The sequence below is a fragment of the Rhamphochromis longiceps genome, linkage group LG3 (genome assembly GCF_057381845.1).
Source record: "Rhamphochromis longiceps isolate RC_006_pf linkage group LG3, R_longiceps_female_GT1.1, whole genome shotgun sequence".
NCBI classification, from domain to species: Eukaryota; Metazoa; Chordata; class Actinopteri; order Cichliformes; family Cichlidae; genus Rhamphochromis; species Rhamphochromis longiceps.
In genome coordinates, this window is record NC_140559.1 from 41,754,677 (window position 1) to 41,815,624 (window position 60,948).

The 60,948-nt window shown below is 40.2% G+C and overlaps 2 protein-coding genes across 2 annotated transcripts; both read left to right on the forward strand.

Moving 5' to 3' along the window:
• The first annotated feature begins 577 nt into the window (after positions 1-577).
• On the forward strand, positions 578-15,496 carry LOC146674723 (protein mono-ADP-ribosyltransferase PARP14-like). Its single transcript, XM_085402419.1, has 14 exons — positions 578-749; positions 823-947; positions 4,585-6,099; positions 6,184-6,420; positions 6,751-6,975; positions 7,061-7,115; positions 7,278-7,424; positions 11,090-11,152; positions 11,237-11,422; positions 11,585-11,761; positions 11,888-12,502; positions 13,325-13,461; positions 14,535-14,715; positions 15,087-15,496. Exons 1-14 carry the CDS (start codon positions 578-580, stop codon positions 15,377-15,379), a joined length of 4,128 nt encoding a protein of 1,375 aa, XP_085258545.1. The 3' UTR covers positions 15,380-15,496.
• A 5,635-nt stretch (positions 15,497-21,131) lies between these two features.
• Positions 21,132-57,566, forward strand: LOC146674724 (alpha-2-macroglobulin-like). The gene is made up of 37 exons (XM_085398187.1): positions 21,132-21,208; positions 26,689-26,774; positions 26,924-27,104; positions 27,282-27,438; positions 28,746-28,798; positions 29,147-29,167; positions 34,553-34,718; positions 34,810-34,894; positions 34,980-35,103; positions 35,933-36,047; positions 36,173-36,285; positions 36,369-36,536; positions 36,784-37,011; positions 37,515-37,578; positions 37,726-37,871; positions 45,025-45,174; positions 48,113-48,247; positions 48,590-48,680; positions 48,837-48,942; positions 49,273-49,498; positions 50,337-50,463; positions 50,626-50,747; positions 50,837-50,888; positions 51,938-52,021; positions 52,384-52,560; positions 52,647-52,722; positions 52,934-53,090; positions 53,182-53,256; positions 54,423-54,585; positions 54,658-54,845; positions 55,015-55,227; positions 55,922-56,043; positions 56,168-56,258; positions 56,358-56,426; positions 56,510-56,615; positions 56,776-56,817; positions 57,270-57,566. Exons 2-37 carry the CDS (start codon positions 26,695-26,697, stop codon positions 57,272-57,274), a joined length of 4,278 nt encoding a protein of 1,425 aa, XP_085254313.1. The 5' UTR covers positions 21,132-21,208; positions 26,689-26,694; the 3' UTR covers positions 57,275-57,566.
• Positions 57,567-60,948: the final 3,382 nt, after the last annotated feature.

The following is a 60,948-nucleotide window of genomic DNA, read 5'->3' on the forward strand; positions in this document are numbered from 1 at the left end:
TCACATAATTACTGGTAAAATGTCTTTCTCAAAACCATATTAAGACATAAATATGATTTAGAGCAGCGGTCCCCAACCTTTTTTGCGCCACGGACCGGTTTATGCCCATTTTCACGGACTTTAAGGTGTCGCGGATAAATACAACAAAATAAAACTAGTACCGGTACCGAAAAAAGGAAGATTTAAACACACGTGAAAAGACCCAGGAAAACCGAGTTAACGATAAAAACGATAACAAAATAACGCTGAAAACCGATAAAAAAAACCCCTGAAAACCATACATTTCACGCCTCAACTCTCGCGGCCCGGTACCAAACGACTCACGGACCGGTACCGGTGACCGCTGATTTAGAGTTATACTCTGACAGCTGAAACACCTTGTAAAATACCTGCAGAGCAGGTGAGCTGAAAAAATCCCCTGAGAATTAAATGCGCACTTTTCCCATTGCTGGGTGTGGGAGTGTAAACATGAGGATGTGATACTTTAAAAGTGAAACTGAAAGAAAAACGGGCACTCAGAGCGGCCAAATGTTTGACGGGCTTAAAGTTCTCATGTTAGTGTAGAATTGCAGATAAAATGGATGAATATCCGTATCCACTGTTTTTTGAAGCCACTGACTTTACAGACAGAGAGAAGGAGAAAGTGAGGAGATACTTTCAGAAAAGGCGAGAGTCCGGGGGTGGCGACTGTGGAAATCTTGAAAAACTCGGAGGAAACGTTTATAAAATATGTTTTAAGGAAAAAGAAGGTAGGACAGTCGGTTATTTGTAAAATGTATTCCTATATTTGTGTTTCAGTGACTCTGTTTATGCTCGTTTTAGATCAAGACAGAGTTTTGCAGAGGAAGTTTCACACCACCACTCTTCCTAGTGGACAAGTGCGGCTGACCGTGAGCCGGACAAGTTCACCACAGACCTCTGACCAGCCAATGCCAAGCCAATCACTGGTACAGTTTACTGCTCTTTCAAACATGACTTTTGGTTACAGTAAAAACTCAGCGTCAGAGCCGGATAATGTTGCCGAATCAGTTTAAGAGTAGCGAGTTAACCTTTTTTTTTTTATCTAACTGTCTGATGTTTGGCACTATTTACACCCCCACAGAGGAGAGTACTCGTTTTTTCACAGGTACACCACACTTATTCTAGGATGGATTATTTTCTCATCAATAATCGGTTGACTCCATGGGTCCAATCCTGTGAATACCAGGCCATAGTAACATCAGACCATACCCCTGTTGTGTTATCAATGAGTTTTCCAGACGTCCTTCAATCCAGACGACACTGGTGTTTTAATTTAACTCTCCTGGCAGATGTAAATTCCCTGGAATTCGTGAATATATATATATATATATATATATATATATATATATATATATATATATATATATATATATATATATATATATATATATATATATAAATGCATGGAGCTGCAGACTAAATTTGATCTTGATCTCTCAACCTGCCTGGAAGCCCCTTAACTGGCTGGCTAGCATCTTACCCGATTTGTCACTATGAATATAAAACAAACTCTTATTCTTCAGCTGCTGACATTCGATTGAGTGTGTTGAGAGTAGAGATGGACCGATCTGATATTATGTATCGGTATCAGTCCAATACTGACTTAACTTACTGGATCGGAGAAACAAAAAATGTAATCCATCCATTAAATATCAAAAAGCACCTCACAAAACTTGCAACATGGCATAACTCGGCTCATAACCATAGCACGTCGGAGCAGTATGCATCACGTGATAGAGGGGCTGTGTGCCAGACCAGTCTGCGGTCTGGTTGAGCAGTCGGAGCCTCGCTACCAAACCGGCATTTCATCTCCGAGAAAGTTATCCCAGAGAGAAGTAAAGCAAGTGTGTAAGTCCATCTAAATGTTTGTAAAGCATTCCCACGGTAAGCTTGACTGATATATGGAGCGACTGCCTCTTCTCTCTCCCTCCCTCTCCTGCTGCTACTTCAGCGTGAAACTGATTAGTGATCAGCTGATCGGCTTTTCTGTCGCGAGTCTGTCTCTCTTGTTTGTCGCCCAATTCACGCCAGAAAGAGAAAACCAGCAGCTGAATAACAGCAGCACGTTTAAGCTTGATAAGCAGTTGTTAGAATTTTTTTTTTTTTTTATAAAAAAAGATCCTGGTGTACAAAGTAATTACTTTGTACACCAGGATCTACTAGCTGACGGCTGGTAACTGTGCAGGGGCGGATCTAGCAAAGTTTAGCCAGGGGGGCCGATAGGGCATGAACAGGGAAAGGGGGCACAAAGACATACTTTTCTTTCTTGTTCTCATTTAAAATGTCTAGCTTTTAATAAATAATTATCTGAATCTTACACCCAAATTTTAATCTGATGTAAAAAGTATAGAAGTCCATTATTGTATATAGTTGTTAAGTCTAATATACCCTAGTAAGCTATAGTACTTTTTCCTTTGGGAAGATACCATCTGTGCAGTCTGCACTTCTGTTGAAGAAAGATGTTGAATCTATTTAATTATTCTTGAAAAATAATTGATTTCTGTGCATTTTTTTTCACACTGCATCAAATTAAAGTTGATTACGTCGATTAAGCATCATTAGGTGGGGGGTGGTTCCCTATTTTATATATTTTTTTGCTGGGAGTTTGCAACCCTATTAATTAGGTTGCTTACTCTTTAAAATACCAGAATAAGAAGGATGGAGCAGGTTTAAGTTTATTAGATTGATCAGTATTGCTGAACTATGAAATATTTTGGGTGCAGTGTATTTTTTGCATACAGGTATAACAGAATAGCTTTAGTGTTTTTTTTCAGGTTTGAACTTATACAAAATGCAGCAAGATATTAAAAAACAGTTTTATTTATTAAAAAACACACTATATTGGCGTCATGGTCCGGAGTCTGTGACTCCGTGTTTATGTTTTAGTTTATTATTATTCTGTGGTTTTGTTTATTCTGGGTTTCTGTACTCTCCTTTTTTCACGTTTCATGTTCCTATGCCATTTTCCAGTGCCTTCTCCCCACATCTCTGGTTCATGTCTCAAGGTTTCATGTTTGTTTTTGCTTAGCTTTTCCCAGTGTAGGTTACTCTTAAGTTTTGGTTTTCGTCCACCTCGTTCCTGTTTGTTTCACCCTTTTGTTAATAAAGCTCGCTCACGACTTAAGCAGTCTGCATCTTGGGTCCGTTAATAATTCACACACGGCTTGCCCCGGCAACCCGTGACAATCGGATTTATATCGGTATCGGCCGATATCCAAATTTATGATATCGGTATCGGATATAAAAAAGTGGTATCGTGCCATCTCTACTCATAAGCAGAGAGTGCTTGCTAGCACTGTCCTTAGACAGTAAATGTGACAAAACTATTCAGGAAAAAACGCAGCGTATATATTGTTTATCATGACTCTGGTTTTACTGGCCTATCAACACAATTTAAAAACCAGTATATATCACCTTGTTGCTTTGTCATCTTGAAGTGGTCATGTGACTGGCTTACCACGACTACTTTATTCTTCCTCAGTCAAACAGCAGCACTCATGTGATTGCCCCTTAGCTCCAGGTGTTGTGCCAAAAAGTGATTGTCTGCTGAACACATCTTCGACCGCCTGTTTGTGGAAAAATAGTAACGCACTGCACCGCACTTTTCTGTTAGTAATGGTAACGGCATTGTAACGATAGAAATAGTAACTAGTTTACTCGTTACTGAAAAAATGTAACGGTGTTAGTAACGTTATTCCTATCACTGGAAATAACGTAGACGATCCAGTAACGAACACAAGAGAACACACACTGTAAATGCACAGAGGGGAACGAGGAAACTACACACATAAGGGAGGCACAATTGACTGTAATTGACAAGACGAGACAAGCAAGTAACCAATGCCATGTATGTTACTCCACCTCCATACAATCAAAGATAGTGGTTTTTTTTTAAAAACATAGGTCATAAAAAGCCAGATGGTAACACTCTCACTGGACATTTTATTAGGTACACTTTGATAGTACCAAGTAAGACTTCAGTGCTGTTTCTTTTAAATCTTTGTTGTTAATTTTGGATTGTAATGTTGTGATGTTATTTGAGTTACTGTTTCCTTCCTATCAGCTTGAAGGAGTCTGGCCAGTAAACAAAATTTTAAATTCTTTGTGGAATCCATGGACACTGCTGCTAGCAAACAGATTAAAAAAAAACAAAAAAACCTCAACATCATGTTTTAACTGATTCACAAACCATTGTATTCTGCTTTCATTTACATTGTACACAATATCGAAACTGTTTTAGAAACTCGACTGTAGCATATTTCTGTTCTAACACAGTGTCATAGTCAGACATAACAACAACAAAAAAAACATATACAGAGAAATATTAATTTTATGTGTTTTTATTTACATAACAGAAAGGACTCTATGAATCAGTACAACTGAAAACTGCTGTGAAATCAACTTTTTTTTTTAATGTACGTTGATTAGAGTTTTTGAATGAAGGTTATGATTCGTTTTTGATTTACTACCCAGGCCTATGTGGTACACTCCAATTGTTCATGATAAGTAGTCTATCTTATAGCATTAATTGACAGATTTGTTTGATTTCTTCTCTTCTTTCAGAGCTCTACAAACCCAAACATAAATGGTCTTGAGAAGACTTTCAGAATAGATGTTTTCCTGCTGTTTTTCCTGAGAGACAACTGTAAAGCATACACATTTTTTGAAAAACAACTGTCGTCAATCGGCTGCACAGTGGAGCTAAATTTCGATGAAGAGGAGGTTTTGGTTAGAGGGGAGGTTGACAAGGGTCCAGGAGGAGGATTAGGTGGTTCTGCAGAGAAATGGGAGTATCAGGTGAATCAGGCCTTCGTCCAGCTAACTGAGAGCTACAACTGCTATCATGTGCTTGAGCCAAAACAGGTGAAAATAGTACTGCAGGACTCGGCCTTTAAGACAGATGATATCAAAGTTTACACAGAGAGTGGCTATGCTGTGGTTGTAGGAGAGGTTGATGCCATGAAGGAGAAGATTGCAATTCTGGAAAAAAGCCTACCCACCAAAAAGGAAGTGCCAATTGTGGAGAAGAACTTCAAGCTCATAGAAGAAGACTTAAATCGAGAAATGCGTGCTAATTGTCCAGAGGTTACAATCATCAGAGGTAGTGCCATGATCACTTTGGAGGGCCCTGACAAAGAGGTGCAGTCAGGAGCTGCAAAACTGGTTGAACTGATTAAGAACATAAAGGAGAAGAGCGTTAAGTTCCCTACAGCTCTGCTAACCTTCATGAAGACCAGTGATGCCATCCCAAAATACCAAACTCGCTTCCTGCAGAGCCTCAGAAACCCTGTTTTCTTTGAGGTGGGTGCAGATCTGGTTCTGTCCAGTTTGTCCTCTGATGCTCTGAATGAGGCCGAGGCAGCAGTAATGAGAGACTTTAAAGTGACCACTGTACAGCTGCAGGGTGCAATAGATCTCAACAGGTTGAAAGAAATTCTGACAAAAGCCAAAAACGAGGCCAACAGTAGAGAGTTCAGAGTGGACATCAGCTACATGCCAGGCGCCAGTGGAACCTCAACAACCAACGTCCAACTGGTGGGCTACAGTGAAAATGTGGCCAAGCTCAATGAAGTTCTTCATGACTTCCAGTTGAATCAAGTTTCAACTCAAGAAACCATCAATCTGCTTCATCATGACACTGTCTACTGTTTTAATAAAATCCTAGACTTGATTGGCATGAAGCAGACCAAGGTGACCTTACAAGCCTCACATTTTCCAAATCCTTGTGTGTTTGTGTCTGGTCCTCGATGTCATGTTCAGGAGGCCAAGGAGGCCCTAACATCAACTCTAGACAGTGTTGTAGTAGACACTTTGACTCTAGATGGACCAGGGGCTCAGCAGTACTTCCAGGAAGAGGGTAAAGTGACTAAAGAGCTGATAGAGGGTTCCTGTCACGTCATTATCCGAGAGAAGCAAACTGCAGCCATCCCAAACGTGCAAAGACCACGAAACACCAGCAGACTCAGTGATACACCTAGATCTCTCAGCTACAGCAGCAGCATGTACAGCACAGTTGGAAACTCTGCAATCAACAGAACAAACCTGAAGATCAAACTCAGCAGTTTAGAAAATGAACAGGTTTGATTATTTCCATTCAATTCTATTTCCCATAGTCTCAAAATAAAATATCAACATTCATGTTATTCAATATTATTTCTGCAGGTGGATGTTCTGGTGGTCCCCATGCTCAACAAGCAGCTGACTTCTACAAATATTGGCAAAAGTTTGTTGGCCAAAGCTGGGAATGTATTAAAGTTAAAGTTTGATTCAGTCTTAGCCAGTTGTGCCATCACCCCTGGTGATGTTCAGCTGGTTGATGCACCTCCATCTCTGGGCTGCTCCAAGATTTTCTTCATTGAGTGCTTGCCTTGGGACGGAGTAAGAGGAAAGAGTGTTCAGGTAAAATTAAGGACTTTTATTAACACTTCTAGAGATGGATAAGAGCTTATTCATATTTAATTTACCTTCAGAAAACCAATGAAATGCATCAATGAATTTCCTTTGGGAATAGTAAAGTTTTATGAAATTAAATAAATATCATTGCTGTGTATAGTTGAAAGGTTGGAATAACTTGATGTTATATACCACAAACTCCAAGCCAGGACTTATGCAAACAAATTTAAGTTTTTTGTGGAGCCTCAAGGTTTTCCTTGTGTGCTCAGTTGCAGTGTACAATCCAAGAGTTAAGTTTGAAAACATAGTTAAAAATATGTAACTTTTGATTTGCAGGCTCTTGGTAACGGTCTGCAGAAGTGTCTGGAGCTTTGTGTACGGCAGAATTTTGGTTCAGTGGCCATTCCAATCATTGGGCCAGGAATTGTTTTACAATACCCGCTGAGAGAAGCTATTCAAGTGTTGACTGACATCATTCACCAGTTTGGATTATCTGCATCTTCTGGATCTCTTACAAACATCCACATTGTCATTAAACCTGGTTACCCTGATTCTGAGGAGGTAACCCTTACTTGATGGCCTGTATCTGATATGTAACATGCAGGCATCAATTCTTTATCGTGTTATTCTGTGTTTTTATCTACAGTGCTACCACGATGTCTACAGACAGCTCAGCTTAAATATGAACCAGGGAGGCCAAGGTAAACTAGCACTACTCAGACTGTCTTTATTATGTGACATTAATGCATAGTGAGCAGATAAAAAGCATTCAGCCTGTGCCATATTTTACCATCTTCATTAGTACCCTCAGTTATCAGATTAAATATCAAACAATAGCTAATGTGTGGTGTTCTTCCTCTAAGCAATCTTCAGGTCCCTCACCAGTGACTTGGATGACATAACCATGACAGTGGAAAGTGGGGTTAAACTACATGTTGTGTTTGGTGACATAACCAATGAAACTACAGATGTTGTAGTGAACACAACAGACTTCCAAAATTTTATCCTTGGTAAGTGAAACTGAGGATGCACACAAGTACAGTGGGGCAAAAAAGTATTTAGTCAGCCACTGATTGTGCAAGTTCCCCCACTTAAAATGATGACAGAGGTCAGTAATTTGCACCAGAGGTACACTTCAACTGTGAGAGACAGAATGTGAAAAAAAAATCCATGAATCCACATGGTAGGATTTGTAAAGAATTTATTGGTAAATCAGGGTGGAAAATAAGTATTTGGTCAATAACAAAAATACAACTCAATACTTTGTAACATAACCTTTATTGGCAATAACAGAGGTCAAACGTTTACTATAGGTCTTTACCAGGTTTGCACACACAGTAGCTGGTATTTTGGCCCATTCCTCCATGCAGATCTTCTCGAGAGCAGTGATGTTTTGGGGCTGTCGCCGAGCAACACGGACTTTCAACTCCCGCCACAGATTTTCTATGGGGTTGAGGTCTGGAGACTGGCTAGGCCACTCCAGGACTTTCAAATGCTTCTTACGGAGCCACTCCTTTGTTGCCCGGGCGGTGTGTTTTGGATCATTGTCATGTTGGAAGACCCAGCCTCGTTTCATCTTCAAAGTTCTCACTGATGGAAGGAGGTTTTGGCTCAAAATCTCACGATACATGGCCCCATTCATTCTGTCCTTAACACGGATCAGTCGTCCTGTCCCCTTGGCAGAAAAACAGCCCCATAGCATGATGTTTCCACCCCCATGCTTCACAGTAGGTATGGTGTTCTTGGGATGCAACTCAGTATTCTTCGTCCTCCAAACACGACGAGTTGAGTTTATACCAAAAAGTTCTACTTTGGTTTCATCTGACCACATGACATTCTCCCAATCCTCTGCTGTATCATCCATGTGCTCTCTGGCAAACTTCAGACGGGCCTGGACATGCACTGGCTTCAGCAGCGGAACACGTCTGGCACTGCGGGATTTGATTCCCTGCCGTTGTAGTGTGTTACTGATGGTGACCTTTGTTACTTTGGTCCCAGCTCTCTGCAGGTCATTCACCAGGTCCCCCCGTGTGGTTCTGGGATCTTTGCTCACCGTTCTCATGATCATTTTGACCCCACGGGATGAGATCTTGCGTGGAGCCCCAGATCGAGGGAGATTATCAGTGGTCTTGTATGTCTTCCATTTTCTGATGATTGCTCCCACAGTTGATTTTTTCACACCAAGCTGCTTGCCTATTGTAGATTCACTCTTCCCAGTCTGGTGCAGGTCTACAATACTTTTCCTGGTGTCCTTCGAAAGCTCTTTGGTCTTGGCCATGGCGGAGTTTGGAGTCTGACTGTTTGAGGCTGTGGACAGGTGTCTTTTATACAGATGATGAGTTCAAACAGGTGCCATTCATACAGGTAACGAGTGGGGGACAGAAAAGCTTCTTACAGAAGACGTTACAGGTCTGTGAGAGCCAGAGATTTTCTATGTTTGAGGTGACCAAATACTTATTTTCCACCCTAATTTACGAATCAATTCTTTACAAATCCTACCATGTGAATTCATGGATTTTTTTTCACATTCTGTCTCTCACAGTTGAAGTGTACCTCTGGTGCAAATTACTGACCTCTGTCATCATTTTAAGTGGGGGAACTTGCACAATCGGTGGCTGACTAAATACTTTTTTGCCCCACTGTACATAGCATAGTGAGCAGGAGGATCATGTTGTAACTGTGACATTATTTTTTTTAGCCACAATGGTGGCATAGCTCTCTACGAATTTCAAAGGTAAACACATGTTCATGCATGTTTGCTCAGAAATGGGGATGTCTTTTTAAACATGATCTTTGAACATATTACGGGCGATCGTGGCTCAAGAGTTGGGAGTTCGCCTTGTAATCAGAAGGTTGCTGGTTCGAGCCCTGGCTCTGACAGTCTCGATCATCGTGTCCTTGGGCAAGACACTTGACCCGTTGCCTACTGGTGGTGGTCCGGTGGCGCCAGTGTCCGGCAGCCTCGCCTCTGTCAGTGCGCCCCAGGGTGGCTGTGGGCTACAATGTAGCTTGTCATCACCAATGTGTGTGTGAATGGGTGGATGACTGGATGTGTAAAGCACTTTGGGGTCCTTAGGGACTAGTAAAGCGCTATATAAATACAGGCCATTTACTATTTTTACCATCCAAGTTTTCATCTAGTATTATCAGCAGGCCACTTATTTTAAGATCAAATACTTACTTGTATTTTACATCTCGTACCTATCATGGTTGTAGTTTAATATTTTTGTGCAAGTGCTGACCAGGCAAATTCAGTCGGAACAGGTTTGGTGGATGACAAAATGCAAAGCAGAGATTTATGGGCATTGTTGTCCAATGATGACTTGCTAATTTTGGTCCTTAAGCCAGTCATTTCATCACATTTGGGCTGCCGATATCTTTTGTTGGTACTCGAACTGCTAGAGCTAACAGCTCCCACAGTTTCGTGCTTGCTGCAACATGTTTTGCAATTAGATGGTGCCGTAAAGTTGAAGTGCTTCATGGTACGCAAACTCCCTTTTGCACAGTTTGCATAAAACCATGCTTTTATCAAGGCTTCCGTCAGGTAGTCTTTTGAAATTAAATTTGCCTCCGCTCAGTCACAGCAAGTCACTTTATTCTGATTCTTTTTACCTCTGATGTGTGCATCAGTGTAATCTAGTGATGTTCGATTCGTGAACGAATCGTTCAATACTCGAGAATCACTTTACTGACTCGTAAATCATGATTCACAAGCCCAACTGACTCACTGACTCATCCCTGTTGCTGTTAGAAAACTAATTCCATTAGTAGAAATATATCTAGCTTATAATTAAAATTGTGGGGGGGGAAACAACAGCCAGTTTCTTAACAAAAGCATTTCTGCTCTGAACTGAAAGAAAAAACCCTGAGTGGAAGCTCACATCAAGAAAATAGCTCCTCGGTTCACAGTAGCATCGCTCTACTAACATGCTAACACCCTCCCTTCCTGTGCTGAATCGTAAGCGTAAGCGAATCACTCACTCACTCACTCACTCACTCACTCACCCCCTCCCTCCTGGCTCACAGCTTCTTCTTCTTCTTGGTTGGCAACCAATGTTAAGGCACATTACCGCCCCCTGGCTCACAGCTCAGAGGACATTTAGATGAGAAAATATATATTTGACACATTTATGGAAAATACTAATAAAATACAAATAAAAAAAATAAATGTTTATTAAGCAGTTTTGATAGGAAATTGCTTAATTTTAGAAATGTTTTTGCTCTTTTTTGCTCTATAAAATAGTTGTTGTTTTTTTAGAATCATTCATCTTAGCAGTGGGATTTACATGAAAAGAGAAACAAATTAACTTTGAGTGAAAATGTACATTTTTTGCACTCTCTAGTCAACTGACTCAGTGAATCAAATGACTCAAAAATCCGATTCACTTTGGTGAGTGACTCATCAAAACTCGATTCAGTAAAAAGAATCAAATTTACCATCACTAGTGTAATCGGTATACCAGGGAAACGAGCATTGACAAAAGTTCCCCTTTGCTTGGAATGCAAAGTGTGATTAAAAGAGCTTTTTTTAACGCGTTAAATTTTTTTCTAATTAACTAATTGCAATCAATGCATTAAAATCCCACCCCTTGTAAAAATACATGTAGGGCAGTTAGCAGGTCCAGATTTAATTATTCAGTATTTTTTTTATTCTTTTTCTCTTCTTCTTCTACAGATGGGGTATGCAAAGATATCTTAACTGTAGCTGGACCAGAGGTGGAAGCAGAACTGAAAGCAGGTGAGAAATAGAGAAGTTGCTACTTATCTTCTCATCTTACTTATCTGCCTCTCACTCATGCTTATTTTGTCACTTTCTGTGCAGCATACGTGGAACGAGGAAAAATATTTGTGACCCAGTCTGGAAATTTCCCCTGTAAAGCTATTTTTCATGTATGTGGACAAAGGGATGAAGTCTACAACTTGGACTTCATCCAACTTGTGTGTAATGTCATTTACTATTGTGAGTCGTATAAATACAGCTCAGTGGCAATTCCTGCCATCTTTGCTGGTACGTATTTTGTTTGGCATTCAAGTCTTGTTGTGCTACACACACACACACACACACACACACACACACACACACACACACACACACACACACACACACACACACACACACACACACACACACACACACACACACACCTAAATGCAAGTGGTGTTTCTGCAGGTGCTGGCGAGTTGGACCCTACTATTGTGGCAGGTGCCATCCTTCGAGTGATCAAGTCTTCTACATCATCAATGAACAGCCTCACCGACATCCGCCTCGTCCTGATTAAGATCGATGTCTTCTTGGCTTTTAAAGAGGAAGCGATGCAGATGTATTCCCCAGCTGTCATCAACAGAGGTGACAGAAATATTCACAAAGTGCCATCTTGTGTGGTTATTTAGTGTAGTGATTTTTAAAATAAAAAGCAGATTAAATTATTATTTTACTGAAAATACTTGCTTATTTGTTTGATCCACCTTCCAGTGTCATTTCAAGAACAACAACAGCAACAACAGTCTGCTCCTAGTGTGAGTGCATACCTCAGCAGTCTCCAAATCAGCTCTTCTAGTCATCAGTCTGTCTTCACATTCCTGGGTCTTTCCATATCCGACATTGATGATGCCATGGAAAAGCTGAAGCATCAATATCAGACGCAGTGCTCCAGTAACACCTTCTCAAAGGAGGAACTGGAACTCCTCAACCAGGATGACATGATGGAGCTGAAGGATCTTGTGGAGGCTGAGGGTTTATTTGTGCAAACTGATCAGTCTGGCGCCCTAACAGTGAGCGGGCTAAAAGACGGGGTCACCCGGGTACTGCAGAAAATGAATCAGTGCCAGTACATGAACCTTGCTAGAGAGGTGAGAGTGAGGGAGGAGGAGGATGTTTACAACAAAGTGGTTTGGTGCATCCTGGCAAATCACGGTAACTGGGAAAGACTTCCCAAATCAGCTAATCACCAATTGGAAAAAAACGAATTAACAGAAGGAATAACAGATGCACAGGGACTTATATGGGAGGTTGATGTACAGGCAATGGTGGCCACACGACCACTGAGCAGACAGACGACAAAGCTGAAACGACTTGAGAATCTTCCAGGTGAGTAGATAGTTCTCAGAGATGTTACAAAAATGAGCCTGACTGATATTGGAGTTTGATGCTTGAGAGTAATATAAACTTCAATAAACAAATGTTAAGGTTTTGAAAGAAATAATTCTACTAAAAAAGTATTAAAAAATGTACTTGTAAAAATAGTTGCAAAAGTCACTATGAGGAATGACAGTAACAGTAAACAGTTTTGAAACAGGAAATGTCAAAATTTCAATATTAGAAATATCAAAGTCTCTCCTTATCTGCTGATTTCAAATTGCATTGCAAAGCAGTGTTAGATTGGTGTCAGAAGGGCACCAATATAGCAAACAGTGTTAAGACTGATATGTGGCTGGACTGAACCAAATCCCAATTTTAAAACATCTATGCAATGTGTAAAAGTCAATGACAGCTTTATTGCTAAGCTCTTAAAAATACAAAGAAACAGAGGAGAAAAAATACTTTTTCAACTTCTTAGAAAACACAAGGCACAGAGGAAAAGAGCTGAGAGAGAACACAACAAAGGGCAAGGGAAGATTGATGAGACAGAGGAAAGAACTGGACACGAAGCGCAAGAGACGAAATACCACCAAAGTAAAACAGGAAGTAAGAGATGACAGACTCACAACATGAAAGTATGACAGAGAGACAGAAGATAAACATAGAGACACAGCTGAAGGAACAGAATGGGAATAGAAAAGGGCTTTAACAAACTTATCATCAGTTAAAGAAAGCAAGCACTAAAGTCACAGAAAACAGGAAATGCATTCCTATACCAAACCAATAGTTACCTGACTTAATAAAATATAACAAACATGTTGTCTTTTTCAGACTTTACTTTCCCTCTGTACTGGGACCCCATGGCTGCCAATGAGACTATGAAGGTGGTTTCTCTGGAGACTTCTTCTGCAGAGTATCACACAGTGAAGGAGGCTTTCAAACGAACTGTCCCCAAAACTGTGATGAAGGTGGGTGGCTTTTCCTGCACAAGTACAAGTACATATATACACAAGTACATGCATACAAGCTGAAAAAGTTGATTGTGTGGTTACAGTGCAAACTAGTGAGCATTACTGGCTGTAATGTGGTCTGCTTAACTGGTCAGCTATCATGATACATGTTAACATTCAGGGAAAGAAGCTAATTAAAATATTAACTGCACCAGACTTTATATCAACAGTGCATGTGGTCATTAATTACATATTTCGATAACATAAAGGGTGTAACAAATAGATATTTTTTATTTTTAACTGACTTACTATAAACACTATTTATTTATTTTTATTTAAACATAAATAAATAGTGTTTAATTTCCTATTATTTTATCTAACCTGTAAAATGCATAAATATTAAAAAAAGATAATAAATGAGTATTAAAAAAAAAATTGAAAACATTTTTCCCTAGGAACTTTTTTTTCCTATGTAAAGAAATGATGTCTTGTAACCCATGGCAACTGCAACATCATCACATACCTGCTCTTCTTTTTGTGTCCACATGTAAGACATGAATTGATTTAATATATTTATTCAGTAAATGTATATAAAAAATCGAAATCATAAAAGAAAAACAGGAAATTAAAGGAAACAGAAATCAGTCACATTCTGTCAACAAATTAATTGCCACATTAAAAAAATAAATACATTATATTTTATTTTATCAATCAATTTATCTATCTATCTATCTATCTATCTATGTTGGATATTTGCAGTTTCCGGCCACCATATCTCTGTGGTCCATTGAACCGATGTCAATATATTTGCTCAGAAATGCTATGAAAAATTCAAACTCCCTACCTGAGAAATATCACGTTTCTAAAGTGTGTTTTTTATTTTAATTTTTAAGTTTCTAAAGTTTTCAGTTTTGCAGTAAGAAAGTCATTAATTATTCACTGCTGTAATCTAAACTTCTCATACCTGAAACACATGCCTCAGTTTATGGTTACCACCATAAAGACATGAACTAAGCCATCAGATGTAATTAATATCCACACTGCTTTGTTTGGCATCTCTTTGATCCTTTGGCTTCGGTCTCTCTTGTCAGATTGAACGTTTGCAGAACGTTCACCTGCGGCGCGCCTATGAAGCCCAGAAGAAGCACATTTCTGATAAGAACGCACACGAGGGAGGAGCAGCGGAGAAACCTCTGTACCACGGGACGACCCAGGAAAACTGCCACTCCATCATGACAACTGGATTCAACAGGAGTTTTGCTGGACAAAACGGTGATAATTGTTACTGAACAAGACAACATTTTTCTGTTGCTTCAAAACGAATCACTAGTGTTGACTTTGTCTTAGAAATTATTACCTCCTATACACCAAGGTTTTACATATACATGTAAGTCTTTACCGCTCTGATCACTCTGACATTGTGTCTATATTGGTCCACCATTACATGGTGACAGATTGATCATTTGCAGACTGCTTCAAGTATTTTATGGTCTTGAATGTGGTTGTATTTAACCATCATTTATAGACACAAACAGGACTCTTAGGATATTAAATGCAAGACTTACGTAATATATGTTGGAAGTCACCATGTTTTATCTATGATAACCTATTACTAATTTCCTTTTTTTTCTTCCTACATTCAGCAACTGTACACGGTCATGGGACCTACTTTGCTGTAAACGCCAGCTACTCAGCCCAGCCCACCTACTCCAAGCCAGCTGCTGATGGTTCTCGGTTAATGTTCGTCGCCCGAGTCCTCACAGGCGTCTTCACTCAGGGCCAAGCTACCATGAAGGTGCTTCCACTCCGAAACAGCCAGCAGCCTCACAACCGCTTCGATAGCGCAGTGGACAAAATTGATAACCCTGCCATGTATATTGTGTTCCATGACAACCAAGCATACCCCGACTACCTCATCACATTCAAAGGAGATTAAGGGAAAAGTATTTTCTACTGTGGAAAAATGAAGGTCCAAAAAGAACAATATTAAAGTTATATTTCTAACTACATAAAGATTTATGTAGTAACTGGAAGTGTGTGGAAAAGTTACATTTGTAAAGGACCCAGAAACTTTATCATAGTTTACACTAAATATTTAAGAAGTTTTGCACACAAAACTAAATTTCCCTGTTGGGTACCTATGTGGTAGGTTTCTCTTACAAGAAGACAATGCACTTTTCATACTACAAGCAATTATATTTAATGTAGTGTTGACTTTTTTTTTTCAGTGTTAAATTTCTTACGTGTTAAATTATATGTTATTTTAATCTTGTTCTGAAAGCTGTAAGAATTATGCCAACAGAAGCTGTTTATATACGAAGTATATGAAATATGAAGAAATATGACATGTATGTACAAACACACACTGAAGGCACGTCACATGATTATGCATTTCTATTCTTTTATTTGGTTGATATTTGTATCTTACATCTTCAGAAGATTTATTGTATGCTTGTCTGGCACTTTCTTGTACAAAGAAAAATAAGAGGAGGTGGGTGATCAACACTCAAATAGAAACTGTGAAATGTAAATACAATTGTGGTAACATTATGCAAACACATATAAAAACATATTCAATTCATAATTAACTAACTGTTGAACATAGCAAACTGTCTCCAGAGGAGTTTAAAATGTTAACTGTGTTAAAATGAGAGTTAAACACATGAGTGATGAGATAATAGCTCCAACGGGATGATAATCTTTCTTGTCACACAGTTAAATGTGGCTTGATATGTTTCCTTGGAAGTAATTCTCCCCCCTAGTGGCCAAAAAATAATTACAATTTAGCTTTGAAATTAAATTTATTTAAATGTGCTTATTTTAGAGCTAAGGATTATTCAGGTTGTCAAAGGTTCAAAAAGATAATTTTACCATATATCATAAAGTCAAACCTCCTGTTGTCATTTACTCAAAAGCCAAATCTTTTTAAAATATGTAATCTAGCAACTAGCTATTCATTTTATTGCTATCTCTGCAGCATTTGAAAGAAATATCAGCAGTGCTGAAGCTAAAGAGCTGAAAAACTGCAGCTACACAACACATTTTTGTATAGCACATTTATATAGGCCTATATAAATGTGCTATACAAACAGTTGTTCATCATCACTCACCTGTAATACCTGGACTTTGGCTCCAACATCCCAGGTCCTTCCATGCGAATGTGGATGTTCTCCAGGTTAAAGCTGAAGGAGTTTATAAACTCCACAGTTGCTATCATCTCTTCACTACCAGACACCTGAAGTACACACAGGAATTGTAAAAATCCAGCTTTGTATATGATAACAGATAACAGTTTCTGGATAGGGCATCAAGCAACTAACGAAAAAAAAAAAGGCCGTCTGACTGCGTGCCACCAGGTTTGTCTTTAATGTGATGTAGGATGCATACTGCAATATAAGAAAAAACCAGCAAAGAAAAATAATGTGGCAAAAGCACACAAAAAACATCAGAAATAGAAAAAAAACTGTAAGAACTAAAATTAAATAAATAAATTGTGACGATAAAGTGTTTCTGGGGACACACATGAGCTGCAGCAGTGACAGAAACCAAAACATGTGAAAGGTTACACTGAGGTACCCAAACAGAGGGTACAAGTGTTTTAACCACATGAGTCATATAATGGTCATAAATTGGGGCGGCATGGTGGCACGGTGGTTAGCACTGGTACTGCACAGCAAAAAGGTCCTGAGTTCAATTGCACCATCAGGCTGGGGTCTTTCTGTGTGGAGTTTGCATGTTCTCCCCGTGTTTGCATGGGTTCACTCCGGCTCCACCGTCCAAAGACATGCAGTTAGTGGGGATAGGTTAATTGGTTAATCCAAATTGCCCATAGGTGTGAATGTGCGAGTGAATGTGAGCGCAAATGGTTGTTTGTCCCTGTGTGTTAGCCCTGCGACAGACTGGTGACCTGTCCAGGGTGTACCCCACTTCTCGCCCTATGACAGCTGGGATAGGCTCCTGCGCCCCCCGCGACCCTGAAAAGGACAAGTAGAAGCGAATGGATGGATGGATGGATGGATGGAATCATATAATATTGTAGGTAATACCTATAGTATTAACTGCTGATTGGTTTTGTATTCTGATTTCCCTTTAAATTGATTTCTGATATCAGGAAACAGCTATAAAGTTAACTGGTGTTTGTTTTTGTGTTTGTTTTGGAATATTGATTGTTTTAATTGATTTTGTTATCAGTTGGAATCAATTGGAGATCATCCTGATCTTTTAATTATCAGTTAACACTCTTCACAAGTGTGAAGCAAACTGCTACTACCCTCAGGATGTTGAGATAATTTGGTACAACAAGGATCCAGTCGCTCCACATCCTAAGCCACTGAACCACAGTGTTCTGTTGAGCCACAAAAAAGTCAGGACATGACCTTCTCGCTGTCAGGTGTTTTCTGCCTCCAGGCAGTGCTCAGGGACTCTGGGAAAAGGCTCACATGCAGTGCCCGTTACAAAGAACTTCACCCTGAATGCAGAAGGTAAGTTATTAAAAAGAACTCGGGACTTGTGACTTTGCTAGAAATTATGCTGGACAGGAATGCAGATTTTGTGGCTTTAACAATCTTCTGATATTTTGATAAGCAGTCACATAGGATGCCCAAAGACGCTAGTTCTGCACTAAGGTTGGCATCAAAGAGGACAGAGTTAGTAAAAGCAGAGGAAAAGTGAGCAGCGGTCAGTGAATTTATCATGTGCAACTAACACTCAGGTCCCTCGCTGTTCAACTCAGCATTACACACTGCAATATTAAACATCACTGGGAAATGATCCGATATCCCACAATGCTTGATTTCCATAATACAAACATCCAGACCATATGACAGCACCAGATTGAGTGTGTGACCTTTTTCATGACTTGGATCACTCACCCACTGAGTGAGATTAAAAGTGTCAATACAGGGAGTGCAGAATTATTAGGCAAATGAGTATTTTGTCCACATCATCCTCTTCATGCATGTTGTCTGACTCCAAGCTGTATAGGCTCGAAAGCCTACTACCAATTAAGCATATTAGGTGATGTGCATCTCTGTAATGAGAAGGGGTGTGGTCTAATGACATCAACACCCTATATCAGGTGTGCATAATTATTAGGCAACGTCCTTTCCTTTGGCAAAATGGGTCAAAAGAAGGACTTGACAGGCTCAGAAAAGTCAAAAATAGTGAGATATCTTGCAGAGGGATGCAGCAGTCTCAAAATTGCAAAGCTTCTGAAGCGTGATCATCGAACAATCAAGCGTTTCATTCAAAATAGTCAACAGGGTCGCAAGAAGCGTGTGGAAAAACCAAGGCGCAAAATAACTGCCCATGAACTGAGAAAAGTCAAGCGTGCAGCTGCCAAGATGCCACTTGCCACCAGTTTGGCCATATTTCAGAGCTGCAACATCACTGGAGTGCCCAAAAGCACAAGGTGTGCAATACTCAGAGACATGGCCAAGGTAAGAAAGGCTGAAAGACGACCACCACTGAACAAGACACACAAGCTGAAACGTCAAGACTGGGCCAAGAAATATCTCAAGACTGGTTTTTCTAAGGTTTTATGGACTGATGAAATGAGAGTGAGTCTTGATGGGCCAGATGGATGGGCCCGTGGCTGGATTGGTAAAGGGCAGAGAGCTCCAGTCCGACTCAGATGCCAGCAAGGTGGAGGTGGAGTACTGGTTTGGGCTGGTATCATCAAAGATGAGCTTGTGGGGCCTTTTTGGGTTGAGGATGGAGTCAAGCTCAACTCCCAGAATACTGCCAGTTTCTGGAAGACACCTTCTTCAAGCAGTGGTACAGGAAGAAGTCTGCATCCTTCAAGAAAAACATGATTTCCATGCAGGACAATGCTTCATCACACGCGTCCAAGTACTCCACAGCGTGGCTGGCAAGAAAGGGTATAAAAGAAGAAAAACTAATGACATGGCCACCTTGTTCACCTGATCTGAACCCCATTGAGAACCTGTGGTCCATCATCAAATGTGAGATTTACAAGGAGGGAAAACAGTACACCTCTCTGAACAGTGTCTGGGAGGCTGTGGTTGCTGCTGCACGCAATGTTGATGGTGAACAGATCAAAACACTGACAGAATCCATGGATGGCAGGCTTTTGAGTGTCCTTGCAAAGAAAGGTGGCTATATTGGTCGCTGATTTGTTTTTGTTTTGTTTTTGAATGTCAGAAATGTATATTTGTGAATGTGGAGATGTTATATTGGTTTCACTGGTAAAAATAAATAATTGAAATGGGTATATATTTGTTTTTTGTTAAGTTGCCTAATAATTATGCACAGTAATAGTCACCTGCACACACAGATATCCCCCTAAAATAGCTAAAAGTAAAAACAAACTAAAAACTACTTCCAAAAACATTCAGCTTTGATATTAATGAGTTTTTTGGGTTCATTGAGAACATGGTTGGTGTTCAATAATAACATTATTCCTCAAAAATACAACTTGCCTAATAATTCTGCACTCCCTGTACTACTGTTCCAGTCTCACAGCAAACATAGATGTTAAAATCACCAGGAATTAATTCCAATTGTAATGAATTATTCACACATTTAATTAATTATTTAACGGTGTAATTAATTAATTCATTTTGTCACTCCTGGCCCTCCATAAGATCCATGCTTACATTCTGTCTATACCAAATCAAATTCTAACTCTACTGTCTGAAGGATACAGCTGATTGTGCTCTGCGGGTAACATTTTCACTCTCTTCTGTTGTCCAAGTCTTGTGCAAACTATAGCCTCGTGTCGTGGCACTCAGTGTGGCCTTCTACTACTGTTGCCCATTAGCTTCAGAGTTTGTTGTATTGTTCATTCAGAGATGCTTTTTGGGGCAACAGTTTAGCTCAATGACAAAAAGTTTCTGATTTCTTGTCATAAAATATCAGATGTTAAAAATAACAGAAATGTTTTTTGTTTTTTTTAAATTTCCATAACCTATAAAACTTTGGACTGTACAATGTTTAAACATGCACCCCTCCCCTCCCCCAAAATGAAAAGCAAACAAAAAACTTTTTCCCGTGAAGACAGATTATCAAGACCAAATAAGACTAAAGCAAATAGAAACACAGTGTGAGGCTGATAGGATCTGAGTGTTAGAGCTTCTTTAAAACCCATTATCAATAGTTTTAAATCTCATGTAAAGAAGAGGGCAAAAGATAACAATCCACACTCTTTTTTTCCTGAGAGATGTTTTTAAAAAAATTAAATTTAACCAATGAAAACATATGAACACACACTTATAACAGGCACAGTGAAAAAGCCAAGATTGCAAGGATTGTGGAAAAAACCAAAACAAAAAATCTCTCGCCAGGTACTTTGGGATACATTAAAGGGCTTTCTAAGAGCGCAAAATATGTCTTATTCGGTAAACATAAATAAAAACTAAAAACACCAACACAAAATGACTTTAGTTAGCTAATGAAATCAAAGAAATAGATCAGCTGTATGCCTAGGATTAAATACCAAAACAAAAAACTAAATTATATAATAAACAGTTGGACTGCATTTGACCTCCTTTTGACATAGTTGAACATCAGCTTTTGAAAAAGTAAAAGTTTATTTTATATGCATAGTGACAGACCCTGTAGGGCGCTATCCAACCAGTTGAAGTGTATCCAGGCCAAACAACATGTTACAAAAGTCAGAATGAACAGATAGCTGCAGTTAAACATTCTTTCTGCACTGACCAAAAGTATGAAGAGAAGAGTAAATAGAAAAATGGCATGAGACACTCACAAGGCAGCCCCCTGAGCAGAGGTGGACAGTAACAAGGTACAAAAATTTGTTGCAGTACTTAAGTCGAATTTTCAGGTATCTGTACTTTACTTGAGTAGTTGTGTTTTTTGACTGCTTTTTAATTTCACGCCCTACATTTTAAACCAGTGTCTGTAATTTCTACTTACATTTTTAAAATAGACTCCTTACTTTTGGTTTAACATATTTGAGGGGAGTTATTATTTCATGTCACTGTAGGCCTTCAAATACCAAACCGATTTGAGCCTAAACAGTAAGACATGAAAGGCAGTCAGCGGATGTCGCATAAAAAGAGGCAAAACTGGGTGCTGTAGTCAGGGGTTAAAGTGGGACGGTATTTTTTTTTTTGTTTATTTATTTTTTTGTACAACATTGGTGTCCAAAAGTTGCAGCTGCGGTACTTCGGCATCTAGATAGCACTACTAAAGACGAGCAAACACAAAGGGAGTAACATGTGGTAAATCATTTCAAATGCAATGCTTCTATCAGCTCAACGAACATCAGCAAACACACAAACTGTTTGTGTGCAGTTTGTCACACAGTGTGTTGCTAGCTCAAGGTCCAAGGGAGGTCACAGGGAGAAAGAAGGAAGTTCAAATTTCAAATGCTGAGGGATGCCAATTACTCAAGAACTGGACCAAAAATTAGTGACAGCACATCTTATGGAGTGATGAATTCAAGTTGCAGTCATCCTGCCTGCCCTCCTGGACTCCTTTGAGCCTTGGTTTCAGTAACAGATACCAAATAAGCAACCACTTCTTCCAGCACCAGGCAGGGCATCACCCTAGGTCAGGGGTCGGCAACATGCGCGTCTTTAGTCCTTATAGTGCGGCTCCGCGTGGTTTGGGAAAATAAATTAGAAGTATTTAGCTAAAGTGTATTTTATTTATGTTAGTTCTTTTTTAACTTGTAGTTCTAGAAATACAAAAATAAAATTATATTCTATTTTTTTATTTTTTATTTTTTTTTCCCCGATATTTTTATTAAAGTTTTTGCATCGACTTTTACAAAAGACAAATTGAACAATATGCCGTTTTCTTTTTAAAGAACATAAAGCAATATAAGACATACACTCCCACCTCATAATTATAGCAGTACCAGTGGGTGTACAAACAGAAAAAGGAAAAAATCCAATCTAATAATACTAGTAACAAACCCTACGGTACAAGACAACAGTTCCTGAGTGTCTGTGTGGAGATGTGGAGAGTATCCAAAACCCCCACCTCCACACAGACACATAAAGACCAAAACACACAAACAAACAAAAAAAAAAAAAGAAAAAAAAAAGAAAAAAAACCCCCCACACATGATAAATGGTCAGCTTAGTTATAGGGATAAATCAATTCTGTTAGAGAAAAGAAATATGTATAAAGTAGTTAAATAAATATCATCATAGAACGCAGGCACAATAGAATCCATATACTTAAACTTAGGCCTCTTACTTGAACATAAGATAAGAAAAAATAAAATATGATAGAGTCTGAGCTGGCTAATTGGGAGCATTGCGAGACCGCAAAGTCTGAACATGATCAAAAAAGGGTTGCCAGGTCTTAAAAAATTTGGCCGTAGACCCGCGCAGGGTGAATTTAATCTTTTCGAGTTTGCTAAAATGCAGAACGTCTCTGATCCAGATTTCCCAGGATGGGGCAGAAGGGGACTTCCAACATAGCAATATTCTGCGTCTTGCCAATAAGGTGAGAAATGCGACCAGATCCGCTTGAGGCGTCGGCAAGGCAACTGAATCAGGAAGAACCCCAAACAAAGCAGTTAAGGGCACAGGTTGGAGGGTTAGCTGGATGATCTTAGATAAAATCAAGAAAATATTAATCCAGTATTGTTTGAGGGATGAACATGACCAAAACATATGCATTAAAGAGGCAGGTGTTTGATGACAACGGTCGCAGTCAGGGCTAAGATTGGGGTATATTTGAGCTAGTCTGGCCTTAGTCCAATGTACACGGTGCAGAATCTTACATTGAATCAGCCCATGTTTGGCACAGAATGAGGAGCCATGGACCCGGTAAAGAATTTTATCCCAAGAGTCATCCTGAATCACACACCCCAGATCCTGCTCCCATGCCAATTTAATAGCCAAGATTGAAGAGTTGCCAAAGGAACATATTCTCCCATACAAACAGGAGATCAGGCCCTGTAATGAGGGCGGAGGCAATAGAAGGTTATCAAAGTCATGATAAGAAGGTCTAGATGGGAACTGAGAGGATTTCTCCTTAACAAAACTCCGGATTTGTAAATAGCGAAAAAAGTGACTTTTTGGAAGGCCAAATTTCAATGAGAGCTGTTCAAAGGAGGCAAATGTATTCTGAATGTACAGATCAGAAAAAGACCTGATACCCAAAGAGGCCCACAAATAAAAAGCACCATCAACTAACGAAGGCTGAAAAGAGGGATTTTTCAAGATGGGTGATTGAAGGGGAAAAAAGGTCAACTTAAAATAACGACGAAATTGATACCATATTTTCAAGGTAACTTTGACAATAGAGTTATTATAAGAGCCTGTACTCGAAGGCTGCTTTTGGGCATAAATCAGGGCTGGTAAAGAGGCTGAGACACAGGAAGAAGTCTCCAAACTGAGCCAGGCCGGGGCATTATTCGTGTCTTCCCCCTGTAGCCAATACCTGAGAATACGAATATTACATGCCCAATAATAGAACATAAAGTTTGGTAAAGCCATCCCCCCCATCTTTTTCGGTCTTTGAAGATATGTCTTGTGTATTCTGGGTGTTTTTTTGTTCCAGATAAACCCAGACAGAATCTTGTCTAATTTAACAAAAAAGGAAATTAGAATAAATACAGGGACACACTGAAAAAGAAAAGAAAATCTGGGGAGGATATTCATTTTAATTGTATTTATGCGCCCTGCTACAGACAGATGGAGTAGAGACCATCTGTCCAAATCCTGCCTAACTTTCTCCACAAGTGGGTCGAAATTAAGCTTGAAAAGAGCATGAAAATGACTTGTAATTTTAACCCCTAAATATGTGAAGTTGTCTGATACAACTCGAAAAGGTAGTGCTGTGCACTGATATTTCTGTGCAGCAGCATTCAGGGGAAACAGTTCACTCTTGGCAAGATTCAGTTTATAGCCAGAAATAAGGCTAAACTGTTCAAGTATTGAAAGTACCAAAGGGAATGAGGATGCTGGCTCTGAGATATAAAGAAGCAAGTCATCTGCATATAAGGAGACTCTTTGTTCTATACCATTTCTAGAAACCCCGGTGATACCTGGGTTTGATCTTAGCGATATGGCTAAGGGCTCAATTACAATTGCAAATAGCAACGGCGACATAGGACAGCCCTGCCTGGTCCCCCTAAACAGAGGAAAGAAGTCAGAGCATGTGCCATTTTATTATTATTCTATTATTTTTTCATCACTCAAAATAAGCGTCATACCCGCCAAAACGCCGTGCATTTATCGAGACTTTCAACCCCAGGTAGGCCAATTATGGATCTTCGGATTATGTCAGCAGCTATTCTCCTCCGTGAACTATGTTAAAACAAACACCGCTCACAGATGACAGCTTACAGTCCTGCGTAAAGATGAAAGTGACTTCACACAGCCCCGATTTGCAGACGCTGTGCGCAGAGGTTCAGGAGCAGAAGTCCCATTGTAAACACATCACGGCAGACCCGACGATGTTTCCATGAACACGCTTTTCAGCATCTCTTTATTGACCACTTTTCACACACGGTTGCTGTACGCATACAGCCGGCTGTAGCTTTTCAGCTCACAGCCCGACACACACCAACAACAGCATAGAGAGCACAGACGTTAAGTCCCCTGGAGCGGTGCTGCAGACCACGCCCCGCCACACACATTAACCAGGTAAAATACATATTTAGGCAGAATTTTGCAAATATCTATTTTCCCTTTTTTTTATTTTTTATTTTTTAGCAACATGGTACTTTTTTTCCAATTACTTTTTAAAAGCCAGGCCAAGGCTTCAAAAGCCCAAAGGCGATTGTCACGAAATTAATGTATTGAAAGTGCTTAATTAGTACTTATTGTTAAGGCTGGCGGCTCACAACAGTTTTTGTTTGCTACATGGATCATTTTAGTTCAGCTGGGTGTCTTTCCTTTTGTTATATTTCGTTAAAAATGTGTTAATTACATAAATAGAGGCCAGAGATGGCGCGATATGGCAGCCTCGCTTCTGTCAGTCTGCACCAGGCCAGCTGTGGCTACAACTGTGTGTGAATGTGAGAGTGAATGAATAGTGGAATTGTAAAGCACTTTGGGTGCCTAGAAAAGCGCTATATAAATGCAATCAATTATCATTATTATTATTAAATAAAATATAATTTTCTCTGTAGCACTTCATGGATTTCATAAGCAACACACCTTAGTTTTTCACACAAAGCATAAAGGTAAAAAGCAATATATACAGTGTTATCTTCATTTTAGATGTCAACAAGTATTTGCGGCTCCCACTGTTTTCTTTTGTGTGGAAACTGGGTCCAAATGGCTCTTTGGGTGTAAAAGGTTGCTGACCCCTGCCCTAGGTGAATATGAGCAAGCCATGAAATTCTTAGGAGAACAGCATGGATGCCCTGTATTAATACCTGTTTCTGTGCAAATCTTGCCGCGAAACCTGAACCCGTGAGGTCTATTCACATGTGTGCATGCCACTACTGGAAGTCAAAAGCCAAAAATGCCTGCTCTGTTGACTGCTTCTGTTCCCCCTTGCCTAAATCTGTAAATAAACTTGTGGAACCTTTACAGTGCTTTGTGCTCGGGTGACCTTTCTACTAATTTATGACACGTTCTTCATAATTTCATTTCATTTCATTTTTCATTTATTTATTTATTTCACACTTGGTACAACAATTCAAACAAACCAACCACACTTTCTATCAAAAAACACTACAACCATGTGTGAAAAGGAGCAGGAAGAAGAAAATATTCTTATTAAACCCTGCCCCCTAATTCACAACACAGCGATCATCCTGTGTTTCATACTCAGTCAGCATCTGCATGGTGTTACTCTGTATCACGTCTGTGATATGTATGTTATGTATGTTATCTGTTATTTCAGAATGCCATTACAGATCAGTAGTTGTTACAACACTTCACTCACTGCAACCACATTTCCTTCCTGGATTTTGGTAAAATATTAGGAAAACATCAATACTTACAAAAAATAACTCTTCTCTCTCTCCAGTGTTAGCATGAATAGAATGGAATACACATTTGAAAACTAAAAACTTAAAAAAACTACTACTTGCTTTAATTTTGAAGACAGCACCTGGTGCTAAACAAGTCTGTGGATAAAAAAACAACTACATCTTAAGTATCTTAAAATTGTTTGAATTTTTTGACCTGTAGAATTTTTGCATGATCAACTTTTTGTGCTTTTAAGATATCTGGAGACCAAACAGAAGGGGCTGGTCATGGGTGTTGGTATCTGTGCTAAGTGGGAGGGGCATGGGGGTTGAGGGGGTGTCTATTTAACAGACGCTGACTCTGAAAATCTTTGCAGTGAGTCATGGGCTGTTCAAGAATTCTGACATGGACACTGAGTGTCCTCCTGAGCTGGATGTGTGTGGATCAAGCGGTGGCTGAACCGTAAGTTTAAGTGTTCTTTATAAAGAAAAATAGAATTTGTTTGCTTTGTGACTTTGTGTGTAACATTTGTAGTTAAAGTTTGCACGAGTACTGGTTTGGGGTTTCCTTCTTTGTCAGTGCTTTAAGCGTTCATCTGTCTGTGTCTGCAGGCAGTACCTGGTGGCCATTCCTGCAGTTATAGAAGCTGGAGCTGAGACCAAATTCTGTGCAAGTCTTCTGCAGCCCAGTGAGACTGTGGTCATGACTGTCACTTTGATGTCCAGAGAGGAGAATACAACCCTGCTCACACATACATCCAATGAAGATTTTCATACTTGTACTCAGTTTAAGGTGAGCTCCCCAAGATGGGTTTTGATTCACTTGGTAATTTCTAATATAAAAAAAAGAAGACTGCAGGTGAATACAGTCAAGTATTTTAAACACAGCATACAATTATTTATTTATTCTTATAAATAAATAAGAATAAATAAATAATGCGCCTCATTCTCTCAAACACTTCTCTTAAAGGCTCCTTTAGTGGAAGGAGAAAAGATTCTGGATTTTGAGGTGGAGGTAAGAGGAGACACATTTCACTCAAAAGAAGTGAGAAAAGTCATGATCAAAGCCTACAAGGCCAGGACATTCATCCAGACGGATAAACCCCTCTACCTCCCTGGACAAACAGGTAAGAGTGAGCTGATGACCCATCAGAGCTAGATGGACTTATTCTGATACAGATTCAGCCTCTTAGTATGGCTGCCCCCAGCTGCTGGGAGACCCCCCCCCCCTTTTCCTGGGTGTATTTAACTTCCACCATGAACACGTCCCTTTCACTCAAAAACAAAAACGTTTATTTCTATAATTTCCAGATATTTTGATAGCATGTCAAGCTGAACTATGATAATTACAAACTATTGAGCAAGTTTTGAAAATGTGAATTGAAGTTAGTCTGGCCATGTTTGTACAAATCACCGAAACTATTTCCAGCAAACATTCATTCATTCATGTTTTCTTTTTAGAATAATCTAAACATTAAATAGATAAATAAAAATGTGTAAAAATACAGCAGTGCTGCACAATCCAAGCACTCTCTGTGTCACCAACACTTTTGAAACACATTATTGTCTTTGAAACACTTAGATTTAAATCTTTTAAACTGTTCTGCTTTTTTAAAACACCTTCTGCCTTCAGTCTGAACAAGTATGCTACAAACTGTTTTTCTAAATTGTTCAGCATTATGATTCTATGATAAATGCAGAAGCCTTGAAAAAATTCATGGATGCTGCTTCACAATGCAGATTTTTATTAACTATAAATTATTTTAAAAAATACCTATTAAATGTATTTAACAGTTTATAAAGTGACTGACTTAAAGCACTACAGACAAAACATAACAGTTGTAGCTGACTGAAGTTTGGCTTTTTGTTATTTCTGTAAAGATACCCCTTGTTCACAAACATATCCTAATATGAGTTTGCATCCTCTTATTGTAGCTGTCAGGAAAGTCTGGTACAGTTTGAAGGTGCAAATACATCATTAACATTAATATGGACCTTTTTGTTAGGTTACAACTCAATATTCTGATTTATCCTATAAAGTTCTTTAAACTCTGACACCGTTTAAGCCAGCTATCATTTCTTTACATTTTGCTTCGGAGAAGTCAGATTCTCATCTGCTGTGTTTTTTTAAAGTGCTCTCCGGGCTTTATGAAAGTCTTTTGCTGCAACCTGATATCACAACAAGGCGTGTATAGACATGGCAGTCCACCATGTCCATTTCACGCTTTTCCTCTACAAAGGATATGAGGATGAACAATATAAAATATATACACATTTAATTTACTTAAAGCTTGTTACGAATAGAAGCAAAGAGAAAATGATGTTAGTACTACTGCTTATTTGGCAGTAATGATGTTGGAGAATGTTTCAGTTTCATTTCTTGGTCAGGATTTATTACTCATTAAGGTGTAAAATCTTTGAACTTCTTCCAAAGTGCATTTCAGGGTTGTTGCGCTGGACCCCAAGTTGAGACCTGTCAGTCAGCTGGTGAGTGTTTCTGTCTCTCCTTTCCTCCTTGACTTTTATCACTCTGAGTTTATCAGTCAACTTGCACTAACAAATCAATAGTACAATGTATTGTCTGTCTTTAGTAATTTGTTTTTTTACTTATTCTGTGATAACTCTAACAAGCAAACACTTGGAGTATACAAAATAACATAAAAAAATCACATACTGTTGAAATTCATTTTATGTTCAATTGTGTTACGTGTTTAATATTTTTGAATTTCTACCAAGCCTGCAGTTGGATAGAGACATTGGTAGGACACTGTATGAGAAAATCATTTCCTCTAACAATTTTCTCACTTTTGTTCGTTTTGATTTTTTGCCTTTTAGTGCAACATCATTGAACTCGAGGTAAGAAAATATCCACACATCATTTTCTTTTCTTTTTTACATTCAGCATGTAAATCTAATAGATTTGTTAAGGGTCTAAACGTTCCTTAAAGCCAACAGCACAACAAAGTGCAGCAACTCTGAAATTTATATGCTGATTCTGATATCAGTGTTTTACCGTGGGACAATTTTGTTGATATATAAACAGTATATATTGTGTCAGGTTATTTCTTACACCTTTACATTAAACACACAGCACTGATAATTAAACTATTTTGTATAATTACAATACAAACAAGTAGAAGAACAGCTAAATGGGAGCCTAACCTTCACCATAACATATCAAAGCTGGATAGAGAAGAACATGGTGCTTTAGCAGAAAACTAAAAGTATAGCTTCAAACATTAGTCCACTGAGGGCACTCATTGGCTACAGTCATTCCAATTTCAGTGCGTGACATGAAGGTGGGAAAGATGGGAACTACATGGAAGAAATAGAATATACCAAAAGATCAGGAGGTTTAGGAAGCTATACAACATTATATTATAAGTAGAATGTAAGAATAGCTCAAGTATTGAATCGGTTTTTCAAAAGGCTGAAAATCATAGACAGCATCAAAGATGTCTGTAGCTGCTGTGATGTTGTCTCTAAATCTGTGAAATCCCATTATGAAGCCTTGAGGTGAGCAAAAATCTGCATCTGCACAGGATCATTATCACTGTATTATCATCTGTCATGATCCTGTCATGATCCTGGGTTTTTTTCCCCAGCATTTTCCATTTTCCTTGTGTTAGTTGTGGAGTTTCTCTCTGTTTATATTTATGTTCATAAGTCGCTTTAGTTTTCTAGTTATCTTTAGGGTTCTCTTGGTCTTGTCTCTGTTTCCTCCCCAGCATCTCCTTTGTTATTGTGCCTCCCCGTGCAGTCTTTCATGTCAGGTTAGGTGTGTTAAGTTCTGTCTCTCGCTCTCAAATTCCCAGTCGTGTCCATGTTTTTTCCTGTTCCCCAGCCATGTCTCCGTGTCTCTCTCACTCCACCTGTTGCCTGTGTTTCAGTGAGGACAGATTATTAGCAAGAATGAATATGATTTATTGCTGAATAAATCGGAGCTTAGACGCTGTTGGTGGAGATGAAGGTGTCTTGAATGGAGCTTGAGTGATGAGAGGTGGGGATGGGGATGAATTGGATTGCACAACAGCATCTGCAAAGGAGAAAAACAGATGCACAGTGAGATTTAAAGTATGCGCTATGAATGCTGATTGGCCTGGAAAAGGCTGGAGAAGGTGATTGGACTAGACCAGTGATGACACAAACAGCTTGGAAACGTGGGAAAGTGGAAGTACAAAACTCGAGATTCCCAGCACCTGGAAGCAGATAGATGTGAGACCATCCATCTTCCTTGATGAACTTGCGCATAAGCTTCATTTACTCAGTCTGCATCTTAGTGTGTGTTTCTTGTACTTCCTGTTTTACTTTGATAGTCTCCTGTCTCAGCATGTTCACTTTTGCCTCCCATCTTTTTTGTTAGATTACGTTTAGCTGTGTTCCCACCTTCGTTTGCCCTTCGTTTGTGTGTATTTATGTCTGCATCTCCCCTCTGTTTCTTGTCACAATCTTGCTCATTCCCTGGCTGTGTGCTCTGTCTGTTTCTTTGGTTCTAGTTCATTCTTGTTTTTGTTTTGTATTGCTTAAGTCCAGCAATAAACTCATAAATTTTTGAGTTTAGTTTTTGTCTGAGAGTTTGTGGTTTGGGTCCTCCATCCTGTCTGTTTCACAACACCATATGACATAACCTCTTAAGCCCCAATGCCAAACCTATCTCCTGTCTTTTGCCCCCTTATCTGGGGCGTATGGGCTTAAGAGGATAACCACTTTGCCAAGTTCCAGAAGAAGACCCAAATTGTCACACTTAAATGAAAAGAAAAAATTAGGATTTCCAGGAAACGTTTGATGCACAGATGACACACAGATTGAGCTGTTTGGTCACAATGACAAGAAGTATGTTTGGAGGAGTTAAGCTTTCAAACCAAAGAACACTGTACGAGCTGTCAAGTAGCAGTGATAGCATCACCTGTTTTGCTTCTCCTGGTACTGGTACATTGCACAAACCAGATGAAATAATGAATGAGGTTTATTGTATCTCCAAATTCTTCAACTTCACCTTTAGTGAATAGCTAGACAGCTGAAACTTGGACACAATTGACTGCTCCAACAAGACAATGATCACAAACACAAACTAAAACTGAATGGATAAGGCAGGCTTACATTACTTTCTGAAAGCCTTGTTCTTAATTCTATTAAAAATGTCTTACTTCAACCTTAATTCTACCAATTCTGCTAAGAAGAATGGTCAAATAAATGACCTGAAACCCTGCCTCTCTTCTCTACTCCCACTCATCTCTGCTATCATTCAACTTTAACAACCTCCTTCTAATCTAACCTCCATTTCTAAAATACTTGAAAAAACGGTGCAGCTCAACTTCTTTCACACCTGGTTAATAATAATATCTACAAGAGATTTCAATCTGGTTTTCACTCATGTCACAGTATAGAAACTTGCAGCACTTATGTGGGTTTATATACAGTACCAATGGATAATAACCAAGGTGATGAGTAATTTGGGCTGGTATCAGAAGAATAGGAAGGACTCTTGGAGCTCTGGTACATGAATGACAGAGAAACAAAACACAGTTGTGTGGCTTTAAAGTAACTTTAGTAATTTAAGCCATTTTAAGATTTTTTTCAAGAGATTTTTGTAACCAACACAGAATTACAACATAAAAATTTCCCCCCAAAGTAGCAAAAAAATAGAATAAAATAAAATTGTGCAGAAGTAAAGAATTAGTCTTTAAAGTCCAAATGGTACCGATGGGGCCCATGACAAATGGGTGCATTGCAACAGAGTCCATCCAATGAGAAGTGCGTGTGTGTGATTGTCTGTCCTACTGCACTACTTGTACAGCAGAGAATTGTAGTCCATCAATGTGTATATCGTCCCCTAGGATCTGGGATTGGCTCGCCATCCAGTGAAAACTGGAACACTCTGGGATCTGTAATCGCTGAACTGGTCCTTGGATTCGTCCCATATAAAAACCTGACCTATAAACAATGGCCAAATATATGTCACAACCAATTTAAGAATAACTCTCACAAATTACAGTACTGTCACGCTGCAGTTACTACTGTTCAGATCAGCTATCATCAGTTCAATCATTATCAGTTCAGGCATGTTGTACAACATTAAAATATCAAGGTTCAAAGTTCACAGTATCAATTTTCAAAATTCACAGTTGTAACCTTCAGTAAGATTCAAGATTTTCCACAAGGCTTCAAATATTCAGGAACTATAGTCGCCACTTTTATGGTAAACATTCATCACATCCATCAGAAATAAACTCACTGTATATATAATCACAAATAAATAAATATATTACTCCCTTGAGAAATGGAGCAATATGAATGCTTATCAGATCTGAACAAAATACAAATAATCAATTTCAATAACATGTAAACACAAGAACTCAGTCTGTAAATAGGAGTATTAAAATAGATGTGCTTAATCCACCTTGTACCATAGGCCGTCTAGTACACGTGGAAATGCACTAAAAATTACCTCAAAGTATTCAATACTGTGTGTAGTAAAATAACTTGTTTTTCCTTTTTGTTTAGGATGATTTCAGGAACTGGATTACAAACTCCTTTACTTAAAGTTACTAATAATCTTGTAATCGGAGCTGACTCTGGTCTTCTCAACATTCTCATCCTTTTGGATCTGAGCTCAGCCTTCGACACAAACTCTCACTACGTCCTTCTGAGCAGACTTTCCTCTCTTGGCATCTCTGACACACCCCTAGCCTGATTTCAGTCATATCTCCTTGACCGCTCCCAGTTTATTCAAATTAAATCATTCCATTCTCATCTATTGCCAGTCACATCTGGTGTACCCCAAGGGTTAGTCTTAGGCCCTCTTGTCTTCATAATATACATCCTCCCTCTTGGTACCATTTTCTGTGAATTTGATCTTCACTTTCACTGTTTTGCTGATGACGCCCAGTTATATATCTCCTGCAGACCTGGTTCTTCCCTCCCAGCTTCTTCCCTTACAGAATGCATATCTGAATTGAAATCCTGATTCAGCTCTAATTTTCTTAAGCTTAATGAGGAAAAAACTGAAATCCTTCTTATTGGCACTAAATCCAACCTTTTGAAGGCAAATCATTTCTCACTCACTACTGATGACTCCAGAGGTTTTCCCTTCACCTCATGTTAAGAGCCTTGGTGTCATCCTGTCCTATAAATCTCACATCAATAATCTCAATCGTTCTGCCTATTTCCATCTACGCAACATCAGCAGATTACGTCCTTCTCTCTCCCACCAGTCTTTGTCCATTCTTGTCCATGGTCTCGTTACCTCCCGGCTTTGCTACTGTAATTCTCTCTCACACGGTCTCCTCCAAAAGTCCCTCCACAAGCTTTAACTGGTTCAAAACTCCACTGTCCGCATTATTACCAGAACCTCCTCGTACCAGCACATCACCCCTGTTCTTCAGGAACTTCACTGGCTCCCTGTGAAATTCTGGATAGTGTACAAACTTCTTCTGCTCACCCTCATAACCTTGCTCCTGCTTACCTTTCTGATCTGTTAAGCACTACCTCTTCTGCCTGCTCACTTCGATCCTCATCTTCTATCCAGCTTGCTGTGCCTTCTTTCCGCCTCACGACCATGGGAAGCAGAGCTTGCAGCTGCTCTGCTCCCACATATAAGAAACATTGGTTTAAATCTAAACTCAAAACCCATCTGTTCAAATCTGTATATTCACTGTGAATCAATTGTTTGCTAATTTTATATTGTGCTTTTGTTTTTATTGTTCTTCATTTGATCATTGTTCTGTTATTTGTTTTATTGTTGTTTATTTGTTGTTTGTTAAGTGTCCTTGGGTGTCTTGAAAGGCGCTTTATGAATAAAATGTATTATTATTAAATATCCACCTGGAATTATACCAGAAGATTCTTGATGGCTACCGATTAGAGAAAATACAAAATAATTTATTTTTTCTGTATAGTCATCTCAACCTGGAAAAATAACAGTCTACAGAAATAATAATAATAAATAAAAAAAACGAAAGTCACTATGACATTTTTCCCTATGATAACTTTATGTAACATTTTGATCACAACTTTATATTGCCTATACTGGAGACCAGATGAGATGCAGTAGTCCAGTTCTCTCTTATACCAGGTTATTAGACTTTCATTTGTTTGTTTTTCACTCAATAAGCAGAAATACAAACACCAATATATGCACCAGACAACCTTTGGGGTTCACCAACATATTCTTTAATATGCAGACAAGTGCAAACAATTGAAAAGGTTAAGTTGTACACGTACTTCTCTTGTATTTAACAGAATCCCAATAAAAACAGGATTGGACAGTGGTTAAATGAAACATCCAATAATAAAATATTGCAGCTTTCATACTCCTTGAACTCTGAGGCCCATGAAGGAACGTACAAAATAATTGTCTCTGTGGGTGAAGATAAATTTGTTCACAAATTCAAGGTGGAAAAGTATGGTAAGTCAGGTCTTTAAAAAGATCTTTTGAAATTCTGTTTTTAAATATTCTTAATATAATGCAGATATTAACTTTGATATTTTGTCCCCAGTTTTACCCAAATTTGACGTAACAGTAAATGTATCTGAAGAAGTGAGTATTGGCCAGGAAGAAGTTGATATTAAATTATGTGCAAAGTAAGTAGGAGTCCTTTCTTGACAAATGGCAATTTAGATCCTCACAAATTGGAGTTTTGTTTTATTTTTGTTTTTATTTTAATAGGTACACATTTGGACAGCCTGTTCCAGGAAGTATTACAGTTACGATGTGCCGACTTCTTGAACGCTCTATTTCCTCTGCTAAGAAACACAAGACAGAGGCTCCCTGCCACACAGAGACCAAACGGGTACAGTTGTTCCAGTCTCAAATTTCTCCTGAAACAATGTGCAGATAAAAGCAGACCACATGCCCATGCAGAAGGTTTCTGTATGTCAGGAATTAATGCAGTATTTTATCATTATCTTATCTATCTCCAAATTTCGAGAATATAATGAGTAAAATTTCAAGTTGAACTTGAATTTCAATTAAATAATTTTTAGTGTCCTTAAAGCATTTATTTTTAATTCTGTATTATAAAATACCCGGTTACAGATTCAGTAATATTCACTGTTGTGCCCTCATTATTTATGAATGCTGAATTGTAGCTATCGCTTTGACTCCATTTTTTTTCTGCTGTTATGAATATGTTCTGTGGCTGATGCTTGTGTCAGTGTGTCAGCTCTTAACAAGCTAACTGATTAAATAATGAGTTTAAGTCATTTATTCCATTAGTAACACTGGTAGAGCTACAACTGGCTTAAGCGACTGCAACAAAGTCCAAATTGTTGCAACCTGCTTAACCTCCTAGAACCTGGCGTCCACATATGTTGACATCAAATTTTGGGTTGTCTAGACCACAATACTAAATTTTGCTCTACACGAGCCTGATTTTCACTTACAACAACATTATACTGCCACTGTTCTATTGAAATTAAAATGAATATCCTTATATGTGGATATCAGGCCCTTGTAGAGCAAAATCATTCTTTGTTTTTACATTCATCAGGTCCCAATCAGCCCAAATAGCAAAGACAAATTAAAAATGCATGCCATGAAAGACTTCGGGTCTTAGGAGATAAAAGTAGGATGTAAGCCTTTTTAAAATTATTTATATTTTATTGTTTTGGAATTTCTAGGCTGATGGAACAGGCTGTGCAGCTGTTACGTTCAAGATGTCAACCTTCACCAAAATTAACAAAAAATTCCTTAAAGATCAGCTGAATGTCATTGCCAAAATGGAAGAGGAGGGAACAGGAAAGTCTTGCAGTTGTTATTTTTCATTTTATTTTAATTGTTAAATTTTTTTTAAATTATAGGTTATTGTGCTTTTGTGGAAATATGGCATGTGCATTGTTTTAACATTGAGGTTTCGTATTCAGGCATTTCACACAAACAAGAAATGAAAATAAGAATTTCTTTTGTCCTTGGAAAAGCATCTTTTGTTGATGTTCCCAAGATTTGGGAACCAGGATCAAATGTGGAGGGAAAAGTAAGTTCAAATTTGTGCTATGTAATTTAGAATGTAGTGTAAATAATGTGGGTTTTAGTAATGAAACATTGTGGTTTGGACAGGTTAAAGCAGTTTACTACAATGATACACCCATTTCCAAAGCACCTGTGTACCTGTTTGTGGGAGAACGTTGGTCAGAACGCTTACTAAAAAATCTAACAACTGACAGCAACGGTGTCGCTGAGTTTTCATTCAGCACAGATAACTTTCATGAGGATATTAAACTCCATGTAAGTAGATAATTACACTGAAACAGTAGTTTTTAAGTCAGCATTGGTAAGTTACATGACAATGTTTTCATTGACTTAATATGATTTCTGATGTTGCTTGTCCAAGGTGCTACAATAGTAATTAGTGACTATAGTGAAACTGTTAAGATTATTTTACATTAGCTTGCTTCTAAAACCCATCTTTCAGTGACCTTCCACAGTGTTTTCTTCTTCATCAAATTATGTATGTTTCTTTTCTACAATTCAGGCAGCCCTGACACCAACCCTATACTTCCAAAGCCATAGAACTCCTTTTTATGATTTAGGATTTCACACAGTGTATACATCCCAACCTCCTTCTCAAGATGAAAAAACATTCAGCTCGCTGAAGCTGAAGATGAAGGATAAACCCCTTTCCTGCGATGCAGAAGAGGATATATCTATTCAGTACACTATAGTGAGGGAAACTGCAGTTTACATGGATGTGGTATATCTGGTGAGTTATTGCTTGTCACAAGTTCATCCACAGTAAAAAAAAAAAGAAAAAAAAAGAAAGGGAAAAAAATTTGAAAATCTACCAGTTTATCGAATGAAACAGAAAGAGTTTATTAATATATTCACCTCAGAGAAAGTGGTTTGTAAATGCTGAAGAAAAAGCAACACATCATCTGCATAAAGACTAATTTTATGTTCTACATTCTTGCATTTTATTCCCTTAATTGCTATAGCCAGATTGCTGCTGCTAGTTTGATAAAAAAAATGCAAACAATGAAGGGGAGAAGGGGCATCTGAGCCTTTTGCCCCACTGGAGACAGAAGCTGGAGGATGTTCGGTCATTTGTCCAAAGTCCAGTCAATTTTCAAAATACAAGACCACAAGCAGACTGCACTGTCTGTTTCTGAATAACTCCCGGCAGGACTTAAAGCTGGGAGAGACGCAAAATGCACAATGTTACAGCTGGATTACACATTTTATGTCATTTTCTTCTATATTCTTCAGGTGTTGTCCAGAGGAGCCATTGTCATGCAAGGATTTAAACAGATTAAATTTAAAGATCAGTCAGGTATGTAAAGACTGGCTCAAATCACGAGTTCATGAAATTCTTTTGTAATATCAGGTATTAAATCCAGTTACCCTTTTAAAAAAAGTTTGGTGATTATTAAAATAAAACTGATATTATAGCTATTTTTGGTATGCTTGTTTGTTTCAGTGAATGAGGGTGAGGTGTCCTTTAAATTGAGAATTTCTACTGACATGGCACCAGTCGTCCAGATTGTAGCATATGCTGTACTTTCCAGTACGAATGTGATTGCCCACAGCGCTGACTTCTCTACTGAGAAATGCTTCAGTCACAAGGTATGTGTTGGTGTAAACTGTGTGAAGCTGTACTAGATATATTGATTAGTGTAAGTTAAGTTTAATTATATGAAACCATGACATACAAGAAAAAAACCCTCAAAAAACTTCAATCAAAGTGGAACAGACTCCCTCCCAACAAGGAAGCCACAGCTTTAGCAAACATCGAGTGGGCAGTGTGTCACAAGTGCCTGGAGGTCAGTACATGGACAGGGACCCAAGAGCAGATTCAAGCACAGGAAACAGTGATAAGGTTTTCACAAGTTCTAAACACAAGAATAAATACCGAAGGAGGGATAGTTGGCAGGGCGTCAAATATGGCAAAACTGTGAACAGAGGGCTGGAGTTCCCCAGCCTGACTTGGGACACGTGGAATATGGGATTTATGCGCATGAATGCAGGGAGCCTTAACTTTATTGCCGTTCGGCTGATGATGGCCTTGATTTCATAGGGACCAATGCTGCGTGGGGCCTGCTTGCGGGAGGTATTTGCCATAGCTTTTGCCCCGGAGTATACCTGGGAGCCGGAGTTCTCAATCGATCTGCATTGTGGCGTGGTCAATCGAGAACCTTGAGCAGCACTTCCTGAGTCCAAGTCGAGATGTCATGCCAATGTAGATATTGGACTCATGGAATGGCGAGCTCCACCTCCGGCTGCAAAAAGAGGTTCATCAAGCAGAGCACAGTGGATAGTTTCCTCCACGTCCCAGGAAATTAAACCGCTCCTGTACTGGAGGCATAAACCTCTACTATGAACACAGGTGAACACCTGCATTCATCTGTATTAGCGAATGCAGGTGAATGCAGTTTTGGCCTGTTGTGTACAGGTGAAGGGTATCTTGGTGAGGTGAGTGAGTGGTTCTGCTACCTGACTGTAATTCCAGATGAAGCAGCAGTAAAAATTGACGAATCTGAGAACGTTATTTTTGAGATGTGGGAGTGAGACATTCCCTAACAGCTTGGACTTTTGCTGGGTCGGTCTTCACCTGCCCTCCTGCCAGGATGTAACCAAGAAAAGTGACTGAAGATGAATGAAACTCACCTTTCTCCGCTTTGACGTATAACCGGTTTCGAGAAGGCGCTTCAGCACAGATTTGATCTGGACCAGATGTTCCTCCAGAGTCTTGGAAAAGGTTAGGATGTCGTCTAAATACACAAACACAAAAACGTTCAAGAAGTTTCTCAGGACCTCATTAACTAATGTTTGGTAAACTGTGGGAATTTTAGTGAGACCAAACGGCATGACCAGATACTTTGAGTGACCAAAGGGGGACCAGATGATAGTCATTGTGTAGATTTAACTTAGAAAAAGTGGTGGCACCATGAACAGGTTCAAAAGCTGAATTGATGAGCGGGAGAAGATATTTTCTTTTGATCGCAATCTCATTTAAACTTCTGTAGTCAATACAAGGACTTTGGGTCTTGTCCTTCTTAGTGATGAAGAAAAAGCCTGCACCTACCAGGGAAGAGGATGGGCAGATGATGGGACTCTCGAATATACTTATCCATGGCTTCTCTCTCTGGCTTGGACAAGTTGTCAGGTTGGCTGGTTGATGGTGCAATTATAGGGTCTGTGGAGTGGACGTGCCTTATGTTTACGGAATACTTCATGGAGGTCATGATACTCCTTGGGGACTGAGGACAGATCTGGTGGTGAAGGTTCGGCAGGTGATTATTGAGGCAGTTAGCAAGGCAAAAAAAGGCTCCAGCTAGTAATTTGTGTAACCATTCAATATGGGGATTATGTTTCTTTAGACAAGGGTAGCCAAGGACAGTCACCAGAAGTAATTTGGGAGACTGGTCTGGTTTGATGAGTAATATGGGAAAAATTGTTTAAAACTGTGGCTAGAATGGGAGGATCGGGTAGAACAGAGGCAAGTGCAATTACATAGCCAGCTACGTAGCCTTTTCTCTCTCTCAGGCGATCCTGAAAGAGAGGGAGGAGGAAATAAACCAAATCCTTGAACGATGCGGGCTCATCATGAGAAGCTAACTCATAAATATTCCCAGGAGCACATGATCAGGCCAACCCACCTGGGCAGCTGCCATGCAGAAATCGATGACAAACTTAGCTATGTTACATCTAACTTGACTTCAAGCTCCAAGCTACGCTGCCCTCAGACATGGGGTGGGCAAAGGTCTTTTAATCTTCCCTTGAAACTCATCATAAGAGCAGGATGAAAATGAATGTGATGACAAACACGCCTCAAACAAAAAACAAGGAGCACAAGAGACCAGAACAAACCAAAAACAGGTCAACACAAAACAAGACTATCCACGAGTCCATATCAAAGTCCGGGAGTCGACAACACAAGAGCCGAAACAGTTCAGGGGGTCGACCATGCACACAGCAACGGCGGCGACGGGCAATCAGTTCCGGAGGCCGACCGTGCACACGGCAACGGCGGCGACGGGCAAACAGTTCTGGAGGCCGACCACTCGGAAGGCAGTGGTGGCCACTGAGCAGGTCCGGAGGGCGGCCGCGATGCCAGCGGTGGCGACGAACTCCTTCCGGAGGCCGTCCCCGAAGGCCATGATGCCAACTTAGCGGCCTGGAAAACGGCTGGCAGAGGCGAGGCGAAACAGGTCGAGCTGGCACCGACGGCGGCATGGCAACCGCAGGACCAGACGAGGCAGGACCAGACGAGGCAGGACCAGACGAGGCAGGACCAGACGAAGGCGGAGCTGAGGCAGGACCAGACGAAGGCGGAGCTGAAGCTGGACCAGACGAAGGCGGAGCTGAAGCTGGACCAGACGTGGATGAAGACACGGAGGTTGGACCAGACGAAGATGATGAGGATGCGGAGGCCGGACCAGGCGAAGATGATGAGGATGCGGAGGCTGGACCAGGCGAAGATGACGGCAGCGGGACGGCTGCGGAACCTGACGGCAGCGGGACGGCTGCAGGAGGTGATGTGGAGATGTGCTGGCTGGGTCCTCCAGGACCACCAGCTAACGAGGCGTGGGGCTGGGTGGGCTCCTCGGACCCTCCAGCAGACGTGGCATGAGGCTGGACGGGCTCCTCGGGCCCTCCAGAAGACGTGGCATGAGGCTGGACGGGCTCCTCGGTCCCTCCAGCAGACGTGGCATGAGGCCGGACAGGCTCCTCGGGCCCTCCAGCAGACGTGGCATGAGGCCGGACGGGCTCCTCGGGCCCTCCAGCAGACGTGGCATGAGGCTGGACGGGCTCCTCGGGCCCTCCAGCAGCCGACACTTGAGGCTGGCTGGGTTCTCCTAAACCCCCAGCAGACGAGGCAGGACGCTGGTTGGGTTCACCTGAACCCCCAGCTAACATGACGTGAGACTGGACGGTTGACTGAAACAGAAGTTGTAGTGGTGGTCGCGATGATGGTCGTGCTGGGTGTAGTGATGGTAGTTGAACATGCAACAGAGCGGGTAACAGACTCTCAGCAACTCCTCTCCGGGGAACAGGGACGGGTACTGGGCCTGGTCGAACCTCAGCCACCGCCACCTGAAGAACAGATACAGGGCCAGGGAAGAGCTGTGTTCTGGCTGCCGTACCCCTGGGGGCCGGTGTGGGTGCAGCAGCTAGCTGGACCGCCGCTGCTCCCACCCGAGGAGCTGAAACGGGTGCAGGAGTCAGCGGGGTCTCAGTTGCCCCCACCCAGGGAACCAGAACAGGCACAGGCAACGACCATCCCCGCCCGTGGAGCAGATACAGGTGCATGGATGAACGGAGCCATAGTCTGCCTGGGAACTGGAACCGGACGCGGAGAGCAGAGCAGATGAGCTGTAACAGTCACTGGGAAAACCAGGTTTATGGTACCAGACATGGTTCTAGAAAACCGAGACTTGCGGCAGGCTGACCTTGGTAAAACCGCTATTCTTAAGTTGTCCAGGTTGACGTTAGCAGTCTTAGAAAAAACGAGTTCAGGGGCAGTCACAGGTGCTGGAGGAATTATACAAGCGGTATCTGAAGAAACTGGGTGTGAAGCAACATAAAACACAGTCTTACAAAACGCAGCCTGGGAAGTTGCACACACAGTGTCCAGGGCTACTGGCTGAAAAGCACGGCGCACAGAGTCATACAAACATGATCGTGGAACCGAAACTTTAACTTGAGCAACCACTTCTGCAGTGTTCGAACCAAGTATTTTTGCCAGCTTGGTAACAGCAGATGACACCTGGTTGGTCTTAACCTGGACAGTCACAGGACGTATAGTCTGGAAGAGTTCACAATGAGCAACACAAACAGTCTTTGAATAAGCAGACTCCAGGCTTGTGAAATTTAACTCAGGGGAAGTTATGGAAACATGAGGTTTATCATAGGAAGCCTCAGAATGAACTGGCTGGTGAGCCGCGTAAACCATGGGTGAAGCAACACCAACAACAGCCTCATGAGGTATAGCCTGCACAGCATAGATGGAATGTGGCTGGGAAATTGAACTGTCCCTGTTTAGTTTAGCAGTAAGAGGAATAGTCTTTTGAGCTGCATCTTTAATGTCCCGAGTGAGATCATGATTGTCCAAGTCAGAAAATTTCATAACAGATTCACACATATAATCTACATCTGGAAACTCACTGTTAACTGATCCAAAAACAGGTGGCTCGGAATCAACATAACCTGCCTGAGAAGCGAAAACAGAAACCCCAGTCTTTTCAGAATGAAACCCAGAAACACCACTCTCAGTTACAGGACAAATAACCTCTTTTGACTCTGAAATAAGGTCATCTGATTCCTGAATATTCTCAAACTTTGAAGAAACAAAAGAGGGAAGATTAGAATGCTCAGAGTCCCGAAAGACAGCCTCAGAGTCAGCCATCTTGGGATCATCAGTTTCTGTCTTTGCAGGCCCTGAGTTAACAGTCAAAAAGTTAACCGACTCCGAATTCGCCGGCTCAGAGCTGGAAATTCCCAGTGTGGAAGAAGCCGGGTGACAACTGTTCTGTTCACTCACCACGTCCAGCAGTTCAGAACTGGACTCGGGTTGCGGTGAGGGACGGCGACGACGAGAACGCCGCTTTCTCTTAGAAACCGGAGCGACAGAAAAAACAGAGGGTGTCGGAGCAACAGTGACTGGTCCCTCATCCTCCGACCACATTCCTGCCAGGCATGAGGCAGGTGAGGGGTGGTCGGAACCAGACGTGAGGGAGGAAGGAGTCCGATGCTGCGACTTCAGCTGCTGCAGAGGGGCTTTAGAATGCTCCGCCCGCTGCGGCGGCATGAGAAGGCTTGCTCGCTGTGACTGAGGCGGTGTGGATGAGGAGATGAGGGTGAACTGGGCCAGCTCCCGGGCTTTGACTGCCTCCTTAGCCTGGGTCAGCGAACGGCTGAACTCCGAGGCAATAGACAGCTTGCGCAGTTGAGGATTTCTGTCAAATATGGTTTGTATTGCATTCAGCCCGACTGAGAACGTCTGCAAATCTGAGGCGTGGCTAATGCGAGTCATCAGTCCGAGGATGCGAGCAAGGTCCACCTCTCTCTCGAGGTGAGCTGAGTCCGCTGGGTCCATGTTATGGTTGCGTCCTTCTGTCACGATGAGTTGTGTGGCTGTCGGTGGCTGGACCCACGTGCAGGACTCGGAGACAAAACATTAACTTAAACGACGGCTTTATTTGCTGGAGAGTCACCTTTGGACGATACATAAACAACAACTTAAACTAACTAGACAGGAGATGCTGAAGGTAGACGACCATGGATACACACACAACAAACGTGGAGGACGCAACAACTGGCAGGGAAAAACACAGGGCTTAAATACATACTGAGGTGATTAGGGAATGTGAAACAGGAGGAGAGCACAGCTGGGACTCATCAGACATGACAAGACAAGGGGAGGCAAAACTCAACACATTGACATAGTACACAGACTTTCAAAGTAAAACAGGAAACTGAACAGACGAGGACTAAACTAGGGGATACAGTGACAGAAATCAAACCCAAGAGAATCAAAACACATCATGAAAACAAAGCTAACTAATACAAACAGAAAAACACTGAGTCCACAGACTCAGGACCGTGACACCAATGCTTTACCCCTCGGCTTGCCTACCACATACGAGAGTGTTGTCAGAGATGGAGTGTGGTGATTGAGAAAACATAAGAGCATTGCAACAGGAAACCCTTACAGCAACCCTGTACCCTGGTGAATGGCTCAGGCTGAGAAATGTTAATGGCAGGTAAAGTTGGGGCAGGTTTCTATGGAAGCGGGGAAAGGAGTGGAAGTGTGCGTGGAAGTGGTTTGGCTGGGAGTCAAACTGGGCTGGAGTTCTAATAGTGAGGCAATGATCTTTTCTTGAGTGTCACCAATAGATTTGCATTGTATTTCTAGGAATTGGACTGACTGTTGATAATTACCTAGTATTGAACCCTACTTTGAGATCGCTGCCTGTATTGGATCTTCTGGGTCCATTTTTCATTAGGCTAATTGTACTGTCACAAGGGCCTGGAGGTTAGTACATGGATGAGGACCCAGAAGCCGATTCAAGCATGGGAAACAGCGATAAGGTTTTCACAGGTTTTATTTGCTTAAACACATGAGTAAATAGTGTCACGAAGGAGGGATACTTGGCAGGGAACCGAATGTAGCAAAACTGAAACGAGGGAGAGCATGGTTAGAGAAAAGGCAAGGGAAGCTTGTCTGGAGAGGTGACTAATACTGAAATAGAGTCTTATTTGGCAGGTTTGAATTGCTGGGTGTGCATCTAGAATGGTGAGCTAGTGAGAGGGTTCCAACCTTTCTTTTCTAGAGAGCCAAGAGAGAAGGTGGCAGGAGGACAGGCGGAAGCGGTAGAAGGATTAATCCTGAGTGGCGGATGTGCAACAGAAAATGCTCCTTTAACAAGGAGAATGATAAGGCCTGTTACCAACGTGAGGTTAGCTCGAAAACAGGTGGAGAAGAGATGGGGGACCCTGGTCTTAAATGCTATCTCACTGATTGCAGTGAGGATGAGGGGAGCAGATCAGGTGAGATGACGAGGACGCCACCCCAGGGTAGATACTGGGCAACACAAGAAAAACAGAGGAAAAAACACTCGAGCTCACCCAGACAATGACACAGTGATTATCAAACCTGAACTCCAAAAACTACATAAAAGCTAGTGAATGGTTTCTGTGTGATATAGGCTTGAACTTTTGTTCTTTTAAAACCATTAAAGTTTAGATGGTGTAATACACGCTTTGTCTGTGTCAGGTGTCATTGGAGTTCACACCTTCCTCAACTGTCCCAGGAGAAAAAACCAACATGGAGGTGACGGCTCTTCCACACTCTTTGTGTGGTTTAAGTGCCATTGACAAGAGTGTCCTCATCAAAGAGCCTGAGAATATTCTGGATGCAGATAAGGTAAGTGTGGTCTCAACCACCTTATACATCCTTCACTCTCAGGCTACGTCCACACTAGCCTGGATACATTTGAAAACGGCGTTTTCATCTGAAAATGCACCACGTCCACACTAGCGTTTTCAGTCGTTTTCACAGTTGCGCGTCCACATTGAAATGGATGAAAACGCTTACATTCCAGTCCTGCGCATGCGCACAAGCGAGTGAGAATTAAAGAATTTGAAGAAAAGCTATCTGGAGCATGTACAAACTGATATTCATCTTTTTTAGGGCTGTCAAAATTGAGAGCAATCAAAACAACCGCTGTATAATGCACTCCGCTATCTTTGTTTATTTGGTCACATGACTGCATCACATGACTAAAATACTTCATCGTTTTAGAAAGTCTGCGTTTTTGTGTGTCCACACTGCGACAGGACAGCTGCGTTTTTAAATGTATGCGTTTTCAAGAGCGTTTTCAAAACGCTGCGTTTTTCCTAGAGGAAAGCGCAGCGTTTCAGTGTGGACGGGGGGCCAAAACAGAGAAAACAATGCGTTTTCAAACGAAAACACATTAGTGTGGAGTAGCCTCAGTCTCTTCTAGTGTCATAAGTAGCAGACATTATATGAAGGCAACATGGATCTTAATTTGTGGGGAAGTTCTATAATTGCCAAGACAGAGATTCTCCTGCATCTGAAGAGCCAATCAAAACTGAATGAGATCAACTATGAGGTTCACAACTGTTTAACCTGTCTCATGGCAGTTCCTTGCTGTGTAACCATAGCATCTATTCAGTTTACTGGTGTGTTGAACCAAGACCTGTGTATAACTTTAAGCATGGTTGGTATAAAATAAACTTTCAGGTGAACAAAAAATCTTACTTTTGATAAATAACCACGTGGAGGTGTTTGCAACTTGCACAGCCTAGTTTGTAAATCTTGCTTCTAGATAGGCTTTTTTGGTCATTTAGAGGTTTTGTTCTCTATCTATTTTTCTCTATTTGTTTTCTTTTTTGTATAATACTGCATAAAACTGTATAAAACAACTATTAATACAGTTCAACACTTATTCTGTTATAAAGCATCCTGAGACAGTGATTAAAACATTTATTTGGCTACCTGTCATAAAAAGGGGAAAAAGATAAATATTTTGGAACACTGTCAAATAACAAACTGAATTCACATTTTTATACCCAGATTTCAGCTGGCAAACTCAACTTAAAATGCTTTTTTCTGTTCAGAAATTCAAGTATATAACGATAATTTTAAATGTATTTTCAGAGATAACAATAGTATTTATATTTTAGCATTAAAAATATTTTGATTAAAGAGCTTGTTCATACTGGTATATTAACCATTACTGTCATGGTCCTGGGACTGTGACCCAGTGTTTATGTGTTTTTGGGTTTTATTAATATTCTTATATTTAGTGTCATTCATGGTTCTGGTTCTCTTAGTTGTTTTCTGCTTAGAACTTAGAAGAACTTTTTTTTTATCGTCCACAAGACCACAAAGGTGCAAAAGTACAGAAAACAATATTCAAAGAAGAAAAACAATATAAGTTCAGCAATATTAGTACACTATATGCATGGTGTATGAGTTACAGAAACCTTTTGGGGTTATGTACAAGGGCAATAATATAATATAATAAATAAATAACAGTGGAACGGCTGTGGTCATTAAGGATGGGGTGGTAATTGCACATTTGCTAGAATATTGCACAGGGGCCAAAATATTGCTCAGAAAAAGGAAACACCAAAATATTGCATAGGGAATGGCAACAACAGAGTCAAAAGCAGCGACAGAATGAAGTCTGTTCACACTCTTAATTTGCATTAATGGTTCTGACAGCCCACGGGTAGAAGCTGTTCTTTAGTCTGCTGGTTTTGCATCTGATGGATCTGAACCAGGATGTTGAAGAGGTGGTGGTTAGGATGGAGGTGGTCTTTTAAGATAGCCCTGGCTCTGGAGAGACATCTAGAGCTGGCAATAGAATCCAGGGGGGTGAGTGGTCAGCCGATCACCTTCTCTGCAGTTCTGGTGACCCTCTGGAGTCTCTTATCGGCTATTGTGCAACAAGCGTACCACACGAAGATGGGGTGGACCAGCACACTCTCGATTGTGGCTCGATAGAAGGAAACTAGTAGGACACTTATGTTATATTTATAGTTTCTTGTCTTTAATTTTCTTATTCTGTGTTTTCCCTGTGTTCCACGTCTCTCACTTAGTTACTCTTTTCTTCGTGATCTGTGTTCTCTCTCTGTCCCCCCAGTCAGTTATGTCCCCATGTCTATTTCTCCCCCGGTCACAGCTTTAATCCTGCATGTCTTAGTGTTCGTCTCCATGTTTGTTGTGCTTCCTGTTTTATTTTGACAGTCTCTTGCTTCCCCTGTCCTGTTATGTCTGATTAGTTCCTGATGTGTGTCTGATATGTTCCCCAGCTGCTTCGACTTCCCTGATCATCCTGCTGTGTGTTATAATTTGAGTTTCCCTTTGTCACTTGTCGGTTTCTCTGTTCGCCACTCACGTTTCTGGTCTTGGTTTTAATGGCTTAGGGCTTCACGTTCCATGTTATTTTTCTTCACATCCAGGTACTTAGTGCTTATTTTTTTCCCCCAGTTTAGGTCTTGTTAGTTTCAACTCTATCTCCATTTGCTTTTTGTTTGTTATTTGTACAGCCAAGAATAAAAGGCTCACGTTTGTTAAAAATTCAATTCTGTCTCCGTAGTCTGCATTTGGGTCCACTCTCTCTCTTCTCCACACAGTCCTGAGAATTACAGAACCATAAAAATTGATTTTGGTAATTACCAATCCTGTTCATTTATGACAGCTGTGGTATAAACCTTACATTGAATAGTGATCTGATCATTTGTAAATACTACATATGTGGTTCATATAAGTATAGATCTTTAATCTGATTTTCTCAATTGTTTGAACTTCTTTGAACCATTTTTTTTCTTAGATATTTAACTTGCTGCCTGTCATGAAAGCATCTTATTTCTCATATCGGCTACGAGAACCAAGAAAATGCTTGAAAGTGAGAACAAGAAGATATAGTTCACCTAAAGGAGATAATGAAGCCTACATTGCTTTTAAGGTAATATATAAATATTTTCCATGAGCATGTGTTATGTGTTTCACTGGATCCACGGATCCAGCTTCTTGATGTTGGCCTTGCACCTTGACTGTTTCAAATGTTCCACATAAGGTGAGTCTTAATAGTTGCATAAATAAATAATATTCTACTGCACTATGTAATATATGACAAACAATAGTCCTTCTCTGCAGCATTGGTGAACTTGGTATAGTTACAACAGCATTCCATCTGCAGATTTTGCATCCAGCTAACAGTAAAACTCCAGAGCATATCAGCTGATGATAAATATAATGCTTTTCATGGCTTTAGCTGCAATTAACTCTGTGATGTTTGTGTGTCTAGAGAGTAGGATTAAAGGTGGCAACAAACCTGCTGCTCGAAATTCCTTCATGTCTGAGTTTCATGGGAAGAGAATACGAGTTCATGCCCTTAGGTGATATTTTTGTTTTGATTTGCTTTGCAAATTCCAAATCATAAAAAAGTTCCCAAAATCAAAGCAGTGTGTTACACCTTCTTATTCATTCTGATTAAGTATTTATTTTTCATTTTTCTTTTTTTTTTCTTTTTTTTTATGATTCTAAATTACAAGCGGGTTCAAGTTACTCTGGAGGATCTTTAGGTCCATCAGAAGGACCGATGAAAACTGTCCGTGCTTTCTTCCCCGAGACTTGGATTTGGGACCTGGTGGAAGTTGGGTATGTATTAGTTTTTGGAGATCGATCGATCGATCTATCTATCTATCTATCTATCTATCTATCTATCTATCTATCTATCTATCTATCTATCTATCTATCTATCTATCTATCTATCTATCTATCTGTCTGTCTGTCTGTCTGTCTGTCTGTCTGTCTGTCTGTCTGTCTGTCTGTCTGTCTGTCTGTCTGTCTGTCTGTCTGTCTATAGTGAGTCTATTTTATATATAAAATGTCTATGAACGTGGTGACTGCTACACTGTCATTTGCATTGTTGGCTAATCTATGTAATCACCACCTGACAATGTGCATATTTTGAATCTGCTGATTCAGAGAGTCTGGATCAAAGGATGTGTCCCTCACTGTCCCTGACACCATCACGACCTGGGAGACGGAGGCTTTCTGCTTGTCCTCTCAGGGTTTTGGTTTGGCTCCTCGTCAAGAAGTTGAGGTCTTCCAGCCGTTCTTCCTCGAGCTCACCATGCCCTACTCCATCATCCGTGGGGAGCACTTTGAACTGAAGGCAACTGTCTTCAGCTACCTGACCAGCTGCATCATGGTGATCAATATTTCTATATCAAAAATTACAAATGTCAACAAATGTTAGCATGCTGATAGACTTTGCAGATGGTTTTGAAGTGGCCCCTGATGCAGGACTCATCAGACAGAATAAAACTCAAAATCTCAGCTTTATTTGACTGGGCAGGATAGGAATTCACTAATTTAATAGAATACATCCACAATGAAGGACGATGCAGTGGGGAATAGAAGGGTGATTAAGGGAAGTGGAGACACGTGGAAACACAGCTGACTTGAATCAAAACTAATAACACAAAGGAAGCAAAAGTCAACATCATACCCATGAGACAAGACACTATCAAAATAAAACAGGAAGTAACAGAGGGACTGCAGAAAAATAGACATATCAACTACATTAGATAAGGAACACAGACAGCCATTGAGACAGAACCCAGAGAGACCAAAAAACACTATCACAAGATAGTGACAGACTGGACAAAAAGGGGAACAAACACGACTGAACAAGAGGTGAGAACTAAAAATAACACAGAAACACAAGTCTAATCCGGAACGCAAAACTAACTAATAAAAACTCTGAACATCAGTCCAAGGTCTTTCAAACAAATAAATAATTCCAGAGCATAACTAAAAAAAAAACTGGGTTGAAGAGCCAGTACCATGACATTAGTGGTGTACACACTTCCCATCAAGTATCAGGAAGGATATTCAGTGCAAAATTATACCAAATCAAAACATGTGAAGCGACTCTTGGTGAATGAGGCAATAGCTGAAAGTATTCTGTCCTCACAGAGTAACAAGAAAACACTGAATTCCTCTTTGACTTAGAAACTCAACCCGCTGTTTTGTTCTTTGTGCAGGTCACAGTCTTTTCTACGCCTTCCTCAGATTATACCCTCACCCCTCTTTCCGGTGAGCAGTACACATCCTGTTTGTGTGCTAAGGAGCGCAAGACTGTGAGCTGGACCATAATTCCAACAGTTTTAGGTAAGGATCAAGTTTTTATCCACGCCGGTGTAAATGTCCTTTCAGTCAATGCCCCTTCTCTTTTCAGTATCTACAAAATCAGTGAGATTATCTAATTAACAATATTTTAATGTGCAAGACTTTACAGGGTTGAGAAAAATGATGTTTGTTGTCCTTTTTTAGGGGCTGTGAATGTGACTGTGTCTGCTGAGGCAGTGCCATCCCATGTTTCATGTGATAATGAGGTTGTGAGAGTACCAGAGAGAGGCCGCATTGATGTGGTCACAAAATCCTTCATAGTAAAGGTTGGTGCCATTAACACAAGATGAAAAACATTCTGCATTTGAAAACTTGTTTTCTCACGAAGGTGAAACTGTAACTTGTTCTTTCTCAGGCTGAGGGGACTGAGATGACAAAGACATCCAACTGGCTGCTTTGTCCAAAAGGTTGGTGTGGTTTATACACCAACCAAATACACGGGGAACACAGCTGACACAAATAAACATGACGCCACAGGGGATGCAAAACTAAACACACCGAACATGGAAACGTGAGACTGTCAAAATAAAACGGGAAACAAAGGAACGCAAGACTGACATACGAGCTTGGCACAGGAGTGGGAGAAAGTCAGAGGACAGAGAGAGTGAGGAAACAAGAGAGGGCGAGAGAGCACAAGAGACAAAGAGGATGAGAGAAAGGGGAACATGGATAAACAAGATGGAATGAAACACAAGGAGGGCAAACAAAACACACACACAGACACACAAACTCACATAAACACAGACACACAGACAGGGACACACATGACAACAACACAAAGCGAGACTAAATGGACAAACAGACTCAACTTAAGACTACTAATGTACCTAAAACATAAACCACAATACACAATAACAAAAGCACTGGGTCAAAATGACCCAGAACCATGACAGCTAAATATCCCTTGTCAAGTTGCACCTTGACCACATGCCTTTGGTAGTCATCAACAAACTAATGGTCTAATTCTGGCTCGACATTTAGACACAATCTCTTGTGTACCCAAGTCTTGTTTTTTAAAGTCATTAAAGATGTGTGCCACGTATTCATTCCAGCTTTGAGTTTTTGTTGAAGGGTGTTTGTGGGTGTCACACCAAATTTTGATAATTCCCCACAGGACATTTAGTTGTTACAGTATATCTCAACTATATATGAGATATTTATAGTTATATCTCATATATACACTATGTTACAAACTTGACACGCTTGGTAAGAGTCAGTCTGGACACATCTGTGTGGAAATATTAGGTCACGCTCATAGTACTCTTATTGTTGTTGTTGTTGTTGTTATTGTTTTAATAATATTTTTTGTGCTTATAGGTTTAATTATAGGTGTCTGATTTCTCATATGACCTGTTACAGTTCATGATGCTGTGACCACCTGCTGATTTGAAACTATTTTGGTACTGACATTCTGATTAAGCTTCTCTCTGTATGGTGATTGTTTGTCTGTACACAGGAGACACACTGACAGAGGAAACTGAGATACAGCTGCCTGAGAATATGATTGAAGGATCTGCCTGCACTTTTGTATCAGTCCTGGGTAAACCTGATCATTTTTAATTAAATGAGTTTAGATTAATCCAGAAAGAAATATAGCAAGTTTATTTTTTCAATCAATAGTGAATTAATATAAAAGACAAATACAACTGGACTGGCATTGTTTTTGCCTGGTTTTGAAACATGCTTTGAAATGAGATTCCAACAGTTTTGCCTTTTAGAAAATAGTTTAGAAACTACATTCCAATGACAAAGTGCAAAAAAATTGAATTTAGTATATACAGTTTTTATATAACCTGCTGTATTTTTCTAAATATTTAGCTTCTTTACTAGTTTTAATCTATTTGTAGTTCAAGTGTTCGAACGTTGTATGTTCTGTCTCAGTGACTGAGTGCCTCTGATCAGGTGACATCCTCGGCCGGGCTCTGAAGAACTTGGATGGACTGCTCCGGATGCCATATGGATGTGGAGAGCAGAACATGGCTCTTCTAGCCCCCAACATCTACATCCTCCAGTACCTGAAAGGCACACAGCAGCTCACCCCAGCCATCATGGAAAAAGCTGCGAACTTCCTGACCAGTGGCGAGTGTGTTTGTTTCATAGTGAGACTAAAATCAAAGGTTTATGAATAGAATATCTATTTAAGAGTCATTTTCCTGTTGTTACAGGTTACCAAAGACAGCTGAACTACAAAAGTTATGAAGGCGCATACACCACATTTGGAAGAGGAACAGGAAACACTTGGTGAAAATAATAATTACCTTAATATTCCATTTGCCTCAGAAACAAAACTGAGCCTGTTGGTGAAATTTACTCCTTAAATCTCCCATCCTATTATCATTTTATTTCTGGACATGGAGAAAATCAACTCACATTATAATGGCATAACTGTGACACATTTTGATATAATTTTGAAACATGAGGAAGTTTTCTTTTGGGTGCTTTTTTATGTCAGGCTGACTGCTTTTGTGATGAGAAGTTTTGCCAAAGCTCAGTCTTTTGTCTACATTGATCCAAGAATCATTGAAGAGTCTAAGACATGGCTGGAAAATAAACAACAAACAAATGGCTGTTTTAAAAAGTCAGGCAAACTCTTCAACAACAGAATGAAGGTAAGTCTATACTTTAGCTGGACACTGATACTAATTCTGTGCGGAGAGAAATTCTGGCAGCACACAGAAATAACTTGGTTTCACTCACCAGGGTGGTGTGTCTGATGAAGTGACTCTCAGTGCATACATCACTGCTGCTTTCTTGGAAATGAATATATCCCAACATGTGAGTAAACTCGATGTGATCCCATTTGATCTTTTAGAACTATAAGACGATAAGATGTGTGTCTTTTTTTATAACAGTGACATGGTTGTATTTACCTTAATTAAACGAGTCGTCAGTCGCAGTAAACCAGCAAAAATCTCGAGCCGCCGGGCTACGTAAAAAGTGTAGAGGGGCGTGTTTGCGGTCATGTCCAGCGGGTGTCTACTGTGCAGACTCTGGCTCCAAATTTGCAAGATGGCAGCCTCCACAAGCGGGATATTTCGGCTTCATTTTTGCACAATGGTAGGAGGCGGTGTCGCGTTGTCCATCTTTTCTACAGTCAATGGTCTGGAAGTCCAGCAGTTCATCTAAACAAAAGGCACTTAGACTAAAACAGATATAGATATGTCTACCATACCACAAAACAATAAGAGAAGGACCCCAAAGTCTTTGCAGACTAGTAAGGATCAGACCCCACTTAATATGACATCGACTATAAACTCTAAGCATATATGAGTAAATATTTCTAAGCATAAATGACAATCAACAATACGAATCTAACACTGTAGGTGAAAAAGAAATTTGTTAAAGCATTATTTCTATTTCCAGTCATGAAAATAAAGTTTAAAAAATAAGTACATTGTAGGGAAATGATCAAGTTGGGTGACATATGTCCTTAGAAAATCCCACAATTTCTTAAATCCCCCCAAAAGATTTTTTTCTTAGAAAATGATGGTGTCAGAAGCTGCTTTTGTCCACTTAGCAGAAAGTGCTTTAATAAGTGTTTCTTATAAGTATTTAATTGTCCAAACATTAAACACAAGAAACACATCCACATTTTCCTTTCTGAAAATGTGGATGTGTTTCTTGGTTTTGTTTCATATGTGCTTTATGCATTTATGCACTTTGTTGGATTTATTGTTGTGGAGAGGGATGAGGTGGCGACTGAAATTTACGATACTGGCAAACCTTGACTATATGTTGCAGTTGGCACCTTTTGCATATCCAAGGCACAGTGGGCCACAGGAGGCCATACCCATGTTGCCTCTTTAGTCTTCCTTATGGAGTATACCAGAAAGTCTCCCTCGGGTCTCCTCCAGAGTGGGGCCCTAGTCCTCTCCTGGGCAGGGTGAATTGGTCCGTTGTTCAGTTTGTCTTCATAGGGCTCTTCTTTCGATCTTTTAAAGGATCCTGTGGTGAATAATAGCTTGGCTTGTCTCAGGGAGTCCATCAATGACCTCAGCAACACCTACACTACAGCTCTGCTGGCCTATGTCTTCACCCTGGCAGGAGACACGGAGACCCGCGCTCACCTTTTGCAGCACTTAGACACAGTTGCAGTGAGGGAAGGTGAGTCACCATCTAACAGGAAATCATTCAGGTGTTATTACCATAAGTGTAACTTTTATTGTATGTTTGTAGGAGGTTTCCTGTACTGGTCTCAGACAGCAGCAGAAACATCAGCCTCCCTGTCAGTGGAAATCAGTTCTTATGTGCTGTTGGCCAAACTCAGTGCCTCCACAACTGCTGACGACCTGGGTTATGCCTCTGGCATTATTAGGTGGCTGACTGGCCAGCAGAACTACTATGGAGGCTTCTCCTCCACTCAGGTGCTACACCACCCAAACAGCTTAAATCTCACCTTTGAGTTCATATACAATGGGATAAATAAAAACGTATCTGAGAGAAGCTGAAGTTTTACTTGCTGTTGCTGTCCTGTAAAATACAAAATATAAATATATATGTAAGTATGTGTAGTAGCTGTGATTTTGTTTGTAGGACACAGTGGTGGCTCTTCAGGCTCTCGCTCTGTACTCCACTCTGGTGTTCAGTCCTGAGGGTTCAAGCACAGTGACAGTTCAGTCTGACAGCAGTCAGCTGACATTTGATGTAAATCCGGGCAACAAACTGCTCTACCAGGAGGAGACGATGCAGGGCGTGTCAGGAAAATACAGCCTGGAGGTGAAGGGCACTGCATGTGTGTCAGTGCAGGTCAGTGACAGCATCCTGCTTGTTCCTTTTTTCCAAATAGAGAAGTATGATGAAAAAATGTGTTTGCACTCAGAAAAGCACATTTGCTTATCCATCTATGTATTTGCTCAAATTATCCAAATTCAGGATGCAGTGGCTTCCCACTAAGGAAATGATTTCAAACATTCCTTTTCCTCCTATGTATTTTTTTTTCTTGTTGTTGTTGTCGTTGTTCTTCATCATGGATTTCACTAAGGCCAGATGACATGTATAATATGTATAATATCTCCAGGAAGGTCTAGCTACACTGTGTGTATCCTCGCAGTTGGATTTGCCTGGAAAATCTCCAGAGGGTAGTGTCATAAAGGCATCCTGCAAACATGCCTGCACCATCTTAGCTGGCATATTTTAAGTAAATAACCAGCAGTTCTATTTCCAGATCCCTTCTCATGTCCAAGCCTTTATCTCAATTTTAAATATTTTGATGAAAGAAACTCCAAATCAACATGACATTTCTGCCCACAATTAGTGTACATATTATTCTGGCCACAACCACCAAAATAATTTAATAACTTTAATCAGTCCCCTAAAATGTGACGCCACTATATTTTGAACATAAATGCAAAACAAACATAAAAACATAAACAGATTTCTATTCTTCTTATTATTACTATTATTATAAACTGCAAACCTCTTTTGGTTGACTATTTCGCAGATTTCTGTTCACTACAACATCCCGAGTCCCACTGATGTCACTACTCTCAGCGTGGAGGTCAAATCAGGGGTTGATGCAACAAGTGAATCCAGACGCAAGCTCACTCTGACAATAAAATCCCTGTAAGTATTTAACAGATTAGATATGTGCTAGGGGAATTTTATTTACCACTGTGGGATAAGTGTTGGAAATGTGGCATCTATGGATACACATCAGTGCAATCACTTTTTAACTGTTCAAACACAGGTACAGTGGAAAGGAGAATACTACCAACATGGTGATCCTGGATATCAAAATGCTCTCTGGATTTGTCCCAAATGCAGTGTCTTTAAAGATGGTGGGTTGTTGCAGTTGTTAGCTGAATAGAAATGTTGCTACCATGTGTCAGTTTATGATGAGATAAAATAATAATAAGGAGACTGTTGTCTCCTCACAGCTCGAAGGTGCCCCATTGGTGGATCGTGTTGAACAAACAGAAGATCATGTTCTGGTGTATTTACAGGAGGTGAGAGATAATCACAGTGGGGATACCAGATGATGATGTTTGTATTGTTACAGAGTGTGTCTCCTGTTTTTAAATCTGTTCAGTTACCAAAGGACATGCCCATGAACTACAGCTTGACAGTCATGGAAGAACTTCGAGTGGAGAACCTGAAACCAGCCATGATCAAAATCTATGACTACTACCAGCCAAGTACAACTCTAACTCACTTCACTGCAACAGCACACTGACACACTTTGCTCCTTAGTGAAGCTGTACAACAAACAGCAGTTAACAGAATTTGAAGGATCAAATTTAAACGTGTTGTAAAAACACAGCAAGTCACATTTTTCCACTTTGTTTTCTCTCTCAGGTGACCAGGCTGAGACTGAATACATTTACCCATCAGCTGCAGGTAACAAACTGTTATAGCAAGAACACCACATTTCACACAAAATTGAATTGAAGTTATTTTTAAAATATTTGTTCAATCTCAACACAATACAATATTTGACAATACAGTTAATTCAGTACTTTTTTAGGCCTGAATGAAAATTAAATGTACAGTCTCGGTCGTTGCGTCCTTGGGCAAGACAGTTCACCTACCGCCTACTGGTGATGGCCAGAGGGGCTGATGGCGCGATACGGCAGCCTCGCCTCTGTCAGTCTGCCCCAGGGCAGCTGTGGCTACAATTGTAGCTGCCTCCACCAGTGTGTGAATGTGAGAGTGAATGATTAGTGGCATTGTAAAGCGCTTTGAGGGGTCCCGAAAAGCGCTATATAAATGCAATCCATTATTATTATTATTCATTACTAAACGATTATTTTAACACAATTGCATCCTTACGTTTTATTCTTTTTTTGCAGCTTAAAGATGTGCAGTCAGTCCTGAGGTTGTCACTCAAGTTATACAACTTGCATTTTAATAAAGATGTTTTTTAAACACAAATATGCCTCCATATGTTTTGTTTTCATCTACAAATAGGTCTTCTGTATAAAAATTTCATCCATCTCAACCTGACTCTACCATCCTATTCTGTCACACTAACACTCTGCATGTCTTCTTTCACTACATCCATGAATCTTCTCTGGTCTTTCTTTTTTCCTTCTGTCTGACAGCTCCATGTTCAACATCCTTTGTCCAGTATGTCCGCTATCCCTCTTTCTTCCACCAACCTGTCTCTCATGTACACAGATATATTCTGTCTCCATTCTACTCACTTTCATTCCTCTTCTCTCCCGTGCATACTTCCACCTTTGCAGGCTCTCTTCCACCTGCTCCATACTCTCACTACAGATCATAACATCTTGAACCCATCTGTATGTTGATGGCTAAAGGACATACTTGTGGCTTTTGATAATGGCAGCACTGACAGAGTTGCAGAGAAGGGTATCTCACTGAAGAAATTAGTGTTGTAAGTTGAGAAACGTCTATTTTGTGAAATTATTCCTAGTATTGTATCTTTTAAACAGAAAATGTGATTAAATGTTATTATATGACAAATTACTGCATTTCCCTTTTTGTACTATTTATGTACTATTCAGCTTCACCATTGCTTTAAGGAATTTTCCCAAATATGTGCATATATTTTAACTTTTTGGTTCTGTGTACACGGATAAATAGAAATCCAAAGTTTTCTGGGCTGTAGATCATTTTAAGAAATATGTATCACAAATTAAATATTTACGAATAATTTATAATAGTGTGCTGTTGTCTTTAAGCAAAAAAGTTGCATGAAAGTGTGAAACGAAAAATAGATTGGTTATTTTGAATTAAAATAGTTGCTTTGGTGACAATCAGACTGCAGGCTGCATATCACATTGGAAGTCTGTAATTACATTTATTTGTATTCATTTAATCTGAAAAAATAAAATCACGATCAGAGCGAGGCCACGGAAAGAGAAAGAGAGACAGGTGGATGTTCACAGCCCTGCAGCTCTGTAGTTAATGAGAAGAGCCAAGACTCAGGGTTTAAGACGGCACTTGGAGCTCTTCCTGAATTAATGAGGAAACTTATGATCAATAAAGTAATTAACTGCTGGTGCTAAGACTCTCCTCCTCCTCAAGGAAGAGCTCAGAGAGAGACCTCAAGTTTTCACCTGCCTGACTTTCACCTCCTGGAAAAAGCCCCTTTAATCTAATTCAATTCAATTCAATTCAATTTTATTTATATAGCGCCAAATCACAACAAAAGTCGCCTCAAGGCGCTTCATAGATACAGAGAAAAACCCAACAATCACATGACCCCCTATGAGCAAGCACTTTGGCGACAGTGGGAAGGAAAAACTCCCTTTTAACAGGAAGAAACCTCCGGCAGAACCAGGCTCAGAGAGGGGCGACCGGTTGGGGTGATAGGAAGACAGGATAAAGACATGCTGTGGAAGAGAGACAGAGGTTAATAACAGGTATAATTCAATGCAGAGAGGTCTATTAATACATAGTGAGTGAGAAAGGTGACTGGAAAGGAAAAACTCAATGCATCATGGGAATCCCCCAGCAGCCTACGTCTATTGCAGCATAACTAAGGGAGGATTCAGGGTCACCTGGTCCAGCCCTAACTATATGCTTTAGCAAAAAGGAAAGTTTTAAGCCTAATCTTGAAAGTAGAGATAGTGTCTGTCTCCCGAATCCAAACTGGAAGCTGGTTCCACAGAAGAGGGGCCTGAAAACTGAAGGCTCTGCCTCCAATTCTACTTTTAAATACTCTAGGAACAACAAGTAAGCCTGCAGAGCGAGAGCGAAGTGCTCTAATAGGGTGATACGGTACTACAAGGTCATTAAGATAAGATGGGGCCTGATTATTTAAGACCTTGTATGTGAGGAGCAGGATTTTGAATTCAATTCTGGATTTAACAGGAAGCCAATGAAGGGAAGCCAAAGCAGGAGAAATATGCTCTCTCTTTCTAGTCCCTGTCAGTACTCTTGCTGCAGCATTTTGGATTAGCTGAAGGCTTTTCAGTGAGTTTTTTGGACATCCTGATAATAATGAATTACAGTCGTCCAGCCTGGAAGTAATAAATGCATGAACTAGTTTTTCAGCGTCACTCTGAGACAGGATATTTCTAATTTTAGAGATGTTGCGCAAATGGAAGAACGCAGTCTTACATATTTGTTTAATATGTGCGTTGAAGGACATATCCTGGTCAAAAATGACTCCGAGGTTCCTCACAGCGTTACTGGAGGCCAAGGTAATGCCATCCAGAGTAAGAATCTGGTTAGATACCATATTTCTAAGATTTTCAGGGCCGAGTACAATAACCTCAGTTTTATCTGAATTAAGAAGCAGAAAGTTAGCGGCCATCCAGGTTGTTATGTCTTTAAGACATTCCTGCAGTTTAACTAATTGGTGTGTGTTATCTGGCTTCATGGATAGATAGAGCTGGGTGTCATCTGCATAGCAGTGAAAATGTATGCTATGTCTTCTAATGATGCTGCCTAAGGAAAGCATGTATAATGTAAACAGAATTGGTCCTAGCACTGAACCCTGTGGTACTCCATAATTAACCTCAGTGTGTGAAGAAGACTCTCCATTTACATGCACAAATTGGAGTCTATTAGATAGATATGATACAAACCACTGCAGTGCAGTACCTGTAATACCTACAACATGTTCTAATCGCTCTAATAGGATATTATGGTCAACAGTATCGAATGCTGCACTAAGGTCTAGCAGGACAAGCACAGAGATGAGTCCACTGTCAGAGGCCATAAGAAGATCATTTGTAACCTTCACTAAAGCTGTTTCTGTGCTGTGATGAACTCTGAAACCTGACTGAAACTCTTCAAATCTAACTGTATCTGGTGCTCTTCAATGGACCATCAATCAATTACAGGGAGAGGTGGACCTCTCTTTGGTCAATAACCGATTTTAAGGCCTGTCCTGACCAGCTGCTTTACTGGCCGGCATCACTTTGTATCAGCAGTGATCAGTGTTGCTGGTCCCCTTGCATTGCTACTACAGTCACCTGTTTGTTCCACTTGAAACATTGCACTTTGAGATATTTTGGGATATTTTGAGATATCTTGAGAGACACCATCGACCAGAACCAAATTGTTTTGAAAGTATGTGCAATTTTCATTTAATTTTTAAACAAGCACAACATAATAACACATTTTTTTCTTACACTCTGTAATTTTGCTATAGAAGCTTTGTTCATTTTATGTATGTGTAATCATGTATCTTTAATATATAAAATATGTAATCTTGTATTTGTGTATTTTGTAGTTATTGCATAAAAATGAGTCACATGTAGCAGTGATAAGCACAAATGGCTAAAGAAATGTTCGATGGAAAAAGAAAAAAGATGTTGTTCTCTTAATCTTTAAGTTTCCAAGTCACCAATGTTTAGATAAGAAAATGCCAATAACCTGGGGCATATGAGGGGGCAGACAGCAATGTAAAGGGGGCACCTGGTGGCAATGGAAGTGAGAAAGGTGTGGGGGTTGGGTGGGGATGCTCTGGATTAGGGCTGCCACAAATGATTATTTTGATAGTCGACTAGTCACCGATTATTTTTGCGATTAGTCAACTAATCAGATCATCAT

Excerpts from the sequence above, each read along its gene's own strand:
- LOC146674724 (XM_085398187.1), top strand. The coding sequence starts at position 26,695 with ATGGGCTGTTCAAGAATTCTGACATGGACACTGAGTGTCCTCCTGAGC. Across the intron at positions 37,872-45,024 it reads AGAAATGCTTCAGTCACAAG|GTGTCATTGGAGTTCACACC; the intron begins GTATGTGTTGGT and ends TGTCTGTGTCAG. Across the intron at positions 54,586-54,657 it reads CACAGTTGCAGTGAGGGAAG|GAGGTTTCCTGTACTGGTCT; the intron begins GTGAGTCACCAT and ends GTATGTTTGTAG.
- LOC146674723 (XM_085402419.1), top strand. The coding sequence starts at position 578 with ATGGATGAATATCCGTATCCACTGTTTTTTGAAGCCACTGACTTTACA. Across the intron at positions 6,976-7,060 it reads GTTACCCTGATTCTGAGGAG|TGCTACCACGATGTCTACAG; the intron begins GTAACCCTTACT and ends TTTTATCTACAG. Across the intron at positions 11,762-11,887 it reads CCCAGCTGTCATCAACAGAG|TGTCATTTCAAGAACAACAA; the intron begins GTGACAGAAATA and ends TCCACCTTCCAG.